This window comes from Salmo salar, chromosome 20 (genome assembly GCF_965601325.2).
Source record: "Salmo salar chromosome 20, fSalSal1, whole genome shotgun sequence".
NCBI lineage: Eukaryota > Metazoa > Chordata > Actinopteri > Salmoniformes > Salmonidae > Salmo > Salmo salar.
Window position 1 is genome coordinate 38,112,054 of NC_138310.1, and position 71,775 is coordinate 38,183,828.

General features: G+C 42.9%; 4 protein-coding genes across 4 annotated transcripts; all 4 read right to left on the reverse strand.

Annotated features, from left to right (window-relative positions):
- Positions 1-215: 215 nt before the first annotated feature.
- LOC106580587 (FYN-binding protein 1) lies at positions 216-13,024 on the reverse strand. The gene is made up of 18 exons (XM_014161805.3): positions 12,903-13,024; positions 10,791-11,673; positions 10,425-10,533; positions 7,440-7,513; positions 7,185-7,207; positions 6,754-6,800; positions 4,977-5,130; positions 4,738-4,897; positions 4,495-4,630; positions 4,346-4,365; positions 4,113-4,161; positions 3,756-3,793; positions 3,511-3,571; positions 3,301-3,400; positions 2,859-3,021; positions 2,745-2,775; positions 2,553-2,587; positions 216-394 (listed from the first exon to the last, which is right to left on the reverse strand). The coding sequence occupies exons 2-18, from the start codon at positions 11,644-11,646 to the stop codon at positions 372-374; spliced, it is 2,079 nt and encodes a 692-aa protein (XP_014017280.2). The 5' UTR covers positions 11,647-11,673; positions 12,903-13,024; the 3' UTR covers positions 216-371.
- c20h5orf34 (chromosome 20 C5orf34 homolog) lies at positions 12,614-28,193 on the reverse strand. The gene is made up of 11 exons (XM_014161808.3): positions 27,859-28,193; positions 27,690-27,779; positions 27,153-27,449; positions 26,754-27,022; positions 26,518-26,619; positions 26,179-26,299; positions 23,280-23,371; positions 22,918-22,987; positions 22,736-22,818; positions 22,523-22,569; positions 12,614-16,258 (listed from the first exon to the last, which is right to left on the reverse strand). Exons 1-11 carry the CDS (start codon positions 28,066-28,068, stop codon positions 16,050-16,052), a joined length of 1,590 nt encoding a protein of 529 aa, XP_014017283.2. The 5' UTR covers positions 28,069-28,193; the 3' UTR covers positions 12,614-16,049.
- A 233-nt stretch (positions 28,194-28,426) lies between these two features.
- LOC106580586 (polyadenylate-binding protein-interacting protein 1) lies at positions 28,427-41,746 on the reverse strand. The gene is made up of 11 exons (XM_014161803.3): positions 41,375-41,746; positions 33,996-34,144; positions 33,465-33,662; positions 33,217-33,329; positions 32,989-33,100; positions 32,546-32,671; positions 32,213-32,319; positions 31,888-32,002; positions 31,616-31,670; positions 31,452-31,533; positions 28,427-30,309 (listed from the first exon to the last, which is right to left on the reverse strand). The coding sequence occupies exons 1-11, from the start codon at positions 41,562-41,564 to the stop codon at positions 30,222-30,224; spliced, it is 1,335 nt and encodes a 444-aa protein (XP_014017278.1). The 5' UTR covers positions 41,565-41,746; the 3' UTR covers positions 28,427-30,221.
- Positions 41,747-46,267: 4,521 nt separating this feature from the next.
- Positions 46,268-60,612, reverse strand: LOC106580601 (fibroblast growth factor 10). The gene is made up of 3 exons (XM_014161842.3): positions 59,390-60,612; positions 49,262-49,365; positions 46,268-47,202 (listed from the first exon to the last, which is right to left on the reverse strand). The coding sequence occupies exons 1-3, from the start codon at positions 59,916-59,918 to the stop codon at positions 47,011-47,013; spliced, it is 825 nt and encodes a 274-aa protein (XP_014017317.2). The 5' UTR covers positions 59,919-60,612; the 3' UTR covers positions 46,268-47,010.
- Between the last annotated feature and the right edge of the window lie 11,163 nt (positions 60,613-71,775).

A 71,775-nucleotide genomic window follows, 5' to 3' on the forward strand; every position in this document is an offset into this window, starting at 1 on the left:
ATAAATAGTAAAGTCCAGATATCCCCAAAAACGACTTAAATAGTACTTTAAAGTATTTTTACTTCAGTACTTTACACCACTGGGTCTGGTGAATCGTCTGAGAGCTTATTTGAGTTTAAATACCGACTAAAATACATAGTGAATGTTTCACATTCAAAGAGAGACATCCATTCATTCACATTGCAATCCAGGTAAAATAAACGAAACAACCATAGTATAGTCAAGGCACATTTATCTATAGTTATTTCAAGACAATCAATTAAACAGTTGAAGTAATCAGTTTTTTCACCAGATAACATAAAGATGACCAGTTGCAGTGTGCATTGCAGAGTTCAGTGCTGGTTGTCTCAGTACATTCTGACACAGAAGTCTCAGTCATTGTCATAAATGCAGTCTGTAAGAAAATAAACAAGTAGAACCATGTTTGAAAAATTATTATGCATTGGATTCCAAACAAATACAATTAAAAATAAATGTATGTAGGCCTACAGTTGAAGTCGGAAGTTTACATACACCTTAGCCAAAAACATTTAAACTCAGTTTTTCACAATTCCTGACATTGAACACTAGTAAAGATTCCCAGTTTTAGGTCAGTTATGATCACCACTTTATTTTAAGAATGTGAAATGTCAGAATAATAGTAGAAAGAAAGATTTATTTCAGCTTTTATTTCTTTCATCACATTCCCAGTGTGTCAGAAGTTTACATACACTCAATTGGTATTTGGTAGCATTGCCTTTAAATTGTTTAACTTGGGTCAAACGTTTTGGGTAGCCTTCCACAAGCTTCCCACAATAAGTTGGGTGAATTTTGGCCCATTCCTCCAGACAGAGCTGGTGTAACTGAGTCAGGTTTGTAGGCCTCCTTGCTCACACACACTTTCAGTTCTGCCCACAAATTTTCTACAGGATTGAGGTCAGGGCATTGTGATGGCCACTCCAATACTTTGACTTTGTTGTCCTTAAGCCATTTTGCCACAACATTGGAAGTATGCTTGGGGTCATTGTCCATTTGGAAGACCCATTTGTGACCAAGCTTTAACTTCCTGATTGATGTCTTGAGATGTTGCTTCAATATATCCACATAATTTCCCTGCCTCATGATGCCATCTATTTTGTGAAGTGCACCAGTCCCTCCTGCAGAAAAGCAATCCCACAACTTGATGCTGCCACCCCCATGCTTCACGGTTGGGAAAGTGTTCTTCGGCTTGCAAACCTCCCCCTTTTTCCTCCAAACATAACAATGGTCATTATGGCCAAACAGTTCTATTTTTGTTTCATCAGACCAGAGGACATTTCTCCAAAAAGTACAATCTTTGTCCCCATGTGCAGTTGCAAACCGTAGTCTGGCTTTTTTATGGCGGTTTTGGAGCAGTGGCTTCTTCCTTGCTGAGCAGCCTTTCAGGTGATGTCGATATAGGACTCGTTTTACTGTGGACATAGATACTTTTGTACCTATTTCCTCCAGCATCTTCACAAGGTCCTTTGCTGTTGTTCTGGGATTGTTTTGCACTTTTCGCACCAAAGAACGTTTATCTCTAGGAGACAGAATGTGTCTCCTTCCTGAGCGGTATGACGGCTGTGTGGTCCAATGGTGTTTATACTTGCGTACTATTGTTTGTACAGATGAACGTGATACCTTCAGGTGTTTGGAAATTGCCCCCAATGATGAACCAGACTTGTGGAGGTCTACAATTGTTTTCCTGAGGTCTCAAAGAGGCACTGAGTTTGAAGGTAGGCCTTGAAATACATCCACAGGTACACCTACAATTGACTCAAATTATGTCAATTAGCCTATCAGAAGCTTCTAAAGCCATGTCATAATTGTCTGGAATTTTCCAAGCTGTTTAAAGGCACAGTCAACTTAGTGTACGTAAACTTCTGACCCACTGGAATTGTGATACAGTGAATTATAAGTGAAATAATCTGTCTGTAAACAATTGATGGAAAAATGATTTGTGTTATGCACAAAGTAGATGTCCTAACTGACTTGCCAAAACTATAGTTTGTTCACAAGACATTTGTGGAGTGGTTGAAAAATGAGTTTTAATGACTCCAACCTAAGTGTATGTAAACTTCCGACTTCAACTGTATATTATTTCATCAGCCTGATTCTGTTAGTAGGCCTGTCTTGTCTGCAAAGTAATATCTTCAAAGCAGTCCGTACAGCTGGCAATGTCATTGTTTAAACAAAGTGTTGTACAGTTAGTCACAAATAATGGTAAAACTTTATTTGGATAGTCTATCTACAGACTATCAGTAACATGTAAACTAACTATCTACTAACCCTAGCTCTAACCCTAACCCTTCTTCTAACCCTTACCCTAACCCTTATCCTAACCCTAAATTTAACCCTTATCCTAACCCTATACTTAACCATTACCCCAACCCTTATTTTAAACCTAACCCTAACCGTAACCTTAGCAAGCAGTTTCTTATCAACTGATAGTTTGTTGATAGTATGATAGTCTGTAGAGCATCTACAGATGGAAAATCTGGACTATCCAAATAAAGTGTGAACCAGATCATTTCTAGAATGGTTTTAAAACATACTTTCTCCTATGTCGTCATAAACATCTCCACCATCCCTGTTGAAGTAAAATCATATGTCAAAACATTAGTTGTGTGTGTGTGTGTGTGTGTGTGTGGGTGTATGTGTGTGTGTGCGCACATGTGCGTGAACGTGTGAATATTTTGAGTGAGCGCATGCGTATTTCAACAAACAGAAATAACTCTTGAACTTACTGTGCAACATTGACCATGGACACATAACCAACTAGAAAAGAGGAATACATATTGCTATTAATCATTCATATTTGATTGTGAATAATTCATCCATAACAACTGATGCCAACTTACACTTCCCGTCTCTATTCCTGCCAATCAGTTTGCCGTTTGTTGGCTTCACAATGACATCGATCACCTCTCCTGGCTTCAACTGTAGGTCTTTATTCCCCCATTTCTTACTGTCCAAGGTAGGATCTATGGTAACATCATATAACACCTGGATCTCCCCTTCAAACTGACAGTGGAAGATGTCAACACAGTTACTACTACTCAAATCATGTAAGTAAGTACAATATAAATCTGACCATATAAAAAAGATAAATCGATTGATTATCAACAGAATGTTATCTGGGAATAACTGTGATTCTGTCATTTTAAAATGTTTTTTAATTGTATTTAGGTTTTCTACTTTATTCAGATATGGATAGTTTAAAACGAGACGGGAGACAGTAATGTGCCAGGCTCAACTAAATTATGTCATTATGCTTTCTCCTGTCACAATTAGACATTTTACCCTGAATTTTTTCCTGAATTCCTTTTCCTCTTTCTCAAACTTCTTTTTCTTCTTGGGGTCCATCACCTCTTGCTTTCCCTTAGGTATCAGCTGAGGGGGACTGAAATGGAGAAACACAAAATGATTTAACTTAGGTATTGATTTCAAGCTCATTTGTGACTATTCAAGAGTATAGCTGACCCAACTCTGGCACTGTGACCCTCTTCTCACCTGTTGAGAGGAGGAGGAGGGGCAGTAAAGCTCTGGGACTCCACGTCATCATATATCTCGTCTATGGACATAAGACAGACCAATGAAGCAACACACTTCTTTAACTTGATTACACAGTACACACCATACAGTACAATAAATAGAATGGTGGTTTTATTTAAAGAATACAGGGAAATAATATGACTGGGAAATAACTGGGAAGACTGTTGTTCACTTTCCCAGTGAACAAGTGATCATATCATTACCTCCCTCTTTAAACACTGTAGGTAGTGGAGGGGGAAATCTGAGAATGAAGATCAAACAGTTATTGAACAAAAAGATCAAGCTGGTGTATTCACTGTATTGAGATTATACATGCAAAAGGTTTCAGGGGTCAATCATAAAGGTAAAGGAGAGAAGGGATAAAAACGCTCTATGTGTCAATGCGGCGCTGTTCCAGCATCACTTTTGCAATAATACTTCTGACCACTAGATGTCAGTCAAATACTAAGCAACGATGAGGAACACCTCGTGAGTGAGAAACTGTATTACATTGACAAAGATTCCTACTCGATGCATAAAATATTCACAAAATCACCACATAGTTACATAATTGCATATACCTATTTTGATTTGATCCATCCACATCATCATAGATATCACCATCCTCAGCTGTCATAAGAAGAAAAAAATAACAACATGGCAAAAGGCTTGTTATTGCTATGGGACCGGCTGAGTAACATTCCATGCTTTGAACACTGCATATGCTGCAGTCTAGTTGTTTTTTGTAATTTTCTATATTACTGGTCTGTTATAAGTTCTGATGAATTATAGATAATATCAATATGAGACTTACCTTGTTGGACCTTGACCCCACTGAAAAACAAAAATCTAGACTATTGAAGCATAGACACCAATGGGTCACAATGACACATCACATAGACAACAAAGTAACCAACATTTCAAAGCTCTAACATTTAACATTTAGTTTCTTTTTTATTTTACCTGCAGGCATTGTCCAGGATGCCTACATCATCGTAAATCTCAGGCTTTCTCTCAGACTGGTTAGGTAGGGGTCCTTTCTTCTGCTCCTTTATAAGGTCATAGTCAATGCCCACTGACTCAGTCCGTACATAGCCATCTACAACACAGCAAGGAGGAGGCAGTGAGAACAGGAAGAGAGAGGGTGGTGTGTGTGTGTGTGTGTGTATTTATATGTGTGTATTTACTGTATGTGTATACACTTACAGTTTCCCTCATTGTTCCTGGCCAGCCAACGTCCCTCTGGGTTGTCAGTGATGCGTATGATATCTATAGTCTCTCCCTGTGCTAGTGGCAGGTCAGTCTTTCCTCCTTTACATTCCACCTGAGCCTTGGCTTTGTGAATCACCTGAATCGGCCCTGAGAGCTACAAACAGGGATATGTGTTACTCCACTACACATGGCTGTAATAGATATAACTCCAGATATATGCATATCCTGCTTACCTTGTACTTTTTCTTTGCCTCTTGCTCCTTCTTCTCTTTGGCTTTCTGCATTTTCTTCTCCTGCTCTAGTCGTTTCTTCTCCTCTTTGTCGCTCTTCTTCTCTTGCCCTTTCACTTCGTTGGTTTCTTTCGATCCTTTAGCCTCCTGTTCAATCCTGTCGTGAGAGAGAAAGAGAGTAAATGTTGGATAAAGAATTATACTGGGGTTGAGAATCAAACATATAAACTCAGCAAAAAAATAAACGTCCCTTTTTCAGGACCCTGTCTTTCAAAGTAATTCGTAAAAATACAAATAACTTCACAGATCTTCATTGTAAAGGGTTTAAACACTGTTTCCCATGCTTGTTCAATGAACCATAAACAATTAATGAACATGCACCTGTGGAACGGTCGTTAAGACACTAACAGATTACAGACGGTAGGCAATTAAGGTCACAGTTATGAAAACTTTGTTATGAAAAAACACAGTTATGAAAACCACTAAAGAGGCCTTTCTACTGACTCTGAAAAACACCAAAAGAAAGATGCCCAGGACTGCAGATGTGGCCAGGGCAATAAATTACAATGTCCGTACTGTGAGACGCCTAAGACAGCGCTACAGGGAGACCGGATGGACAGCTGATCATCCTCGCAGTGGCAGACCACGTGTAACAACACCTGCACAGGATCGGTACATCCAAACATCAGACCTGCGGGACAGGTACAGGATGGCAACAACAACTGCCCAAGTTACACCAGGAACGCATTATCCCTCCATCAGTGCTCAGACTGCCCGCAATAGGCTGAGAGAGGCTGGACTGAGGGCTTGTAGGCCTGTTGTAAGGCTGGTCCTCACCAGACATCACCGGCAACAACGTCACCTACGGGCACAAACCCACCCTTGCTGGACCAGACAGGACTGGCAAAAAGTGCTCTCCACTGAAGAGTTGCGGTTTTGTCTCACCCGGGGTGATGGTCGGATTCACGTTTATCGTAAAAGGAATGAGCGTTATCACCGAGGCCTGTATTCTGAAGCGGGACCGATTTGTAGGTGGAGGGTCCGTCATGGTCTGGGGCGGTGTGTCACAGCATCATCGGACTGAGCTTGTTGTCATTGCAGGCAATCTCAAAGTTGTGCGTTACAGGGAAGACATCCTCCTCCCTCTTGTGGTACCCTTCCTGCAGGCTCATCCTGACATGACCCTCCAGCATGACAATGCCACCAGCCATACTGCTCGTTCTGTGTGTGATTTCCTGTAAGACAGGAATGTCAGTGTTCTGCCATGGCCAGCGAAGAGCCCGGATCTCAATCCCATTGAGCACGTCTGGGACCTGTTGGATCGGAGGGTGAGGGCTAGGGCCATTCCCCCCAGAAATGTCCGGGAACTTGCAGGTGCCTTGGTGGAAGACTGGGGTAACATCTCACAGCAAGAACTGGCAAATCTTGTGCAGTCCATGAGGAGGAGATGCACTGTAGTACTTAATGCAGCTGGTGGCCACACCAGATACTGGATGTTACTTTTGATTTTGACCCCCCTTTTGTTCAGGGACACATTATTCCATTTCTGTTAGTCACATGTCTGTGGAACTTGTTCAGTTTATGTCTCAGTTGTTGAATCTTATGTTCATACAAATATTTACACATGTTAAGTTTGCAGAAAATAAACGCAGTTGACAGTGAGAGGGCGTTTCTTTTTTTGCTGAGTTTAGATGATAATACAACAGAGGTGTCACTATTATATATAAAACATATTTTTATGTTCTATTCATTATTTTTCTGTGATAAAGATTCCTCTCACCATCTCTCCTCTAAGTCTTCATACATCTCTTCCTCACTCAACTCTGCCTGTTAGAGGATGGGACATACAATATTACAATCAAGCTTTAAAGTGAAGCTGCAAACTAACAGAAATGATTGTTATCAAAGACGGATTAAACTTGTTGTAGAGAAGTGGACTGTAAACATACTGTATCTAAATATGTAAATGACCATTCAAACACATTTTCAGTCAGAAGTGGCTTACTGAAGCTACATACCGCAAGTGTCTCGATATTGCTCTTTACCACTTCCTCTTTTCTCCCAGCATGTTATTTCTACAGCTATATGTGTCACACTTACTTTAACACCGATCATGTGCCCTGTCTAAATGCATGCTATGTACAGTGCAGTAACTAGTTGTACAGTTTCGAGGCTCCATATTACCGGTATCAGGCAAATCGGATATTATACCTCAATTTTCAGGTTGGGATGTCCTGTAATGAAAACCAAACAAACATATAAATCATATTCAGTTATATGTTCATTATTGACATAATTTATGTCTTAGCTTATATCCACAACATTGAGTATTAAACACACTTTTATTTCTTAATTTGAACCAATCATCTTTGTTCCACCAAATTATTTAGGGCCTAGCTACACATATTATTCACAATGCCCCGTAGCGCTCGTATAGGTGAGGTTGTGTAAGAATGGAAGTGGCACCTCCAGGGGGAAGGGGTGAAGGGAGATTCATGACCCCAATGTCGTCATAGCTCTCCTCCTGGTCGGCCTGGATTCTGATCATCATTCATGGTTAGAAAGACACACACACACACACACACACACGGTCATTCATGTTATTATCACAACACCAAAGACTTTAGAACAGGGATGGGCAACTTTGATGGGGTTGGGGGGCCACAAAAAAAACTGAATTTAAGAATAACCAGTGTTGTGTTCGAGACCACCTAAAGCAAGACCGATTCAAGACCAACACCGGAGCAAATCAAGTCCAAGTCAAGACCAAGACCGGAGGGGGAGCGAGACTGAGTGAAGACCGGGAGGGGGACAAGAGGTCTGAGATCGAGTCAAGACCGAGACCAGAATTTTTTTTGTCCAATTCAAGACCGTGACTGTAATTTTGTCAAATCGTCACCATAATAAGAGTTCAACATTTCCAGTATTTCTGTAATAATATTTCAGAAGAACATATGGATTCTTTATACATTCAGAATGGTAAAGAAAAATGCATGCAGAGGGCAAATAGAGATGCTCTACAAATGTTTACTAACTCAAACACAGCAGGGAACAATGAGGACCTTCTATGCTTTCAGAGAAAGGCTAAGGATTTATAGCATAATACAAATAATAATAATAATATTATTTCAATGATGTTCTGATTTAGTCTCTTCAGTTTTTGTTAGAACGGAAAAGGTTAAAACTGAAGAGAAAAAAATATCCAATCAATATTTTTCTAGCTAGCTAAGTTAGCCACTGGCTAGGCCATCCGAAACTTGATAGAAGGCATCTGCCATTCAACTGTATTAGGGAAACATTTTAGAGTGACAGTGGAATCAACCAATCACATTGACTTGTAATTGACCCAACAGGTCAAAGGTTTTCCCACGGTTTAATTAACTAGCTAGCTTTTGTTATAGGCTAGTTTGCAGCGGCTGCAGTGGGTGTTATCGAAGTGGACGTTGTTGCTCATTTTTTAGCTTCTCTCCTTCTCCCCAAGAATAACTTTCAAAAAGAAGTTCAGTTTCAAATGATCATCATCTGGTGGAACTGTGTTTTTTATTAAAGCTCACATACTGTTGATAACCATCTCTTTGAAAATAACTTGTGTGTGTGAAACACATTGTTGCATTTAAACTTTAGATCAGTGGTTACTTTGTGTGCTAAACGTGAAATGTTTTTTGCAATGGGAAGTAATAGTTGTACATTTCGATTGGGAAATGCTTACCCAATGGTTGTGTTTTTGTATTCTTATGATTGGGACCTACTGGCTTATTATGTCCGAGTGCATGGACTGCTGTCTTTCCATCGAGCCTATGCAGTGGTGTAGTTGTGCCTGGAAAAGTGGGTCCTGTGTGAAGCAAAGGCGCCCTTGGGAAAAATCCTATTGGATTTTTCAGGTTTTCACTCTCAAAATAACGCCAAAAATGTGATGTTGTAAGTCAACAGCAATGCTTAAACCACACCAGGAGACCACTGTTGATGTCTGGGAAAAATCTAGAATTTTGGGGGGGAGGATATAGTTGCCCTTTAATTCAATTGAGCAAAACAAATGATACAAATCAGCATTATATCATTCTGTCAGGTAGGCCTACATTGCAGTCAACATTTAATTGGGAAGGTTTTTTGGGGAAAACCTTTAGAAATGTTCATGCAAACAGCACATGATGACTGGATTACACATCACAAATAGCCAACTAACCAAGACTTGTTGACCAAACGTTTTCAATGCACGGTTTGATTACCCAATGTTGCATTAGTTCGCATTTACTGTTGGATATAATATGTTGAAACGTCTTTCCTACCAACCAGCTACCGATGTCATTCTTCTGTGAGCTGCTCCATGAAAACCAGTTGAGAGCTTCGCGCTCTTCCTGCCTGTAGATGATATTCAGTTGAAACTAGGCTATATGTGCTGCGCGCATGTTAATTCATTTCACGTGCTTTCTGATTGTGTAGGCTACTTTGTGCATGATTTCTCTATTGTAGCCTACTACATCATTAATACGTCGTATACCATCACTACACTACTTTGAGATGCAACAGAAGGGATTAAGAAGGGTGTATAGGCAATGCCCACTGAAAAGAAAGTGGGTATAGGACGTATACCTATGTATAGCCTCCACTACACCACTGACCCTTTGTGTTTTACAAAAAATGCACTCTAATACTTGAGTGAGCTGGTATTATGGTTGCTGTCCTTTCCGCATCATGAGCCTGTCACACACTGAAGGCCTAGGTCCAATAGGTTTGCCACTGTGCAAATATGTCTATAATAGATTTAAAGACTGTTAAAATTTCACCCTGTCTCCCCTTTACTTATAGTGAATGCACAACCTTCAACAATTTCCCCTACTCTTCCCTACCAGCGAGTCAAGGAATTTTGGGAAAAAGTTTGAGCATATTTCTTTCATGAAAATAAAGGACAGTAATGGTACGAGTAAGGAAGGAATCCCAGGTTTCAATAGTCCACAAGATATTCATGTTTCAAAAAGGAGTGTATATATTTGGACCGGCGAAGCGATTTTATGGCTGACTGAATGGAAGCTGTTTTTTTACTCTGCTGGTCTCGGCTGGTTCCTGAAGAAATTATGAGTCCTCACTGTCCGAGACTAGTCAAGACCGAGTATCCGACACCGAGACAAAATAGAGACACTCAATATCTGGTCTCGAGACCGGACTTGAGTACTACAACACTGGGAATAACATCCAAAAGTCTACAGTGTGTCAGTTCCTTCCATATGTTTTTGTCTGTGTATGATATCAGTAAGTATGTGATATTAAGAACCCCAGTAGCTTCCTGTGACAACCTAAATATAGAAATTAGCTCAGTGGCGTATCGCGCGCGTGGGGGGAGGCTATAGGGGTGTGTGGTACGCTAGTGAGTTAGCCTATGGTGGTTAACGTTTGTATGCTGTAAGGAGTTTCTTCTTGAATCGGTGATTCTCATAAGCCAAGTATTGTACTTACATAGCTGCAGGGGAGTTAGAGAGGAGGCAGGGTGTCAGAGGTGCAGGGAAACTGCTGGTGTGGGGAGCAAGAGGACAAGGAGGAGGCCCCGCTGCGCTCAACTCAGGACCTGTCACACAACAACAAAGCAATAGAACCATGCTTGTTGTGCATGTTTTCTCCTAATGGTTAAGGTTAGAATTTGAGGAGGGTAAGCTGATCCTAGATCTGTGCCTTAGCTTCTACCTCTGATTCTGTCATTCTCTTTATGAGACATGATGACATATTTAAGGAAGAGGACTGGGTCTTGTGACATGTCAACTAGACACAATAATTAGGTTTTAATGTATTTCGGGTGTACATAGAGGAAAGGAGAAGAGATCTCACCTTCAGTCCTAAACCTCTGTAAGGTAACATGGGGAGGCCTGTTGGGTTTCAGAGGAGGGTCCCCCAGAGAAAACACATTAGGCAGGGGTTTCTTCTTAGGGGCAGAGGGATCATCATTCTCTTCATGAGGGACCAGTCCATCCTTCGCTGCAGCTTGCGCTGTCAGGAAGTTGGGTTTCAGAGTGAGAGGAGGTTGGGGAGGCATACATTTGCTAGAGTTCAAAGTTTGGAGGCTTGCTTCACTTTCCTGTCTAGAGAGGGAGTTCTGCTGGGTGTGGGGTGGAACGAATTTGAACATGGAGATCGGGCGCAATTTGGGGGTGGATGGTGTTGGATGTTCCTTCAGGGTCTCCTGGTCAAGGTTGGACTGCAGTGATGACATGGAGATCTTTGGTTTGAGGGCTAAGGGCAGTTTAGGGACTGTAGCTGTGTTTTCTGACTCACTGTCCTTTACCCACGGGGGTTTGGCTGAGCCTGAGGCCAGAGCCGGTTTGACCTTGTTGTCCAGAAAGGCTGTGTTGACAGGAGGTCTTTTCAGTGGAGGTATGGTGAAAGAGGACTCAGGCCCTGAAGACTTTGTGTCCCTGATGGTCTCAAAAGGCCTGGGTTTGAAGGACTGGGGTTTGGGGAACAAGGTTCCTACATCTTCTCTGGCTGCGGTCTCAAATTTCTTCTGAAACACAGGCTTAGTTGCAGGGGAGTTAGTGATGGTCAGGGCTTCTCCTGATCGACTCTTCTCCAGGGCAGCTAGCTTGGCTAAGAGAGGGGAACTAGTGGAGAGGCTGGAGTGGGATGCCAGTTTAGGGTGAACCCCTCCCTCCACGGGGCTGCCTTCTCCTGTGTTGAAACGAGCCATAAGAGCCCTGACGTCTGATCTTTCCTCCTGGGTAGAAATATGGTGAGAGAATTACATACATTGTGTCATTTTGGCGTTACTTTGATTGTAAATAAGAATAGAAGATGTTTCTGAACAATTCTACATTAATGTGGATGCTACCATGATTACGGAAAATCATGAATTCATCATAAATAATGATGGTCATACCCTCAAAAAACATGAATAAAGATCGTACCTCCCAAAAAAGCTAACCTCTCACCATTACCAATAACTGGGAAGGTTAGCATCTTTTCAGGGGTATGATCTTTGTGCCTCTGTACCTTTCTCACTCATCATTATTTACCGTTCATTCATGAATATCCATAATCATGGTAGCATCCACATTAATTTAGAATTTTTCAGAAACATCTATTCTTATTTATAATAAAAGTGACTCAAATTAGACGATACATTATTCACCATTCTGTTCCTTTGGGCACAAAATCATCTAAAACACAACCAAAACAAACAGCAAATGATTCCAACAAGTATGTAGTCACAAGCTTGATGTAGTCATTGCATGCTAGGAATATCGGACAAAATACTCAACTTTTGACTACTTTAATACACTATGAGTGAATTTGTCAGAGTACTCATGATGACTTCTTCAAATGGGGGGAGCAGAAACATAAAGTTCTTTCACTTCTCAACGATAAATCAGATATGTATGAATTCATGAAAATACCCTCAATTAAAAGGTGATGTTCTGTACTGTCGCCTCCTATGAGACATTTTAGCTTCACTGTCCAAATAAATACGGAAGGGAGTGTATACTGTATTACATTTATCTCAATGTCTTCCTCTCCTTTAATTGCACTGATCTGAAAACCAAGGACAGGACAGATGAAACCACGAAGGTGATGTTGATTTTGCCTGTCCAGTACTTTCCAATCAGTGAGGAGACAAGATGATTCCTCTTTAGACCATTGGGATACAGATGCAGCCATATTTTACCCATACCTTTAATTCACAGCAAAATACATTAATACATGTGACTCAATGACTCGTTCTAACAGTCCTTATTAAAAAGGTTTCCTTTCAGCTTTATTTGGCAGGCAAATATCTGTAAGAGACGTCCACAACCATGGCATACATCAGAAATAAGATAATTAACTAAAAGGTAACTTCAAATAAACCAGAACGTTCTTTGGGAAAGTAATTCTTTAGACTTTGTAGATATACACACTCAAAAATCAATTTCCTCCCATGGCATCCACCCTGACACAAGCACTCACCTAATCTGTCCACGTTTCTCCATACACTGTATAGCCCTGGCCTTGTGTGGGTCTGGAGACAATGTAATACTATCCTTTACAAAGACCTATGATTTTTATACATACACAGGAAGTGTATGGGCTATTACTATTCTGATCAAGGGAGGTGAGAAATGAGAAGTGCTATCGGCAGTCTGTACACAGTTTATATGAACACAACCACTGTCATAGCAACTGACATACATTGGCATTTTAACTACCAAACCGTAGCTGCTTTGAGCCAATAGTACAGTGGCTTGTGAAAGTATTCACCCCCCTTGGCATTTTTCCTATTTTGTTGACTTACAACCTGGAATTAAAATAGATTTTTTGGGGGTTTGTATCATTTGATTTACCTACCACTTTGAAGATGCAAAATATTTTTTTTTATTGTGAAACAAACAAGAAATAAGACAACAAAAAAAAGAAAACTTGAGCGTGCATAACTATTCACCCCTCCACCAAAGTCAATACTTTGTAGAGCCGCTTTTGCAGCAATTACAGCTGCAAGTCTCTTGGGGTATGTCTCTATAAGCTTGGCACATCTAGCCACTGGGATTTTTGCCCATTCTTCAAGGTAAAACTGCTCCAGCTCCTTCAAGATGAATGGGTTCCGCTGGTTTACAGCAAAGTCATACCACAGATTCTCAATTGGATTGAGGTCTGGGCTTTGACTAGGCCATTCCAAGACATTTAAATGTTTCCCCTTACACCACTCGAGTGTTGCTTTAGCAGTATGCTTAGGGTCATTGTCCTGCTGGAAGGTGAACCTCCGTCCCAGTCTCAAATCTCTGGAAGACAAACAGGTTTCCCTCAAGAATTTCCCTGTATTTAGTATTTTTTAAATAATTTTTTTAATTTTCTTTAAGCAATGGCTTTTTTTCTGGCCACTCTTCCGTAAAGCCCAGCTCTGTGGAGTGTATGGCTTAAAGTGGTCCTATGGACAGACACTCCAATCTCCACTGTGGAGCTTTGCAGCTCCTTCAGGGTTATCTTTGGTCTCTTTATTGCTTCTCTGATTAATGCCCTCCATGCCTGGTCCGTGAGTTTTGGTGGGTGGCCCTCTCTTGGCAGGTTTGTTGTGATGCCATATTTTTTTATAATGGATTTAAATGGTGTTACGTGGGATGTTCAACTTTTTGGATAATTTTTTATAACCCGACCCTGATCTGTACTTCTCCACAACTTTGTCCCTGACCTGTTTGGCAAGCTCCTTGGTCTTCATGATGCGGCTTGCTTCGTGGCATTCAGAACAGGCGTATATATACTGAGATTTACATTTACATTTTAGTCATTTAGCAGACGCTCTTATCCAGAGCGACTTACAGTAGTGAATGCATACATTTCATACATTTTTTTTCTTCCGTACTGGTCCCCCGTGGGAATCGAACCCACAACCCTGGCGTTGCAAACACCATGCTCTACCAACTGAGCCACATAGGAGATCACGTGACAGATCACATAAAACTTAGATTGCACACAGGTGGACTTTATTTAATGAATTATGTGACTTCTGAAGGTAATTGGTTGCACCCGATCTTATTTAGGGGCTTCAGATCAAAGGGGTTGAATGCATATGCACGCACCACTTTTCCATTTTGAATTTTTTGGAACAAGTTATTTTTTTCATTTCACAAAATCCAAATAAAAATCTATTTAAATTACAGGTTGTAATGCAACAAAATAGGAAAAACACCAAGGAGGATGAATACTTTTTCCTTTTCTATGTGTAAGCAATCCATAGGCTTGTAGGAAAATAATTGATTTGATGTGGTCTAGCCATCATTTTTGTCACTTAATAATTGACAATAATAATAATTTAAGTGACATAAGAAAGTGTGACCACCATGATTCTCTGAGGAGAAAGCAGTAATACAAGTGTTTTTCATCACAGCTCTCTACAGTTTCTACAGTCCCTCCCATATCTGGTTTAGATATTCAACAGCATTTTCTAAAGTACAACAGTTACTAAACACACTGACATCATCAGTACAAAAGTTACAAAATACACACCACAAAAACACAACTAGCCTATTCTACTGTAAGACATTCTGAACAGTTTGGCTTTATTCATGAACATACACTACGAATACAAAACATCCTTCCATGACAGACTGACCAGGTGAACCAGATAAAAGCTATGCTCCCTTATTGATGTCACTTGTTAAACCCACTTCAATCAGTGTAGATGAAGGGGAGGAGACAAGTTAAAGAAGGTTTTTTAAGCCTTGAGACATAGATTGTGTATGTGTGCCATTCAGAGGGTGAATGGATAAGACAAAAGATTTAAGTCCCTTTGAACAGGGTATGGTAGTAGGTGCCAGGTGCACCGTTTGTGTCAAGACCTGCAACGCTGCTGGGTCTTTCAAGAATGTCCACCACCCAAAGGACATCCAGCCAACTTAACTGTGGGAAGCATTGGAGTCAACATGGACCAGCATCCCTGTGGAACGCTTTCAACACCTTGTAGAGTATAAATGACACACATCCTGTATAGCACAACACAAAACATTAGTCATTTCCAGCCACTTCCTTCAGTTATTCTTTTCAGTCCTACTGAAGTGAGACCACCATGAACTGATGAGTGATTAAAAATGGGGAATCATGGCACTTAAACTGTACACTTTGAAGAGCACTGACAACCAGTTCAAATGGACACGACAGATGACTTAAAATTGTTATTACTTGTGATTGTCGTTGTACAATACGCCTCATGATATCAGATGAAGACAGTACAGGAATTGCAATAAGATGGACAATAAGTATTTTTCAACAAACTGTTGCCTAGCTTCAACACACCACATCCATCTTCTTTCAGTTGAGTCTGGTCTAACCCCTATGTCTAACCACACATGGGTGGAGGCTGTTGCCGAGCTGGAGGACAGTGTTAGACACCATGACCTATATCTGAGCCTCACAATCATGGAAAACTATTTTATTTTTCCTGCAGTCTGTACTTCAACTGTAAATAAGGAAGCAATGAAACTGCCACTAGATGACGGTTGCATTTGATGCTGACAATGCTTACTTAGTGAAACTGAAACCAATTCATCATTCTGACTGCTTCACATGTTCCTCATTTGCAATAAGTATTTTCTGACAGTAAACCCAACATCACGCAGGACTGTATTATCCGCTGCCCTGCATGACGGTGTCTCTAGAAAGTATTGTGGCTGAGAGGAGGTTGTCGATATCCTGGATGGTATTCGAGGTTCTCTGGAGGGCCTCCGCGATGCTCTCGCTGACCGGCTCACAGTGGGCCACGTGCTCTTTAGAACCACAGCCCACCACTGTAGAACCCTTCTGGGCTCTAAGAAGATGACTGTTCTCCAACAGAACTGGGTAGAGCTGGTTAAAGAACACAGATCATCCACTGATTAGCCTATTGTTAATCAAGGACATGTGCAGTGCCTTAAAATATTCATACCACTTTACTTATTTCACATTGTGTAACAACCCGAATTTAAAATTGATATTTTTCCCCCTCACCCATCTACACACACACACAATACCTCTCAATGACAAAGTGAAAACATGCTCGTAGAACTCTTTGCAAATGTGTTGAAAATTAAAAACAGAAATATCTAATTTACATAAGTATTCAAACCCCGAAGTCAATACTTTGTAGAAGCACCTTTGGCAGTGATTTCTCTAATCTCTAAGCGCTTTCCACACCTGGATTGTGCAACATTTGCCCATTATTATTTTATAAACTCTTCAAGCTCTGTCAAATTGGTTGTTGATCATTGCTAGACAACCATTTTCAGGTCTTGCCATAGATTTGTTAAGTAGATTTAAGTCAAAACTGTAACTCAGCCACTCAGGAACATTCACCGTCTTCTTGGTACGCAACTCCAGTGTATATTTGGCCTTCTGATTTAGGTTATTCTCCTGGTGAATGGTGAATTCATCTCCCAGTGTCTGGTGGAAAGCAGACAACCAGATTTTCCTCTGGATTTAGCTCCATTCTGTTTATTTTTTATCCTCAAAATCTCCCCAGTGCTTAACTATTACAAGAATACATATAACATAATGCAGCCACCACTATGCTTGAAAATATGGAGAGGGGTACTTAGTAATGTGTTGTATTTGGATTTGTCCTAAACATAACACGTTGCATTCAGGAAAAATCATGAATTGCTTTGCCACATTTTCAGCAGTATTACTTTAGTGCCATGTTGCAAACAGGATGTACAGTGCATTCGGAAAGTATTCAGATCCCTTCCCTTTTTCCACATTTTGTTACCTTACAGCCTTATTCTAAAATTGATGAAATACACCTTAAGTATTCAAACCCTTTGCTATGATATTCTAAATTGAGCTCAGGTGCATCCTGTTTCCATTGATCATCCTTGAGATGTTTGTACAACTTGATTGGAGTCCACCTGTAGTAAATTCAATTGAATTGAAAAAGGCACACACACCTGTTTATGTAAGGTCCCACAGTTGACACAGTGCATGTCTGAGCAAAAACCAAGCCATGAGGTCAAAGGAATTGTCCGTAGTACTCCGAGACAGAATTGTGTCAAGGCACAGAAAAATGTCTGCAGCATTGAAGGTCCCCAAGAACACACCAAGACTCTTCCTAGAGCTGGCCGCCCGGCCAAACTCAGAAATCGGGGGAGAAGGGCCCTGGTCAGGGAGGTGACCAAGAAACCTCTGACAGAGCTCCAGAGTTACTCTGTGGAGATGGAGGAAGCTTCCAGAAGGACAACCATCTCTGCAGCACTTCACCAATCAGGCCTGTATGGTAGAGTGGCCAGACAGAAGCCACTCCTCAGTAAAAGGCACAACAGCCCACTTGGAGTTTGCCAAAAGGCACCTAAAGGACTCTCAGACCATGAGAAACAAGATTCTCTGGTCTGATGAAACCAAGGTTGAACTCTTTGGCCTGAATGCCAACCTGGCACCATCCCTAAGGTGAAGCATGGAGGTGGCAGCATCATGCCTTGGGCATGTTTTTCAACGGCAGTGACTGGGAGACAAGTCAGGATCGAGGGAAAGATGAACGGAGCAAAGTACAGAGAGATCCTTGATGAAAACCTGCTCCAGAGCGCTCAGGACCTCGGAAGGTGAAACTTTGCCCCAGTCTAACAGGACAACCCTAACCACACAGCCAAGACAACGCAGGAGTGGCTTCGGGACACGTCAGTATCCGGACTTGAACCTGATTAAACATCTCTGGAGAGACCCGAAAATAGCTGTTCAGCGACACTCCCCATCCAACCTGATAGAGCTTGGAAGGATCTGCAGAGAAGAATGGGAGAAACTCCCCAAATACAGATGTGTCAAGCTTGTAGCATCATACCCAAGAAGACTGGAGGCTGTAATCACTGACAAAGGTGCTTCAACAAAGTACTTAGTAAAGGGTCTGAATACTTATGAAAATGTAATATTTCTGTTTTATATTTTTAATACATTTGCAAAAAATTCAAAAAAACTGTTTTTGTTTGTCATTATGGGGTATTGTGTGTAGATTGATGAGGGGGAAAAAACAATTTAATACATTTTAGAATAAGGCTGCAATTAGGGATGCACGATATATCGGTGAGAATATCGGAAATCAGCCGATATTAGCTAAAAATACCAACATCGGCCCGATGTCTAGTTTAACGCCGATGTGCAAAACCGATATCAAAGCTGACGTGGATACGTAATATAACGTAAGTAAATGACGTAATGACGCCACGAAAAATACAGCGCTACACAGAACAAAAGTAGAAAATAGTAATAGTAATATACTTTAGTAAGAGCACACTTACAACAACTAAACAAGTTCAAGTTGAACAGTCATTTGAAAGAGTAAGAACATGTCAGCAAGACAACTCAAAGGCGAAATCCATTAACACCAAGATAATGGAATTCATGCCCTTGACAATCAACCATTCTCTGTCGTGGATGATGTTGGCTTTAGCCGACTGGTCTAGCAACGGTACACACTACCAAGTAGGCACTATTTTTCAGATGTTGCCCTACCGGAGTTACACAGTATTGTTGAAATGCACATCTATGAGCTACTTACTATGGGCGTCAATGCTATTAGCTTCACGACTGACATTTGGACCAGCGATGTCAGCCCCATGAGTATGCTGAGTCTGACAGCACAGTGGGTCGATGAGGATTTCATACTGAGGAAAGCCGTATTGCATGCTCAAGAATGTGCTGGTTTTCATACCGCTGATGCCATTTCAATGGCATTTGAGAACATGTTTGAAACATGAACACACTCCTAGCGCCATTTGAACAACTGACTGGAGAAATAAACCCATCAACTGCGTCTGCAGCAGACGTGATACCCTCTGTCATGGCAGTGAAACGCCTGCTCAACAAAACTGCCCACACAGACCGTGGGGTTAAAACTTAAAAAGTACTCCAGGCTGTGAACAAGCGATTCGGTGGCATTCTCTCTAAGCCTATTTACTGTGTCGCCACCATGCTTGATGCAGACAAGAACCAGAGTTCACGTGAAATGTTAACATACACAGCTGGACAAGATGGAAACAGACACAGTGACAGTGCGCACCGAGGAAGAGAGGCCACGGACAGACAGAGCTGAAACTTCACTGCTTGATATGTATGATGAAATCCTGGTTGAGACTGAACAAATGAACAACAAAACAGCACAGCAAGTGAAAGAAATAGGTTTTGATGATGTTTTACTGGTAATGGGGATGTACGTAAATGCCAACAAAATAACTTTTTGGTCAGTGTGGTGTGGTGTGTGTAACCTTTATTTAACTAGGCAAGTCAGTTAAGAACAAATTCTCATTTACAATGACAGCCAAAACCAGACGACGCTGGGCCAATTGTGCGCCGCCCTATGGGATTCCCAATCACGGCCGGATGTGATACAGCCTGGATTCGAACCAGGGACTGTAGTGACGCCTCTTGCACTGAGATGCAGTGCCTTAGACCGCTGCATCCATGTGTGTGTGTTCAGTTATTTAACTGTACTAGAATGCTTAAAAGGCTGCAAAAAAATCTATATCGGTATCGCTTTTTTGGGCAAGGAAAATATCGGATATCGGCCAATAATGTATTAATCGGTTTCCTTCCTCTCCGGCAACTGAGTTAGGAAGGATGCCTGTAGGCCGTCACTGTAAATAAGAATTTGTTCTTAACTGACTTGCCCAGTTAAATAAAGGTTAAATGTATCTTTGTAGTGACTGGGTGTATTGATACACCATCCAAAGTGTAATGAATAACCATGCTCAAAGGGATATTCAATGTCTCCCCCCATCTACAGTACCAATAGGTCCCCTTCTTTGTGAGGCATTGGAAAACCTCCCTGGTCTTTGTGGTTGAATCTGTGTTTGAAATTCACTGCTCGACTGAGGGACCTTACAGATAACTGAAACTTGGAAACATGAACAGATACAGAGATAAGGTAGTCATTCAAAAATCATGTTAACCACTATTATTGCACAGAGTGAGTCCATGCAACTTATTATCTGACTTGTTAAGCACATTTTTACTCCTGAACTTATTTAGGCTAGTAATAACAAAGGGGTTGAATACTTGTTTCGAAAAACCTGATTCCACTTTGAGATTATGGGGTATTGTGTGTAGGCCAGTGACAAAAAAATCTAAATGTAATACATTTTAAATTCAGGCTGTAACACACAAAGTATGGGGTCTGAAATGACTACCTCCCTGTAGCACTCACTTCCATCATCATGAAGTGCTTTGAGAGACTAGTCAAGGACCATATCACCTCCACCCTACCTGTCACCCTAGACCCACTCCAATTTGCTTACCGCCACAATAGGTCCACAGACGACGCAATCGCCATCACACTGCACACTGCCCTAACCCATCTGGACAAGAGGAATACCTATGTAAGAATGCTGTTCATCGATTACAGCTCAGCATTTAATACCATATTACCCTCCAAACTCGTCATTAAGCTCGAGACCCTGGGTCTCGACCCATCCCTGTGCAACTGGGTCCTGGACTTCCTGACGGGCCACCCCCAGGTGATGAGGGTAGATAACAACACCTCCACTACGCTGATCCTCAACACTGGGTCCCAACAAGGGTGCGTTCTCAGCCCTCTCCTGTACTCCCTGTTCACCCACGACTGCGTGGCCATGCACGCCTCCAACTCAATCATCAAGTTTGCAGACGACACTACAGTGGTAGGCTTGATTACCAACAACGACGAGACGGCCTACAGGGAGGAGGTGAGGGCCCTCGGAGTGTGGTGTCAGGAAAATAACCTCACACTCAATGTCAACAAAACAAAGGAGATGATCGTGGACTTCAGGAAACAGCAGAGGGAGCAGCCCCCTATGTACATTGACGGGACAGTAGTGGAGAGGGTGGAGAGTTAAGTTCCCCGGCGTACACATCACGGACAAACTGAAATGGTCCACCCACACAGACAGCGTGGTGAAGGCGCAGCAGCGCCTCTTCAACCTCAGGAGGCTGAAGAAATTCAGCTTGTCACTAAAAACACTCAAACTTTTACAGCATCCTGTCGGGCTGTATCACCGCCTGGAACAGCAGCTGCTCCGCCCACAACTGTAAGGCTCTCCAGAGGGTAGTGAGGTCTGCACAACGCATCACCGGGGGCAAACTACCTGCCCTCCAGGACACCTACACCACCTGATGTCACAGGAAGGCCAAAAAGATAATCAAGGACAACAACCACCCGAGCCACTGCCTGTTCACCCCGCTAACATCCAGAAGGCGAGGTCAGTACAGGTGCATCAAAGCTGGGACCGAGAGACTGAAAAACAGCTTCTATCTCAAGGCCATCAGACTGTTAAACAGCCATCACTAACATTGAGTGACTGCTGCCAACATACTGACTCAACTCCACCCACTTTAATAATGGTAAAATTGATGTAATCAATTTATCACTAGCCACTTTATATTATATAACGTTTACTTACCCTACATTACTCATCTCTTATGTATATACTGTACGCTATACCATCTACTGCATCTTGCCATCTGATATAATTAAATGTATCACTAGCCACTTTAAACAATGCCACTTTATATAATGTTCTCATACCCTACATTGCTCATCTCATATGTATATACTGTACGCTATACCATCTACTGCATCTTGATGTAATGTATCACTAGCCACTTTAAACAATGTTACTTCATATAATGTTTTCATACCCTACATTGCTCATCTCATATGTATATACTGTACTCCATACCATCTACTGCATCTTGCCTATGCCGTTCGGCCATCACTCATTTATATATTTGTATGTACATATTCGTATTCATTCCTTTACACTTGTGTGTATAAGGTAGTTGTTGTGAAATTGTTAGGTTATATTACTTGTTAGATATTACTGCATGGTCGGAACTAGAAGCAGAAGCATTTCGCTACACTTGCATTAACACCTGCTAACCATGTGTATGTGACAAATAAATTTGATTTGAATACTTTCTGATGGCACCGTAGCTGTTAGCCTGGATGCATTAGCCTGGTCTGTTTCTTCCAAAGCCAATGTGGTGTTGTCTTGTCTTGCTAAAGACAACGACGTAGACAGTGTTGTAGAATTCAGAAACAGTTATGTACCCTACCCTGGCTTATTACCCATAAAAGCCACCCAGAATAGTGACACTAAGGATACAGTTGAAGCGTTTGATCTTCTCCAGCTCTTCAGCAACACAGTTAGGCCTGAAACAGAAAACAAATAATATATTACTAAGCAAAAAATTGCTATGCTAGCAAGCGCAACACTTACAGATCCACCATTTAAAAAGACATTTCACTCAATACAACATAGCTGAGCATTAATGTCTAAACTTCGATGATTTTGGTACACAGACCTGCTTTATCTTACCTGCTTTGTCTTGTTTCAGTGGTATTAATGTAACCAGACTCAGAAATGTGTACTTCCTGTATAAAGGGCTCTGAACTGGTCTCCTGCACAGAGAGAGAAATACAATGCATCTCAATGCAGCAATACACAAACGACTAACACACACAACTGTATGGATGGATGAAACATGTGCATGGTCTAACCTGGTTCAAGCAGCTCTGTGTAACAGGGAGCTTTAGAGAGTGTCTGGCCTGGTTGTAGCCGTTCAGGATCCTGTCAAAACAATGTTTCACTTTCAACTTTTAATGTTACATGCACAATTACAGTCAAATGCCTTTCTTGCAAACTCAAAAAAACTCAAAGGCAATAATATTGGATGGTACTCATGAATAGAATTTGAAGTTAAGAGAATTGGCCACAACCATGAAGAGTTTTGCTGATTTACAGTAACTAATTTATTCAAATGTTACTGATTATTAATAACAAGGTAGTAGCACTGCCTGAAGTCTAGAGGTGTGCTAGCCGTAGTCATCAGAGGTGGTCCAGGTCTACGGTAGTACCTCACCTGCTGGCTCGAGTCACCATAGAGCACACAGAGTAGACCTGCCCAGGTGTGTCAGGGGGGAGGCTGCTCAGGTGGTACATCACATCCTTTACCTGAGGGAAACACCAGAACATGAGCAATGCTATCAGTCGGTCCTAAAACATAACTACACACATACTGGAACTCCTATTAGATGAGTGTCAGCATCCCAAAACTGTTTTAAGATTCCACAATTAATCATGGAAGCATCTGTAAAAGTCTTTACTGCCATAAAATCAGTATGATATGGTAATAACAAAAGATGGCTTTCTACTGCATGTAAGCACATGACAGGATATAGCCAGCATAAATGACATGGCAGACTGCTACACTGTGCAGGGTTCAAATTACAGGGTGAACACTGGGTAGCACAAGTCTTAAGGAAATACCAACAGCTATTGTACGGGTACCCTCAAGAGTAAATATGTCACTTTAAAGCGTGATTAGGTCAGGGTTTCTGGTAGGAAAATGTGGAGCAGGACATTAGACCGAAAGGATTTTAATTTACAGGAAATGTAAGATATTTACTGGACCCATATGCATTGAGTGCGTAACCTGATTAGGACGTCCACTCACGGTGCTCAGAATGACAGAAATCACATTTAGATAATTATTAATTCATATTAACAGAACACGTAAGTCTAGGATGCAACGACGTGCGGTCTTTCTTACCCAATTCTGATTTTCACTTTGAAGATGTGAGAATAACTGTCCGCATTTACTTTACCTCAGGAAACAAGACAAGCACCGAACCGCAAAATCACTAGCCTGTCAATCTACTATCCCCATGGTAGAAAAGTTAACCTGTTCTATTGGTCAGCTTGTCGAGAAAAATAGCCTATTTCAAAACAGACTCTGGGACAGTTGTAGGACGATAGATCCTAAATTCATACAACCAATAGGACTAGGCTACGTAGATCTTTTTTAAGCTATTGAGTGATGCAACAGATTAGAACGTTTAAATTAAAATGCTGATATAATAGTTTAAGAGATAGCAATGCGCACAAGGCAGTAGACTACGTGCAAATGTTCGTTCCATAATTAGCGGGAAAACACTGTTGTCAAAAGGGCACCGCACGTGAGCGGAAGTTTACATACACTTAGGTTGGAGTTATTAAAACTAGTTGTTCAGCCAGTCCACAATTTTTTGGTGAACAAACTATAGTTTTGGCAAGTTGGTTAGGACATCTACTATGTGCATGACACAAGTAATTTTTCCAACAATTGTTTACAGACAGAGTATTTCACTTATAATTCACTGTGTCACAATTCCAGTGGGTCAGAAGTTTACGTACACTAAGTTGACTGTGCCTTTAAACAGCTTGGAAAATTTCAGAAAATGATGTCATGGCTTTAGAAGCTTCTGATAGGCTAATTGACATCATTTGAGTCAATTGGAGGTGTACCTGTGGATGTATTTCAAGGCCTACCTTCAAACTCAGTCCCTCTTCGCTTGACATCATGGGAAAATCAAAAGAAATCAGCTAAGACCTCAGATTTTTTTTTTAGACCTCCACGGGTCTGGTTCATCCTTGGGAGCAGTTTCCAAATGCCTGAAGGCACCACGTTCATCTGTACAAACAATAGTACGCAAGTATAAACACCATGGGACCACGCAGCCATCATACCGTTCGGGAATGAAACGCGTTCTGTCTCCTAGAGATGAACGTACTGTGGTGCGAAAAGTGCAAATCAATCCCAGAACAACAGCAAAGGACCTTGTGAAGATGCTGGAGGTAACAGGTACAAAAGCATCTATATCCACAGTAAAACGAGTCCTATATCGACCTGAAAGGCCGCTCAGCAAGGAAGAAGCCACTGCTCCAAAACCGCCATATAAAAGCCAGACTACGGTTTGCAATTGCACATGGGGACAAAGATTGTACTTTTTGGAGAAATGTCCTCTGGTCTGATGAAACAAAAATAGAACTGTTTAGCCATAATAATCATCGTTATGTTTGGAGGAAAAAGGGGGATGCTTGCAAGCCGAAGAACACCATCCCAACCATGAAGCACGGGGGTGGCAGCATCATGTTGTGGGGGTGCTTTGCTGTAAGAGGGACTGGTGCACTTCACAAAATAGATGGCATAATGGGGAAGGGAAATTATGTGGATATATTGAAGCAACATCTCAAGACATCAGTCAGGAAGTTAAAGCTTGGTCGCAAATGGGTCTTCCAAATGGACAATGACCCCAAGCATACTTCCAAAGTTGTGGCAAAATGGCTTAAGGACAACAAAGTCAAGGTATTTGAGTGGCCATCACAAAGCCCTGACCTCAATCCTATAGAAAATTTGTGGGCAGAACTGAAAGTGTGTGTGAGCAAGGAGGCCTACAAACCTGACTCAGTTACACCCGCTCTGTCTGGAGGAATGTACCAAAATTCACCCAACTTATTGTGGGAAGCTACCCGAAACGTTTGACCGAAGTTAAGCAATTTAAAGGCAATGCTACCAAATACTAATTGAGTGTATGTAAACTTATGACCCACTGGGAATGTGATGAAAGAAATAAAAGCTGAAATAAATAACTACTATTATTCTGACATTTCACATTCTTAAAATAAAGTGGTGATCCTAACTGACCTAAGACAGGGAATTTTTACTAGGATTAAATGTCAGGAATTGTGAAAAACTGAGTTTAAATGCATTTGGCTAAGGTGTATGTAAACTTCCGACTTCAAATGTATTTCCATCAATTAATAGGCCAAAAAGCAGTATTTCACAATGCGATTTTTTTCTTCTCCCGGACAATTGGCCGGTGCCAATTTTATTAAATCGGCTTTTCTATTATTATTATTATTATTTTTATTTTTTTTTATTGGCCAAAAACCGGCTGTTACCGGCTAACAGAAACCCTGGATTAGGTGACGTATTGTACCTCCCCAGGCCCAGGGCCAGCTCTGTGGTGGGTGAAGTAGCTGGCCAGCACTCCGTTAGACCTGATGACTGAACCATCCCCTGGAGAAACCTCCACGACTGGGATGGCTCCATCCACTATCCTGGACAGGAGAAACACACAGACAGACTGTAATGGTTAGACAGAAGAAAATAACTGGACACAAGGTTGGTCAACAAACCTTTTTTAAACAGTTGAGATGTCACATGCTTTCTATGTTTTATGAATATAGTATCTCATTTACTAATCATCTATATAACAAGAAACCTTAGCCTGTTCAAATCAAGTCACGTAAATACATATCATCCTGCAGAAAGGTACCTGTACAGCACCCCTTGGCACCACACCACTTTAACCAACTCAGTAGGGAGGTCTTGGTCTGCCTCCTGTTCATCTTGGACCAGAGAGTATCTGAACTTCCACCTACAGTAAAAATACATGCATCTCTACAGTTTACTGGTAGATGTTGACATGGAGGTAATTATACACTACTAGTTTCGGCAGTAATATCTTTGTCTAGTTTCATATCATAAAATAAAATGAATCAATCAATCAACCTGTGCTGATGAGGGGAAGGGCATCTGAGAGACAGGGCTTGGGGCAGGTAAGACCTCTCTCCTCTAGATGTGTTTGTCATTGCTCTCTCAGTCTGGTCTCTCCCCCTGGCTGTCTCTTCTTCTGTCTCCCCCCTATTCCTCTCTCCAGAGGGCTGGGACTGGGCGCGCCAGAGGCGAAGGGCCAGAGACAGAGGGTAGCGCCACACCAGAGGAACACAGGAGACAGAGTGGTGCTGGACCACTCTGGTGGACAGGTATACCTCTCCTGGCTTAGAATATAGAAGTTTGTCAGAATAATAAAGAAACTTACCATTGGCTTCACACAACCACATTGACATTGTAATTAAAAAATAAACAACATTCAAGAATCCGGAGCACTTTGAGCATTGCAAGCCTTACCTGTTGTTCAGCACAGGCGCTACTCTGTTGAGATGGAGTCTTTGGCCTACAGGTTTGGTTGTCTTGCTGTGTGTGTTCAGTGACAGACCTATTTGGGTCTCGGCTCCGAGGCCTGTGGTGTTGGTTGTGACTAAGTCTGCAGGTGAAGTTTACAGAGAACTCCTCTCCAGAGGAAGAAAGCAGCAGACTGGCCCTCCGCTTCACTGAACTGACAACGGTCTCTCGGTTCAATCCCACCTCAGCAGTACAGGAATAACATGCAGGCCACTCCACCTCGGGGTCAATGCTGAATACCTGCTGTAAGACAGGTGAAAAGCACATTCTCAATGGTGAAAGGTTAACTAGGTAGTTTCCTGTGGTATGTGGACAACTGTGGGCAAAATAATGTCCTGTTAGACAGGGGAAATTGTGTGACGTGTATTTGACGATTTAAAAATGTCCCAATTACACAAAAATTAAGTGTAGGCATAATGTGGTAATTAATTCCTTTCTTCTGCAAAAAAACGAATAGTTAGCAAAACTGTGTTAGCTAGCTACCTTTCTGTGGTCGTCTGGGATGAGTTCTTCAGGCAGGTAAGGTCGTGTTGCATACTCGTTCCTGAACTCCAAAGCACCAAGCATCAGGTCCTAGAATAATGACAAATTAGGATTGGCAAACACATGGGTTGTTTTTATTATGAGATTGGGTTCTGCTGATGTTAGCTACCTTGTAGCTGCTGGTGGCGAACCTGGTCCTCTGTCGAACCTTCTCACTAGACTGAAGAGGATGTGCAGATCGTGCAGGGGCTTTCTCCAACATGAACTCCGAGCCACAGGGCGACAAGTGCAAACGGGAATCATCTACGTAACGGACGTCCACCGAATCATCCTTGTACATGATCATCAAACTGATATTAGTGTTGCTGCTGGTCATCATAAACGTTATTTTATATATTCTAGCTAGCTAGATAGTAAACAAAATCACATTTAGCAGCGTTGTTGTCAACAACAAAACTCCCGCAACATACAAGGTGTGCTCCTATTGGCTGCTGCTGCTGCTTCTTCTACTGCGCATACTTTGACCAAAATGAGCATAGCGCCACCTACTGAGCTTTTCAGGTAACACGTATATTGAAAGAATCCACACACTGCAAGACAAAATAAAAGTCCATCTGTAAGTTATGCACATAATAAAAGTCCATCTGTAAGTGATCTTGATGCTCCTTTCCAATAAATATTGAGGGTCTTATTCTGGTGACATGAATGTTGTTTGACAAATACAAATATTCTTGCTCTTATCCATAGTAAGATTTTATTTGGTACTTGAAAATTTCAGCAAAAAAGTACATTTTGTGTACACTATGTCATCACGCACTGACTTATCAGCAACAAGTCTGTTTGCTACAAACACCACTAGTGGGAAAATGTGCATATTATTTTAATGCGGATTTTAGAATATTCGCATGAACATCTGTCGCCAATATGATGGATGTCTAGCTAGACTAGTGTGTGAAATATACATATTATAAAGAATTTATTGCAGACAAACAATACTGTGAATATTATTTACAAACTATAAAACAAACATTCCTTTGTATGGGGTTCATCAATTGATGATGAACTACTAAGAATATATTGTGGAATCCATCCTGAGAGATTTCTGTTGCAGTGGTCTCTTAATCAGTTTCAAACTGCCGACTGCAAAGGTGTTAAATTCTTGTTCAACAAACAAATTGGATTCAAAATGACCCCGTTCCCACTTCCCAGCAAGAGACAGAACTGTACTAAACAATTCTGTGAAATAACTTCACATTCTAAAAAACGCTACTTTGAACCTGTAAAAGGAAGAGCAAAACACCCCTAAAGTTGAAATAACTTGAGTTCTCTTTAATGGCCAGTTTGCTGCCACTTGCCAGTATTCAGTACTTTAAGCTCCTTTGTTAGTTTCACAAATCCACCACCTTAAAATGCATAGACTGATAATGGGTGGTTGACCATCAAACTGAAATAAATGGCCAACTCCTCACAGATGTATAATTAACAAAATGGCCCTGGAGTTCAATAGTGCAACATTCAGAACACTGAAAGCTGAGATGTACTATAGAGAACATACAATTCTCTTGAATACTGTATTTATTTACCCTGTTGTACCCTGTAGCAACATCCGATGCAGTGCAGTGTCCGTTCTATACATCACATTTGTATCTGCAAGTCTGAGTGTCACCTCCAACTGAATAAGCCCTTGCAGTATTCCTGGAGCTGAACCCTATGTTCTGTCGTTGATTATACAGTTAGTTTGCTACTCTGCTGTTGAGATAAGTTTACATAGGCAGCCCATTCAGATTGTCAATTACTTGCACATCTGATACCCATCTGCTATTTTCCCTAATGTGTAAACAGCACAAAACCCCATGGAATCTGATCTTTCGACTTCAGATTAATACCACATCCATATGTGGACCTCAATCCTGATACCATCTGGATAATCTATGTGACCTCAATCTGGATGCTCAGATCAGATTTTTTGGCTCTGAAGTGCGTTTTTTTGCCAATTGCCTGCAGTTATCAGGACAACCACCCAAAAATGTAACAGGAAATGAGCATTGCATCTGTGTGCTACTTCAGAGGCTACATCAATGTGAATGCAGAAATATGATATGGGTCACTGAGTGTGGACAGGCAGAAAAAAATATTTTCTTTCTATATCTAGTGTTGGGTTTTTAGGGTGGCTGTGTTTCAAATCCACAGCACACATTTTCCCTGTGGCGTTAAGACGAAGACCAAGGGAAATAAGTGTTTCTGAAAGAATCAAAAGCAGAGAAGGAACTCCGCCCACCCCCCAAAAAATCCAAACTCAGAACAGTCGGTATAACTCAGCGGATTATTGATGCAGTTGATTGTCCCCCATCTTCCAACCAACACAAATCCCAGCCAGAAGAAAATCTGTAAGTGAACTGCCAGGAATAGCAAACTGTATTGTTAAAAAAAAAAAAAAAAAAACATCGCTAGTTCTTAGATTTTTTCCAGTCGCAAACATTCCAGCATGTCGAACACGAAAGGTATGTGCCAGTTCAGCCTGTCGCAGCGCTCTCATCGTCGTCTCCTCTCGGACTCCAGGCAGAACTTCTCAAAAGCTTCCTCGATTTCAGGGTCCATCTCATCCTCGTCATTGAACGACCTGGAACACAAAACAATGTATATTCATTAAGAATGAACTGAACAAAGTGCAGGCAAATTCATGAAGGTTATATACAGGTTTGTTTCAGTGTACAACTAAAGATCAAAGTCACAGTCCTTCAAAGGAAAAGACAAACAAACAGTGGAAAGTCCAAAATAATTGTCAAAGACTCGAGTAACCCAAGTCATAGACTGTTCTCTCTGCTACCGCACAGCAAGCGGTACCAGAGTGCCAAGTCTAGGTCCAAAAGTCTCCTTAACAGCTACTACCCCCAAGCCATAAGACGCCTGACCAATAAGACTGCTGAACAATTAATCAAAATGGCCACCCGGACTATTTACATTGACCCCCCCTTTCTTTCTACACTGCTGCCACTCACTGTTAATTATCTATGCATTGTCACTTTACACCTACCTACATGTACAAATGACCTGGACTAACCTGTACCCCCGCACATTGACTCAGTACCGGTATCCCTGTATATAGCCTCGTTATTGTTATTGTGTTACTTTTTACTTTAGTTTATTTAGTAAATATTTTCTTAACTCTATTTCTTCAACTGCATTGTTGGTTAAGGGCTTGTAAGTAAGCATTTCACGGTAAGGTCTACTACACCTGTTGTATTCAGTGCATGTGACAAATAACATTTGATTTGAGTGAGGGGTAGACAGGGGTCGGCTAAGCCCCCTTTCTGGTCCATCTGCTGACTAGTCTGAATCAGAGGCTCTGGCTTCCCCTGTTGCATTGTGGGCAAGACAATCACACTGACCCACAAGTGAACGACCTCACGCTGCTCTCAGGTCATGTGACCTTGGCATATGGACACATGATATGGCCGAGGGTAAAAGGTCACACAATCAATCCTACAGTGTATTAGTAACTATGGCACTGGATTGTCTGACCTATTTGGTGTGTTTGACTGGCTCCCACAACAACAACAAATATTCTAGAACTACAAAATAGCATTCTAGAACTAGAGAGGAATATTCTAGATCCACAGATACATATATTTTACGGATTCAGTACCATAATGACTCACACGAGAAACCAACCAAGGCAACTGAAAGAGCAAAGATCATGACCACAACTAATCACTGTATAGACAATTAACATAGGTATATTTGTCATTTAGCTATACTCACGATTCATTTCCATTCTCTTCACAGTCCTCTGGGAAACAATCGTCTTCCCGATCCAGGATATCCTGGTATTTTTCGGAATATTCTGTAACACAAAAACATGCATTTAGGGACAATGCAAAGCTTTTGCAGGGTTTTACCTTGATGAATAATGTCGATATACTCACCAGGGTCAGCTGCTGTGAAGGGAGTGCCGTCTGCAGTGTAGAACGTAGGCTCATTCTGAGAGGAGAAACGCACATAGACACAAAGAACAGCGGTGAAAAGGTTAGTGGGCATGAAATTAAAATTTGAACATCTAAACCTGTTTCTCAAAAAGGTGGATCGGTGCCAATTCCTTTTGGATCACGGGTTTAAAGCTGGGAGCTGGCTTGAAACTTTAGAAGTTTAGAAGATTAGATGGAGGGAGTAGTGTTGTTTTCTAGCCCCAACTCCTCACCATAAAGTAGTTGGGGTCATTGTCAGGTGTAGCGTCGGAAGCAGCAGCAGCATGGACTCTGCCCCAGTTACTAGACCTCAGCTCCACCAGCCGCAATAACATCTGCTTCACATCTCTGATGGACACACAGGCAGTCCTTTATTCATTGGACCAATCACTCAGTCAGCATCAATAACATCTCCTTCACACAACAGACAGTCATTCATTCATTCAACCAGCTTTTATCCAATCTAAGAAGCATTCATTTTAATTCTAAATGTGGCAGAGGTAGTTTTGACAGAGTGTTTCTACTAAACAAGTCTCTTTATTCATCTCACACGCACACCTGCTGCACTGGGCGTCCAGTACGATGTTCTCAATCCTCTGGACTAGCTGGTCCATTTCAGACTTCCCTTTCTCTTTCCACACATCCTCCAGAACCGAGCCTGTCAACTACAGAAAACATCACAGATAAACTTCAATGTAACATAGGGGAATTTGTCTTGCGCATTATAACAAACTTGACGATAAACATTATTACATTGTAATACAATCTTTTCCATTCACTCGGGATGATGGCCTGCAGATTTCTCTTGAAACACAGTAAATAACTGTACCACAGATGACGTGGAACATTGAGTCAGCTTGAATTTAGAGATCAGAAAAGTTGCGAAATAACCTTGAGCAGTTTGACAGCACAGATGAGGTTTCCATCCACTGGGTTAGAGAAGAGGGCATTCATCAGCTCCCTCAGGGCGATTAGCAGGATCTCAGCTCGGGATGGAGGCCCCTTTGCACTCTTCACCTGAGACAACCAAGAGGCCAGGTTCTGTCATTCTCTAGGGTTTATTATCAACTCAAAATGGATCGAGGGGAGGGGTTATGGAAGGAGGTTGGGTTATGGGAGGCAAGTGTCAAAGTTGTGAGGGGCTGAAATGGAAATCGTTTTTAAAATCGAGTGTCACTTTGGAAATAAGTGTTTTAATGAATAATTTTAAGTGCTTTTGTTCTGGAATACAATGTACATCTTGCTGTACATGTTTTTACCAAATTAAATTCAGCTCAATTCAACGCATAAATACCCCCAAAAGCCTGGGACAGGACAAAGGTGCTCCTGCTCACCTCCAGTCTGAGATAAAGCTCCCCCAGAAAGAGCACATAGGCATGGAACTTCTTCTGTGTCTCCAGGTCTCCCCGCACCGCTACGTCTCTCTGTTCATACTCTGTCCGACACCTACAGCACCCAGATACAGAGCAAGAGAGAGGGTTTCTGTATAAATGGCTACAAGTGTTTCTTGTGGTGAAGCATCAGGATTAAGCTGGTGATGAAATTATACTAACAAAGCTCACCGTTTTAGTAAAAGCTGACGAAAGTTTCCACTTGCTGGGCTGAGTACGAGGTTATGAGACAGGAAGTTACAGAGCCTTGCCCCAGTGTACGAGAAATTGGGGATAGCAGTAGACTGCAAAAATAAACATAAACACTTTTTTTTTTTAAACGACACTAAAACAAAATACAGTAAACTACAGTATAGAATCGCTATAAAATGAAAAAGCACGTAGATGACCGAACCGTGTGTGTGTGTTGATACACATACTTGTGTGTAGATGAGTTCCACCAGTTCTTGCAGCGTCTCCTCAGTAGTGACCCAGCTGTTCAGCATGTTTACCATGTGTTCAATGTCCGTCTCAAAGGACCCCGGCGAGGAGTTTAGGTAGCTGAGAAACTCCTCAACCAATTCAGCCAATGTCATCTCAGTATAATAGCCATCACTGCCATCCTCCGAAACGGATTCCTATAAAATGGAGAACACTTGTAATAGAAGATAGGTGAAAAACATAGAAACTAGCTAGTAGCTACAGTCAGTACCTCCAGCTGAGAGCTACTCATTAGTTGTGGATGAGGTGATTGATTAGTTTGGTCCTTATAATGTAAAGTGCAGTCGCCAAGACACTAGGCAACCCATTATCCATATCCATTATTACCGGGTGTGCAGACTTTTTGTTCTAACCCAGCACAACCACACTAGATTTCATTTAATAAGGGGCTTAGTGATTACCCTAGTTGAACCAGGTGTGTTAGTAGTACTGGACTGGAACAAAAGCCTGCAGGACCACTGCTTTCATACCTCATAGGGGGAGAAGCTAGCAGGGTAGAACTCCGGTGCATTGGCTGACAGAATGGAGCTATTCACCAGAGAGTCCACACTTTTCACTTTGGAGGCAGGAGTGCTGTGGTTGTGAATGAATTGGTGTGGTTTGCTTGGTCTTCTGCTTTCTGAGGAAGCAAATTAAGATTTATTTTAAAAACATGTAACTAGCAATAGAGATCTGGGTGGCACATTAAGTAATGTGCTTGCCCTGTAACAGGGACACTGGGTGGCAGTGACCTAGCTCGTCATGTGACGTGATTTGGCCGCCGTCCTTGCACTTCATTTAGCAGCTAAGTCACTGACTTTTACATTTAGTGACAGGTGCAACTAGATAGCTATTTAGGTAATTCGTCCGAGGGCTCAAATGTTCTAGGGGCGTTTTAAACAACGATAGTTTGGGCGATCTAGCACCGAGGTAAAGACAGTTTCAAGTTGGATATTCAACGGATATTCGCATTTTCAAACATCAATAGCTTTCAAACCACTTGAGCCACAGACTCCAAATAAGTGTCATGATGTTGGAAAACTTGTGCACAACATTGCACAGGTCTTATTTTCATGATTTGGATATTAACTCGCTTTCCAAAGCTAATTAACATGCGGAAATGTGAGCAGCATTTTGTATTCCTACTTGAATTAGTTAGCTCCCTAACTAATACAACTAGGAATACAAAATGCTGCTCACATTTCCGCATGTTAATTAGAGTGAGAAAGCGAGTTAATGTAAACAAAGTACAAACTTTTTTTACATTCAAATTTCAATAGCTCCTTGGTCATTTGACCTACTGACTTCAAACAAGGTTCAGAATGTCCACTGAGTGGGCCTACACATTGCACACCCTTTAGTTTGTCCATTTTCATCTCACACGTTTTTCATGAATTTTTCAAAATGTAAAATTTCAATAGCTCCTTGGTCATATGACCGAATGACTTCAAACAAGGTTCAGAATGTCCACTGACTATACCTTCATATCGCACACTGATGTTTTGTCTACTTTCATCTCATGCTATTAGACTTAAATCTGTAAGCTTTGTAGGCATTCATTTTACATGGTTGTTAAAAAAAAAAAAAATTGAAGTTAACAGCCTCGCAATAACTATCTTTCACATGGACACTGTAAAGATCCGCAAATGGCTGTATGTGGTATGGATCAAGGACAGGAGAGGTGTTCAAACAGAGGTGCTTAAAGGAAGGAGCACAGGTAGGCCTCATGCAAAACAATGTTTCATATGCTCTTTTTAAATCACAGTAATAGGCAGGGATTTGTCAGTCAGAGTGAGCTTGAAAGAATCATTTTTCATAGCATAACTTTCATATACTGTACATTAAGACAAATCCTTCTACGTTGAGTATTAGAACGCAGTTTACATAACCTGATAATGACTTGATATTTGAGTGCATTCACAACAAGCCACCTGCAGACAACTTACAAAATGCAATAGTGCATTTAAGGGTTAGTTTTTCTGATGAAAATACTTATTTGATGCATGGCCTACTATTTCTAACTGGTAAAATTAATTCCTACATCTTTATCTTATCATCTTTAAAATGGTGTAAAATAGTTGATTGTTTGAGAAAATGAAATTATGAGATTTTTGCTGTTTTGTATTTCGCGCCATGCTATATTTCACTGGCTGTTGAATAGTGTGTCCCGCAGGTGGGACGCTAGCGTCCCACGTAGCCCATTGAAGTTAATGCAACCGCTGTGTCAGATTTCAAAATAGCTTTACGGCGAAAGCAGATTGTTCAATATTCCGAGTACAATATTCTGAGTACAATATTCTGAGTACAGAGCTCAGCCATCAAAGCAAGCTATACAGTTACCCGCCAAGTTCTGGAGTCAACAAAACTCAGAAATAGTATTATAAATCTTCACTTACCTTTGCTGATCTTCATCGGAATGCACTCCCAGGACTCCCAGAAGAAATGTTCGTTTTGTTCGATAAACTCCATATTTATGTCCAAATACCTCCGTTTTGTTCGCGCGTTCAGATCACTATTCCAAAGGCATAATGCGCGAGCGCAAAACCTGAGACGAAAAGTCAAAAAGTTCCATTACCGTTCGTAGAAACATGTCAAACGATGTTTACAATCAATCCTTAGGGTCTTTTTAACATAAATATTCAATAATATTCCAACCGGACAATAGCTTATTCATTACAGAGGAAAAAGAAGGAACGGTGCGCCTGCGTGACAGCGCAGTAAACAACTCATTGGTCTCAGGCAGTCATCTTGTTGAGTCACCTCTTATTCTCTCCCCAGTAACAGTAGAAGCATGAAACAAGGTTCTAAAGACTTGACATCTAGCGGAAGCCTTAGGAAGTGCAAAATGAACCCTAAGTCACTGTACACTGTATAGGCAATCACTTGAAAAACTACAAACCTCAGATTTCCACACTTCCTGGTTGGATTCTTCTCAGGTTGTTGCCTGCCATATGAGTTCTGTCATACTCACAGACATCATTCAAACAGTTTTAGAAACCTCAGAGTGTTTTCTATCCAAATCTACTAATAATATGCATATCCTACCTTCTGAGCCTGAGTAGTAGGCAGTTTACGACGGGCACGCGTTTCATCCGGACGTCAAAATACTGCCCCCTACCCTAGAGAAATTAAGTAAGCATGCCCCATTCAAAACATGTAGAACCAGGAACAGATATAGCCCTTGGTTCACTCCAGACCTGACTGACCTCGACCAGCAAAAAAACATCCTGCATTAGCATCAAATAACTCCGCGATATGCAACTTTTCAGGGAAGTTAAGAACCAATATACACAGGCAGTTAGGAAGGCAAAGGCTAGCTTTTTCAAACAGAAATTTGCATCCTGTAGCACAAACTCAAAAGTTCTGGGACACTGTAAAGTCCATGGAGAATAAGAGCACCTCCTTCCAGCTGCCCACCGCACTGAGGCTAGGACACTGTCACCACCGATAAATCTACAAATATCGAGAATTTCAATAAGCACTTTTCTACGACTGGCCATGCTTTCCACCTGGCTACCCCTACCCCAGTCAACAGCTCTGCACCCCCACAGCAACTTACCCAAGCCTCCCCAATTTCTCCTTCACCCAAATCCAGACAGCTGATGTTCTGAAAGAGCTGCAAAATCTGGACCCTACAAATCAGCTGGGCTAGTCAATCTGGACCCTCTCTTTCTAAAATAACCCGCCGCAATTATTGCATCCCCTATTACTAGCCTGTTCAAGAGATCCCCAAAGATTGGAAAGCTAACGCGGTCATCCCCCTCTTCAAAAGGGGAGACACTCTAGACCCAAACCGCTACAGACCTATATCTATCCTACCCTGCCTTTCTAAAAGGTCTTCCAAAGCCAAGTTAACAAACAGATAACTGACCATTTCGAATCCCACCGTACCTTCTCCGCAACGCATATTGGTTTCCGAGCTGGTCATAGGTGCACCTCAGCCACGCTCAAGGTCCTAAACGATATCATAACCGCCATTGATAAGAGACATTACTGTGCAGCCGTCTTCATCGACCTGGCCAAGGCTTTCGACTCTGTCAATCACCACATTCTTATCGGCAGACTCAACAGCCTTGGTTTCTCGAATGACTGCCTCGCCTGGTTCACCAACTACTTCTCAGAGTTCAGTGTGTCAAATCAGAGGGCCTGTTGTCCCGGACCTCTGGCAGTCTCTATGGGGGTGCCACAGGGTTCAATTATCAGGCTGACTCTTTTCTCTGTATACATCAGCTCTTGCGGCTGGTGATTCTCTACGCAGACAACGCCATTCTGTATACTTCTGGCCCTTCTTTTGACACTGTGTTAACCTCCAGACGAGCTTCAATGCCATACAACTCTCCTTTTGTGGCCTCCAACTGCTCTTAAATGCAAGTAAAACTAAATGCATGCTCTTCAACCAATCGCTGCCCGCACCTGCCTGCCCGCCTAGCATCACTACTCTGGACGGTTCTGACTTAGGTATTTGTAGTTGTCCACATATTCTAGGTGTCTGGTTAGACTGTAAACTCTCCTTCCAGACTCATATTAAGCATCTCCAATCCAACATTAAATCTAGAATCAGCTTCCTATTTCGCAACAAAGCATCCTTCACTCATGCTGCCAAAAATACCCTCGTAAAACTGACTATCCTACCGATCCTTGACTTCGGCGATGTCATTTACCAAATAGCCTCCAACACTCTACTCAGCAAATTGGATGCAGTCTATCACAGTGCCATCCGTCTCGTCACCAAAGCCCCATATACTACCCACCACTGCGACCTGTATGCTCTCATTGGCTGGCCCTTGCTAGGTAAAGCCCCGCCTTATCTCAGCTCACTGGTCACCATAGCAGCACCGACCCGTAGCACATGCTCCAGCAGGTATATTTCACTGGTCACCCCCAAAGCCAATTCCTCCTCTGGCCACCTTTCCTTCCAGTTCTCTGCTGCCAATGACTGGAACGAACTGCAAAAATCACTGAAGCTGGAAACTCATATCTCCCTCACCATCTTTAAGCATTAGCCATCAGAGCAGCTTACATATCATTGCACCTGTACATAGCCCATCTGTAAATACCCCAGCCAACTACCTCATCCCCATATTGTTATTTTTTTTTCTCCTTCGCACCCCAGTATCTCTACTTGCACATTCATCTTCTGCACATCTATCACTCCAGTGTTTATTTGCACACACTGTATACAGACTTTTCTATAGTGTTATTGACTGTACATTTATTTATCCCATGTGTAACTCTGTAGTTGTTTGTGTCACACTAATTTGTTTTATCTTAGCCAGGTCGCAGTTGTAAATGAGAATTTGTTCAACTGGCTTGCCTGGTTGAATAAAGGTGAAATAAAAAAAAATACTGTGTGGGAATGTCTTATGTCCGTACTACATGTAGTGTTGGTACATGGAATATTCCTCAAATGCATATATCATAATACTTCTATTTGCAATAGTAATTTATGTTCAACAACTGACATTTTCAGATAATATTTTGACAAACACACTTTGGTGCTTACAATTCATTCTCTGTTGTCATAGATTTGGTGGGCACTCATCTGTGATCTTTGATATGACTTTCTTTAAGCACATACTGATGAAACTGTCACTTAATATTTTTTTCTTAAAGTCTACAAACACTCTACATTTGTTCACTCTGTGATAGGGTTGGATCCTATATGCTACTTTTATTATTGTCCTGTAAATGGTTCAGTGCCTATAATTTAGGCTGTGTGTAGAATGCGGCATAAATTAAATTACCTCTATTACTACTAGATTATAGTGATAAGGAAAACAGCATTCAAATTTGGCTTGTGTACTCATTTGCCTATAACTAATCATAATTCCATTATTTTTACATAAAAAAGAGAATACTTCAAAATGAGAAGATCCTGCCATGGAAAAGACGACTAGGTGGACATAAAGTGGAAAGGAGGGGAAATAACTCACACTATGCAGCAGGACACCTTCAGCTGTGGGGTCTTTGTAATGCAGGTTTGATAGTTAAATTTTCAACAATGAATGTTATGCTGTTATGTGACAATTAGGTCAAAAACTCCATTTTATTTTTTGGTGAAGATGGCCAAGGAAGTTGCACAGAACTTCCCCAACATCCCCTCTCAAATTGATATGGAACCTTCAAAAACACATGGAGCAACTGCGAAAAGAAATGACTGAGGATATACTAAAAATGTCTGGTATGTAATGACATTTAATTCAAAGTAAATTCTTTATTTTTATGTAGTTGTTCAGTTCATGCCTATGCTTTCAGAGTTCAACAAAGCCAACAACTGCTTCATGTGTGCCACTGATAAAGAACCTGGATGTGGCCCAAAGACTGACTGGGTTAGTAACTTTATTTAACATGTTTATAATCTTTTGACAACAGTGACAGCATGTAAGACAATTAATGATATAACACAATGGATGGCTAATTCGTCATTGATATTATTTATAATGTCTTATGCTTTGTTTTGTTTTGATTGAATGTTTTGCATGCCAACGGTGGTTCCATGTGCTGTGCCTAGGAATGAAGACAAAAGAGTTCAACAGAGTAAAGAACACAAACTGGAAGTGCTGTCTTTGTTGTTGAAAATGTATGCTATACCCCATCCACACTGAAGAGGCTCTGAAATGTACATCAACCAGGGATAAAGAGAAAGTTACAACTGAAATGTTTTGTACTTATTTTAAGTTAAGTATCTGTTGACATGTTGGAAAAGATTAAAGGTCTACAGTTTCTGTTTAATTTGTCAATAATCCATTTTTATTCATTGATTTACTGGCCACCATTACTGTGGTTACATGTTCAGTATATGTATTGACCAGCAAACCCACTGCAGCCTTCCTCACTAGCTCACTCTCCATCCCTGCTTTGGACAATTAATAGCATGACTCTCATACTTTGCCCTTTTCCTTTATGGTTAATATTAACAACGAAAGGAGATATTATCTGTCTCTCTCCTATTGTGTACCACTGTTAAATACTGTGGGGGGGAAGAAAAAAAACACAGGGAAAATAAGTACTTAAAACGACCAATTATTATAGATAAATATTAAAGAAAAGGGTACACAACACTGGACTGAACCCCCTAATTGTCATACTAATATTAATGTACAACAATATAGAAGATGCATGACTAGAGGTCATGCAATATGGGTGTATATCCACTGCACACTTTTTAGGGGTGTAATTGACATGACCAAGGAGCTATTGAAATGTAAAACTATGAAAAATGTACATTACACTGTGATTTTACAGTACAAACAAGAGTGTGCAATATAGAAGGGTAGTCAGTGTAAATTCTGCACCATGTTTGAAGTCAGTAGGTCACATGTCCAAGGAGCTATTGCAATTCTAAATGTAGAAAAATTCATGTAAAATCATGTAAGATGAAAATGGACTAACTAAAGGGTGTGCAATATAGAAGGGTAGTCAGTGGACATTCTGAACATTGTTTGAAGTCACTAGGTCATATGACCAATGAGCTATTGAAATTAATAAATGTAAATAATTTAAAATAGTGCGAGATGTAAATCAACAAAAAGAAAGTGTATGCAACGTGTCTATGCCATCGGGTTAGCTAGAACCAGGTTTGAAAGTGTTAGGAGTAATAGTTAAAGAGCTATTGAAATTTGAAAAATGTGATTTATCGCCATGTTGACGGTCCCTAACTGCTGTTGGTGGACGTAAGTAAAACTACAAGGGAATATCCGTCGAATATCAAACCTGAAACTGTCTTTACCTCGGTCGCTCTAGCTCGGGAGCTAGAATGTTAGCCTAGTACCATTAGTTGTTCGGGCTAGTTACCTAGCTAACTTGTTAACACACATAGCTAGCTAAAGCAAATGGGTAAATGCATAGTTGATCTGACAGAAAATCTTACCTCCGCCGATAGCGTCACTATTGTTTGGGTTGTTCTCAGTCAAAGGTGGAGACGTCCGAGGTTGCCGAAGAGGCTCACGCTGGTTGAAAACAGATGTGGCGTCCCCGTCTCCTACATCTGCAAGGCCGGGGCTTCTTGGCTTTATACGGGCTCTACCTGCGCCTGGAGCTCGGTCGAAATTCTCAGTCATCTCTGTTGCTTTTTTTGTGTTATGACCTTTTCGGTGAGGCGCAACAACAACAAAAAACTGAGGCGGTTTGGCAATTCCAATAACTTGTTACGGAATTATTTAGTTTGGCCTCACTCACCCTACCTCATTTTCATATTTACTAGCAAGCTAGCTACTTTATGTTCTCGAACGGATATTACAACATATTTCTGTAAGGGCCACTTCCTTCAACAAATCCGACATGGGCTGAGATGATCTATAACCGTGTGAACGTGTTGTCGCCCTCTATGGGAGGGGAGCGGTAGAGCAACAACAGTGCTGAGCCTATACCTCATTGAGCGGACTGAGTAGCCTGGAAAAAACTCCCAGGAAGCCTACATTGATCTGAAGCAAGAAAGTATGTTTATCTAGCTAATACACATACTGTATCATGTTAGATGTGATGCAGTTTCTTCAGCAATGAAAGCGAGTGGGGAGATTGAGTAATAAACACATACCTCCCATTCTACAGTAAAACTACAGATGCATCCGAGAGCAGAATCAGAATCCTGTGGATCACACCAACCCTCACATGTGCCGCTCTCCCCCTGCTCTCTCAGTAGCTGCCCACTATAGCCATGTGTGTTACACCAGAACTCAGAAGAAGCATTCATTAATTGTTTAGCCTCCAGTCATTTTCCACTTGTTTCCCAAAGCTGGATCACAGTATGTCAAAGATCATACCCCTTGCAGAAATGTGGAGACCCACTTTGATAAAAGATTATGGCCCCTGTTTTCTGTTATTGCAAAATGGGTGTCTTGGAGGGAGTTCAAACATTCACAAGTCAAGTCCTGGGAATGCGTACAAGATGAAAGATGACAATACCTTTAGGAATCCATGAAGGAGTAATAGACTAGCTAGAGTTGGTATAGCCAACAGCAGCACTGTGTGTGTTCAGCTCAATTAGTTTAAAGGAAAAGCCGCACACACTAGTAGCTCCGATAGGGGTTCATTTTGGACTGGGCAGGAATACACTTGTTAGTATTCTGGCAAATGGTGGGGCAGGTAAGCAAACCCCGAGGGGCAGGGAAGCAAACACCCTACGCATTGCACGAATACCCCGATAGTTGGGAATTGTAATATGACTCATATAGCGTGTGTTGCTACAGTACCCTATGTTGAATTGCATTGCAACATTCAAAAGCGTTGATAATTCGTTGTGAGTCCATAAACCATAATTACAGGGACAATATGAGCAGTTCTAGCTCAAAGCAAATACCATCATGATCCCTGGCCTCCTGCAGTAGCTCCAAGCATCTTCACAGTAGCTCCAGACCAGGAATCACGGTCTCTAGTTAAATGGGATAAATCTGGTAATTTTGGAAACGTTCTGTCTTTCATGTTAGTTTTGCACGCACTTTGTGCTCTTTTCCCAATTGCACGCCCTTACATAGATACAATTAGATGTTCAAAAACAGGATGAGAGAGGCACGGGACATTTGTGGTGTTAACGTTCTCCCCTTAGTCTTTTGATCTGACATCTGACAGCTGTCATTGATTAGACGATTTGATGACAATTAAAGGAGGAAGTGGGTGGGGAGAGACAGTTCATAAATAATAATAATACAGTTGAAGTTGAAAGTTTACATAAACTTAGGTTGTAGTCATTGAAACTTGTTTTTCAACCACTCCACAAATTTCTTGTTAACAACTATAGTTTTAGCAAGTCGGTTAGGACATTTACTTTGTGCATGACACAAGTAATTTTCCCAACAATTGTTTACAGACAGAGTATTTCACGTATAATTCACAATTCCAGTGGATCAGAAGTTTACATACACTAAGTTGACTGTGCCTTTAAACAGTTTGAAAAATTCTAGAAAATGATGTCACGGCTTTAGAAGCTTCTGATAGGCTAATTGACATCATTTGAGTCAATTGGAGGTGTACCTGTGGACGTATTTCAAGGCGTACCTTCAAACTCAGTGCCTCTTTGCTTGACTTCACAGGAAAATCAAAAGAAATCAGCCAAGACCTCAGGAAAAGAATTTGTAGACCTCCACAAGTCTGGTTCATCCTTGGGAGCAATTTCCAAACGCCTGAAGGTACCACGTTCATCTGTAAAAACAATAGTACGCAAGTATAAACACCATTGGACCACGCAGCCGTCATACCGCTCAGGAAGGAGACGCGTTCTGTATCCTAGAGATTAACGTACTTTGGTGCGAAAAGTGCAAATCAATCCCAAAACACAGCAAAGGACCTTGTGAAGATGCTGGAGGAAACAGGTGCAAAAGCATCTATATCCACAGTAAAAACGAGTCCTATATCGACATAACCTGAAAGGCCGCTGAGCAAGGAAGAAGCCACTGCTCCAAAACCGTCATAAAAAAGCCAGACTACGGTTTGCAACTGTACATGGGGACAAAGATCGTACTTTTTGGAGAAATGTCCTCTGGTCTGATAAAACAAAAATAGAACTGTTTGGCCATAATGACCATTGTTGTGTTTGGAGGAAAAAGGGGGAGGCTTGCAAGCCGAAGAACACCATCCCAACCGTGAAGCACGGGGGTGGCAGCATCATGTTGTGGGGGTGCATTGCTGCAGGAGGGACTTGTGCACTTCACAAAATAGATGGCATCATGAGGAAGGGAAATTATGTGGATATATTGAAGCAACATCTCAAGACATCAGTCAGGAAGTTAAAGCTTGGTCGCAAATGGGTCTTCAAAATAGACAATGACCCCAAGCATACTTCCAAAGTTGTGGCAAAATGGCTTAAGGACAACAAAGTCAAAGTATTGTTGTGGCCATCACAAAGCCCTGACCTCAATCCTATAGAACATTTGTGGGCAGAACTAAAAAAGTGTGTGCAAGCAAGGAGGCCTACAAACCTGACTCAGTTACAGCAGCTCTGTCAGGGGGAATGGGCCAAAATTCACCCAACTTATTGTGGGAAGGTTGTGGAAGGCTACCCAAAACGTTTGACCCAAGTTAAACAATTTAAAGGCAATGCTACCAAATACTAATTGAATGCATGTAAACTTCTGACCCACTGGGAATGTGATGAAATAAATCGTTCTCTCTACTATTATTCTGACATTTCACATTCTTAAAATAAAGTTGTGATCCTAACTGACCTAAGACAGGGAATCTTTACTAAGATTAAATGTCAAGAATTGGGAAAAACTGAGTTTAAATGTATTTTGCTAAGGTGTATGTTATCTTCTGACTTCAACTGTATGTTTTATTGAAAATTACACCAAATAGGTGCAGTGAAATGTGGTGTTTTACAGGGTCAGCCAAAATAGTACGGCGCCCATGGAGCATATTAAGGTTAAGTGCCTTGCTCAAGGGCACATCGTCAGATTTTTCACCTTGTCTGCTCTGGTATTCAAACACACACACACACACACACACACACACACACACACACACACACACACACACACACACACACACACACACACACACACACACACACACACACACACACACACACACACACACACACACACACACACACACACAGCTTCCTACCCCACATACCCTGCGCCAGATGTTGTTAAATAGTGCTTGATGTTAGATATTACAATGCAGAAATGTGAGATCTACAGGCTATTAACTTTTTTTCATGTTACTTACTGTATGAAACAGGTGATTCTTGCTTGTTCAGTATCCATGTGACTCAAGGTCTCCTGCCATTCGGGAATGTTGCATCTCCACACTAATGGGTGATAGTTAAGGAAATAATGTAATCCCATACCAGTGTAGCTATCTCCCTTCCATTTTCATGTGGTTTCCAGTTTGTTTGGGAACTCTACTCATTAGTGCAACGGTTGCCACGTGGAATATCTGGTGGGCCTGTAATGGTTGCCTTTTGTCATTACCTACCTCAGTCAGCCTGATAAGAATAATTCCTCAGGGCGACCTGAAAACCACACTGGGTCTCTGTGCTGTGGGTTTTCATCCTTTTACCATAACCTGTCACCTTAAAATATATCTACTTTGAATGTAGTTGAGAAGCCGAGCATTCTGATTGTTCTTTCAGAGTTATTGTATTAACAGGATTACTGCAACTCGCTGTTGGCTGGGCTCCCTGCCTGTGCCATTAAACCCCTACAACTCATCCAGAACGCCGCAGCCCGTCTGGTGTTCAACCTTCCCAAGTTCTCTCACGTCACCCCGCTCCTCCGCTCTCTCCACTGGCTTCCAGTTGAAGCTCGCATCTGCTACAAGACCATGGTGCTTGCCTACGGAGCCGTGAGGGGAACGGCACCTCCGTACCTTCAGGCTCTGATCAGTCCCTACACCCAAACGAGGGCACTGCGCTCATCCACCTCTGGCCTGCTGGCCCCCTACCTCTGAGGAAGCACAGTTCCCGCTCAGCCCAGTCAAAACTGTTCGCTGCTCTGGCACCCCTATGGTGGAACAAGCTCCCTCACGACGCCAGGACAGCGGAGTCAATCACCACCTTCCGGAGACACCTGAAACCACACCTCTTTAAGGAATACCTAGGATAGGATAAAGTAATCCTTCTACCCCCCCCCCCCCTTAAAATATTTAGATGCACTATTGTAAAGTGGTTGTTCCACTGGATATCATAAGGTGAATGCACCAATTTGTAAGTCGCTCTGGATAAGAGCGTCTGCTAAATTACTTAAATGTAAATGTAAATGTATTTGTCAGATTTGTCAACCAGTTTAAGTTGCAAACTTTATTGATGAACATGAGAACATCTGGATACCGAGGAGGAAATAGCACATTTATTTAATTTACTTCAAAGACATAAGGTGTAAAGAATGCAATGAAATGTTCACCTTCTTTCCACCTCCAGTTAAATATTACACAAAATAAATAATTTACTTAAACACAGTCAAAACTCAGTGGTTAAGTATCATACATTAGTTTTTTCTTTCACTGTATTCACTTTTGATATGGTTCCAAGATCTCATGACCACTAGGATCTTGCTCAATTATATATATTTTTTCCTGCACTTACCGATCTGTTAGGCCTTCTTCTTCATTTAAGAATGTTCAGATCATTGAAATGAGATTGAGGACCATGAACAACAGTTAAATTCTTTTTTTGTATACACAAAACCAGTGCTTCCTCACTTCATCCACTCAGTGTGTGAAACAACGTCCTACTTTGTTCCCACATGTCACACCCGAAGGACAGTCCGAAGGACAGTCCACATCTTTCCAATGGTTTGGCACAGAATAGGATTCAAATTTCACCCTGTGCCATAGAAAGCACTGTACATCCCCAAACCAATAAACCATCTCAACGAAAGTCAAAAGCAGGGAGTATACGCACAGTTAATTACCTTCCTTAGAGAATATATGTCTTTTATAAATGGTATAGTTCAGATGCTCTCTGTCCAGATTAGAGTACATTTAAAAAAAATCTTTATTTGAAAGATTGCTCAGTGTTGAATAGCTCTCCCACAGGGTATGTCTAGTCCAGTGAAACGCTCTTCTTCATCACACCATGATGGGGAGGAAGTGGGTGGCCATATTTCTCCTCCGTGTTTTCTTCCCTCTCAGTGGCCTCCCGTGGACACTCAGGCCCACAAACATCTGTCTCTTCTTGTTCCTCCACTCGGCTGAGGCATAGGTGTTATAGCCATTCTCCTCAATACGCTCCTTCAGTGTGCAGTCAATGCCAAACTCTCTCTGGAAGAACAAAGGACATTACTGGGATACATTCTCATATGTGTATTTGGATACTGACTCAGTACATTTCATACTGAATCAACTATTTTCATTTGTGAAGTGCATACACTAGCAAAGGATGTGAGAATACTGTATTTATAGTTAATGTACTGTTCATACAAGAGTCAAAATAGATATAAAATATATCAATGTTGAAATATTTCCAGGTATTTATTCAACCTTTCTACAGTGCATTCAGACCCCTTGACTTTTTCCACATTTTGTTACATTACAGCCTTATTCTAAAATGGATTGAATTGTTTTTTCCACTCATCAATCTAACTGAAATAAATCAAAATCAAATCACATTTACTTATGTAAATATCACATTTACATAAGTATTCAGACTCAGTACTTGGTTGAAGCACCTTTGGCAGCAATTACAGCCTTGAGTCTTCTAGGGTATGACACTACGAGTTTGGCACACCTGTATTTGCTGAGTTTCTCCCATTCTTCTCTGCAGATCCTCGCAAGCTCTGTCAGGTTGGATGGGAAACGTCGATGCACATCTCTTTTCAGGCCTCTCCAGAGATGTTCAATCAGGTTCAAGTCTGGGCTCTGGCTGGGCCACTCAAGGACATTCAGAGGCTTGTCTCCCAGTCACTGCAGCTGAAAAACATGCCCAAGGCATGATGCTGCCACCACCATGCTTTACCTTAGGGATGGTGCCAGGTTTCCTCCAGATGTGACACTTGGCATTCAGGCCAAAGAGTTCAATCTTGGTTTCATCAGACCAGAGAATCTTGTTTCTCATGGTCTGAGAGTCCTAGGTGCCTTTTGGCAAACTCCAAGCGGGCTGTCATGTGTCTTTTACTGAGGAGTGACTTCCGTCTGGCCACTACCATAAAGGCCTGATTGGTGGAGTGCTGCAGAGATGGTTGTCCTTCTGAAAGGTTCCTCCATCACCACAGACGAACTCTGGAGCCTGTCAGAGTGACCATCGGGTTCTTGGCCACCTCCCTGACCAGGGCGCTTCTCCCCCGATTGCTGAGTTTGGCCGGGCGGCCAGCTCTAGGAAGAGTCTTGGTGGTTCCAAACGTCTTCCATTTAAGAATGATGGAGGCCACTATGTTCTTGGGGACCCTCAATGCTGCAGAAATGTTTTGGTACCCTTCCCCAGATCTTTGCATCGACACAATCCTGTCTCTGAGCTCTACGGACAATGCCTTTGACCTCATGGCTTGGTTTTTGCTCTGACATGCACGGTCAACTGAGGGACCTTATATAGACAATTGTGTGCCTTTGCAAATCATGTCTAATCAATAGAATTTACCACAAGTGGACTCAAACCAAGTTGTAGAAACATCTGAAGGATGATCAATGGAAATAGGATGCACCTGAGCTCAATGTCGAGTCTCAAAGCAAATGGTCTGAAGACTTTTTATTTTTAATACATTTGCAACAATTTCTAAAAAACGTTTTTTGCTTTGTCATTATGGAGTACTGTGTGTAGATTGATGAGGGGAAAAAGTAATTTTAGCATAAGGCTGTAACGTATCAAAATGTGGAAAAAGTCAAGGGGTCTGAATACTTTCCAAATGCACTGTACACTGTATTTATTTATCTGAATTTTGCAGTATTAAATCTCTTGAGATGCACCATCTCATTCAAGTGTCCAAATGTAAAAACAAAATAAACAAACAATACTTAGTGACAAGAATAATATGGCAACTACTGTCTAATAACAACCCAATTCAACTTAGTCAAGATGTACCATGTACTAGAGGGGTACATTCAATAGAAATAGTTAGTTATGTAAATCGGTTACAGTGATAGATGTGATGTAGTCTAATGTCTGTGTCACTTAGCACTATAGTCATTACTTGCTGACCTCCAATTTCCTGTTTGAATCATATGCACTTGGTTTGGATGGTGTGCTCTTTGAACTTCTGATAGTTTCCACTGACCATTAGTTAAAAGTGAACCCAGCTCCAAAGATAAGAACTCTTGTGATAAAGTCGAAGGAATCTAAGTGTATGTCTTTGAGGCTGGTTAAATGACCTCTGACCCGGATACTGACCGCTCCGTACAGCTCACCCTTCCTGCTGATAGCCAGGTAATAGTTACTGCCCAGGCCTTTGATAGCCACCACCCCCACATCCACCGACGTGATCTCCAGAATACCTGAGAACACACACAAAATAACATGTATAATCATATAGAAACAAGTGATACATATTTTATAAATCTTTTATAATCATCATGACCACTTATAGGGGAGGATTTAGGGGATATCTGTAACCGTTCAGGCAGGGAATTTTAAGGCAGACCACAGACATAACGTTGGCCCAGATCAGAACACAGAGGCAGAGTACATAGAAGCTATGGAATGTGTTCTGGATCTGCTGTAGTCATATAGATAAGAGCTTGTAAAACTATCAGGAGTGTCTGCCTGTCCCTCCTTACATGAAATATTGGTTTGTATTTGTGTTGTTTATTAGGTTTAACCAAATGGGAAAAGTAAGTTAAATGTGTTGAAAAGAAGTGTTGCAACTTAAAATATAGGTTTGTTAATAATCAAATATAACAGTTGGCGTTGAATCATGTATTTGGTTTCATCAAATATATATATTTTTTTAAATTGAGAAAACCTAACTGATTTACTTGTAACCAGCTGAAGTAAAAAATAATGACTTTGATCCGAAGAGTAATTTTGTTTATAGTGTAGAGCCTTTGTCAAGACAAAACATAATCTAGATGTGTTTTAGAAAGCCTCAAAAACACATCTGAAATCCTGTGGGTTCATAATCAACTGTCATGCTGTCAGTCATATTTCTGTTCCTCTAATACTCTAGTTCATAGCCAGAGAAAATCCTGAAGAATCTCTTAAACTGTAGGGTAGAGTTTCATCCATCCATCCAGCCTTCCTTCATATCACCCATATAAGCAGGCTTCGTCTATGTAGGGCCACAGTCTACACAGAAGAACAGACTTCAGCTTAATAACTAATTTGGCATGAGGATGATAATGAAAGCAGGTTGGATTTGTTTGTGAATAGTTTGGCTCATTTGGTATGTAAGCCACCAATTCCCAGTGCAAATATACACACACACACACTCTCGCACACGCAGACGCACACGCACGCGCACGCACGCACGTATCTAATCTGACGCTGGTGTGTGTTAATGGCCCCTCTGGTTCCTATGGTACGTTTGATTTCATGACACCCTCCTTCACTTCCTCTCCACACTTCCTGTGTGGTGTTGTTATCCTATCCTGACACACACACACACATCACACACACACACACACACACACACACACACACACACACACACACACACACACACACACACACACACACACACACACACACACACACACACACACACACACACACACACACACACATACACACACGCTGCAGGGAGTTGTCGTGACGATGGCCTTTGATCAGACTGCCACAGCAGTTCCCCTCCTTCGTCCCTGATGAGTATGTGAAGCCGCCTGTGTCACTGTCAAGCTCCCTTGTTTGTGGTCGGACCGTCTAAAGGTGCCGTGTGAACTTGAAGGGGCAGGTGTCCTGGAAAAAGTGCCCTTCGAAATATACTGTGACCTACATCCCTGTCTCCACATCAGTGAGGTAGCCTCTGCATTAGTTTCCAGTTCAAACAGGTTCACACCGGCAGGTGAAGTGGTGGTGGGGACCATGACACAACGGCCATTGAAGATCTGAGAGTTGCTTCTGTAAGGGATTAGGTGTCAGGTATCGAGTGAGGATGTAAGACTATCTAAGGCTGTTTCTGGGCCCTCTGTAAACATGCCATGGGATGAAAGGAGAGGGAACAGAGGAGGACAGATGAGCCATGACAGAGAGACAGGGAGGGGAGGATTAGAAAGACCTTAATGACCACTGATCAAACACACACACCGGAGGCTGGGGTGAGATGGCTTATATGGGTGGCAGGTAGCCTAGTGGTTAGAGAGTTGGGCCAGTAACCGAAAGGTTGCTAGATCGATTCCCTGAGCTGACAAGGTACACATCTGTCGTTCTGCCCCTGAACAAGGCAGTTAACCTACTATTCCCTGGGAGGCCGTCATTGTAAATACGAATTTGTCCTTAACTGACTTGCCTAGTTAAATAAAGGTTAAATAAAAAATACAAATAAAATAAAAAATATCAAGTGTGTGTCTGGGACACAGAGTCCCAGACACACACACACATAGGTGTGCATATAGTTGCGAGCAAGCATTGTGCACACACACATGCACGCTCACACACATACACAGTCTCTACAGCATTTCTCTATGGAGAAAAGCCACCCGTATCCACTCAGTCTTTGATGATTCATGTCCAGCACTACTGTCTACTTGCTTACTCAGGAATGATATCTACAACGCATCAAGGGTGGAAAAAACTAACCGAAGCCATTAGGACAAATGTATTTTTTGTTCCACATATTACATCTCACAACACTCAACACCAAATGTATGTGACACTGTGTGTTATGTAGTGGTGATTCTGATACACCACACATTAAAACATGGCCGTGGGTCAACCACACATTTCCAACTGATTATTTAGTGGAAAATTAGTTGCATGCTGGACACTTTCTCCTAATGTGTGGCTCATTCGATACGCTCGGTTTTGTAGTTACTGCAGTAAATGGTGTGTTAGGGTGGAGTGGGTGCAGACAATGCCAATGTGAATTGAAGGTGGATTATCCACAGTGGGTTGCCAGTTAAAGGTAGATTTTCCACAGTGGGTTGCCAGTTAAAGGTGAATTTTCTACAGTGGGTTGCCATGTAAAGGTAGATTTTGCCATTTTTCATTGCTATTCATGGTAACTGGAAGTTACCTCTTTTAAAAAATGGGACAGAGCTTACAGTACAGATACACTGTGCCAACTTGATTTAAGAATAAGGAAAACATTTACTTAGATATCTGAAACCATTCCAACTGTATCGTCATGTTGATATATGGGAATGACGGAAACAAATCACCTGTAATGCAGATGAGGACCACATTGAATGTAATTAGTTTGTTCATACCCTGCCTCTCTCCACGTCCATAAACATCTTCACATCTCTTATGTCAGTGTCCCTTAGAATACTGTCTGTGGTTTCCCTTCTGACACACACACACACACACACACACACACACACACACACACACACACACACACACACACACACACACACACACACACACACACACACACACACACACACACACACACACACACACACACACACACACACACACAGAGCGAATGAGGAACATGCCAGTCCCAGTCTGGAGGCACCTCAGCACACATGACTCCCCGCAGAGAGAAAGACACAAGCACATTTGGTGGCCTCCTATATTGCCCTCCTGCGCTCTTGACAGGCTGAGCTCACACTCACACCATCCCAGCTTGGGGTAATTAGACTAATCCGTCCGCCGCCACACATCTGTTAGAGCCTCAGAACTGGTCGAGTCCACCATTACGCTTCTCGGTAACTGTGTATAATGCATTAGAAATATTTTAGGCTTTTCAAATGTAATGAGATGCAACAATATAGCAAACCAGGTTATTGATAAGCACAGTTTTGTCTAGTTGGTTTTTTAATCTGATGCCGTCTAGATGTGTAGCTTTAGTTAAATGAGCTTATTTTCGCAAAGCGCCATATTGCCCGGGAATCAATTCCAGCCCTCCCTCTCTGTAAGCTCCCAGCAGAATCCCAGCACCATGGAGCGACATGTGGGAAAGTTTTTCACAGGCATCCCCATAAATCTGTGGGAGGTTGGATACATGCTCTTAAACAGCCCCCAAAACCACCACCTCTACATCTGTCGAGATCTTTGCAAGGTTGGTAGTTCAAGCCCAATACCAGTTGTTCCCCCTCAATCGCTACTATGTTGTAACCAGGTTTCAAAGCTCGGGTCTCAGCCTTGGACACAAACAAACTGAACCTAAACCATATCTCCAAAAAGGAGGAGTAATAAGAATGACTAGTGAAAGATTGAAGCTGTTTTTAATCAAAAATTGCTAACTTGGTCTCCAGCAGGGGCGAAAATCTGATATCAACTTTGGAGGGGACAATTACATGAAATTTTCTCAAGAGCAATTCCTGAGGGGGACACCAAAAGTAATGCTGTAACACATAGCCTACGTTGTAATATGGTAAATGTATATTGAGGAACCAAAGAAATAAGGTGTTTGCCGTACTCCTAACTACCGGTACCCAAAACTACACAACTAATCACAACAGCAATACCATTGCCTTTAACAAATCTTAGTTCAGTCACCAGTTTAAGTTGAGAGTGGGGGTATCCATGGCATTTTCCAATTATGTTCCTATTATACAAGTCAAAAAAATTGAGAACCTTTCATAATGTTGCCAAACAAAGACTCAACAAACTTACCTGAGACTCCCTGTCTCTGCCAGTCTGTCCCTGCATATCTGTCCCCAGCTCTGCTGTCTGTGTGCCATCTGTTGCCTGCTCTGCCTAATGACATCATTGTGAAACATTTCCATTAGTATTTCACTTCTTTCTTATGAACATTTTATCAACTAGTCTTTGAGATATTAGGCTACTAGGGTTCTTACTTTTCGTTTTGGTGTACTGAAAAATACTCTGATGTCCGTCTTTTTTCTGCCATTTTTCTACCTGGCTGGCTACACACACACACACACACACACACACACACACACACACACACACACACACACACACAGTGTGTAGGGTATTTACAGTAGGAGATGGGCTTCTACCATCTTATCTTCTATCATTCTATCATTCTATATGGGCTTCGATCTAAAAGGTAGCTAGCAAATGTGAAACGGATTGCAGTGACAAGAGTTGACAGCTGTATGAGTTCACCATTTACACAACATATGCTGCAACCTTTTGTCATTTTAATCGTTTGTTTCATATTGGCTGGCTTCCAACAATAGCTGAATTTGCAAAGCTAGCGAGCACCAATTCCGTTTCAGTGGTGTTTGCTATAATCTTTGCTACCCGGGTTAAATAAAGGTGAAATAAAATAAATAAATAAAAGTTCCCTTGCGACAATTTAGCTTTTGCAACGAGACCATTAAATATATTTAAGACAATGGTAGAACAGAGTGTAGTTCTGTTCAGTTTGGACTTCAGTTTATCACTAACCTTATCACAGGGACTTTGACGCACTAATTTACATGCATGCTGATCTTGGAATAAATTGACGATAGCAAAGATTCCATCTTTGACGACGCCACATAAATGGAATAGGTACTAGCTTGCTTAATAGTTAATGTTTGCGCGCTAGCTCTGCAAATTCAGCTAGTATGTGTGTGAATCCTGCCAACATAAAACAAAACACTGCTATGGCGCGATTGACTGGATTAACCTCACCTCAGTTACGTTCATTGAGTGCCTTTCAGACAGTAGATACGAACCCTCTGTTACCTTGCCAACTAAGGAACTGGCAGTGGATCAAACCATTGTGAGGCAAAGGGTGGGGGGGGGCGCAATCTTTTGAAACTTAAAAACGAGCTATTAAGTGTCTATAATCAGCACAATTGATTTCATTGCGTATTATTAATATTATTTAAATTACATAGTTATGTTTACAGTGATATATTGGGGGGGACAAATCATATTTTTCCCAGGATGGGGGGGTCGTGTCCCCCCCATCCCCCCTGGGATTTCCGCCCCTGGTCTTCAGATATGCTTCTGTACTGCACAAACTGCATGATTTTACATTATCTATGGAAAGATTGTTCTTGCTATCAGCAAGCATGTTGCAAACAACATATTTTCTTTAGGAAATGTCCTTTTCTAGTTTTATTCATACAGTATTATCATTATTATGATGTTATTATTTTCTATCAACCCAGACTTTTTAACTGGGCATTGCCACAGAATCAATGCCATGAACCTGATGCTGTGTCATTTTCAGGGGCTACAAAGGACATCATCCTAAGGGATCATGTCTAGGCCCAGGGCCAGAGACTGGAGCTGCTCTCCTGTAGTATCTCTTTCCCTGTGAACCTGATAGTGGGCCATATAATCCACACTGTCCCCAGTCCCCCCCAGGAAATGACTTTGTGGCAGCACCATTGATACTGAACACTAGCAGCTTTGATGTGACCACAATGATGTTCAACCATGTCATTCATGAATTAGTACCCCTCCCCTACTACTGCAGTCAAACCCAACCCAAAGATAAACTTGGTCACCTTATGTAAAAATGTGTATTATATACAGCAGTATATTACTAATATGTGCTAGTATAACTGTAGTATTATAGCCTGTAGTATAAAGAATTGTGAGGAGTAATGATGAGAGACAATAGAAAGGTTCAATAAGTTAACACCTTCGAGCTTCAAGTTGAACCCTCCGATCATCTTAGAACAACAGCCGGTCCAGCAATGTCTTCACTATGTCACAAACACCCAAAAGAGGCATTTTGAAATTCATTGCATTTTTTTGCTTCACTGTCATATAAAGACAGTGCAATATCTATAAAGACATGTATATATAAGTGTAGGCCTCTAAAGACATTTACAGTTGAAGTCGTAAGTATACATACACCTTAGCAAAATACATTTAAACTCATTTTTTCACAATTCCTGATATTTAATCCTAGTAAAAATTCCCTGTCTTAGGTCAGTTAGGATCAACACTTTATTTTAAGAATGTGAAATGTCAGAATAATAGTAGAGAGAATGATTTATTTCAGCTTTTATTTGTTTCATCACATTCCCAGTGGGTCAGAAGTTTACATACACTTAATTGGTATTTAGTAGCATTGCCTTTAAATTGTTTAACTTGAGTCAAACATTTCGGGTAGCCTTCCACAAGCTTCCCACAATAAGTTGGGTGAATTTTGGCCCATTCCTCCTGACAGAGCTGGTGTAACTGAGTCAGGTTTGTAGGCCTCCTTGCTCGCACACACTTTTTCAGTTCTGCCCACAAATGTTCTATGGGATTGAGGTCAGAGCTTTGTGATGGCCACTCCAATACCTTGACTTATTTGTCCTTGAGCCATTTTGCCACAACTTTGGAAGTATGGTTGGGGTCATTGTCTATTTTGAAGACCCATTTGTGACCAAGCTTTAACTTCCTGACTGATGTCTTGAGATGTTGCTTCAATATATCCACATCATTTCCCTTCCTCATGATGCCATCTATTTTGTGTAGTGCACCAGTCCCTCCTGCAGCAAAGCACCCCCACAACATGATGCTGCCACCCCCGTGCTTCACGGTTGGGATGGTGTTCTTTGGCTTGCAAGCCTCCCCCTTTTTCCTCCAAACATAACGATGGTCATTATGGCCAAACAGTTCTATTTTTGTTTTATCAGACCAGAGGACATTTCTCCAAAAAGTACAATCTTTGTCCCCATGTGCAGTTGCAAACCGTAGTCTGGCTTTTTATTGCCGGTTTTGGAGCAGTGGCTTCTTCCTTGCTCAGCGGCCTTTCAGGTTATGACGATATAGGACTCGTTTTTACTGTGGATATAGATACTTTTGTACCTGTTTCCTCCAGCATCTTCACAAGGTCCTTTGCTGTTGTTATGGGATTGATTGGCACTTTACGTACCAAAGTACGTTAATCTCTAGGAGACAGAATGTGTCTCCTTCCTGAGCGGTATGACTGCTGCGTGGTCCCATGGTGTTTATACTTGCGTACTATTTTTGTAAAGATGAACGTGGTACCTTCAGGCACTTGGTAATTGCTCCCAATGATGAACCAGACTTGTGGAGGTCTACAATTTTTTTGGAGGTCTTGGCTGATTTGTTTTGATTTTCCCATGATGTCAAGCGAAGAGGGACTGAGTTTGAAGGTAGGCCTTGAAATACATCCACAGGTAAACCTCCAATTGACTCAAATGATGTCAATTAGCCTATCAGAAGCATCTAAAGCCATGACATCATTTTCTGAAAATGTCCAAGCTGTTTAAAAGCACAGTCAACTTAGTGTACGTAAACTTCTACCCACTGGAATTGTGATACAGTGAATTGTAAGTTAAATAATCTGTCTGTAAACAATTGTTGGGAAAATTACTTGTGTCATGCACAAAGTATATGTCCTAACCGACTTGCCAAAACTATAGTTTGTTAACAATAAATGTGTGGAGTGGTTGAAAAACGAGTTTTAATGACTCCAACCTAAGTGTATGTTAACTTCCAACTTCAACTGTATATAGAAATGTAGGGTCTATAAAGACATGTATAAACAAGTTTAGGGTCTATAAAGACATGTATATACAAGTGTAGGTCTCTAAAGACATGCATATAAAAGTGTAGGGTCTATAAAGACATGTATATACAAGTGTAGGCTATATAAAGACATTTATATAAAAGTGTAGACTATATAAAGACATTTATATAAAAGTGTAGACTATATAAAGACATTTATATAAAAGCGTAGACTATATAAAGACATTTATATAAAAGTGTAGGCTATATAAAGACATTTATTTAAAAGTGTAGACTATATAAAGACATTTATATAAAAGTGTAGACTATATAAAGACATTTATATAAAAGTGTAGACTATATAAAGACATTTATATAAAAGTGTAGGCTATATAAAGACATTTATATAAAAGTGTAGACTATATAAAGACATTTATATAAAAGTGTAGGCTATATAAAGACATTTATATAAAAGTGTAGACTATATAAAGACATTTATATAAAAGCGTAGACTATATAAAGACATTTATATAAAAGTGTAGACTATATAAAGACATTTATATAAAAGCGTAGGCTATATAAAGACATTTATATAAAAGTGTAGACTATATAAAGACATTTATATAAAAGTGTAGGCTATATAAAGACATTTATATAAAAGTGTAGACTATATAAAGACATTTATATAAAAGTGTAGGCTATATAAAGACATTTATATAAAAGTGTAGGCTATATAAAGACATTTATATAAAAGTGTAGGCTATATAAAGACATTTATATAAAAGTGTAGACTATATAAAGACATTTATATAAAAGTGTAGACTATATAAAGACATTTATATAAAAGTGTAGGCTATATAAAGACATTTATATAAAAGTGTAGGCTATATAAAGACATTTATATAAAAGTGTAGGCTATATAAAGACATTTCTGTCATCTTCTTGTCAAAACAAACACCAATAGTGCCTTTCCTTACTCTTTCCCATAAGCCTCTTTGATTGATTCTGTGGTTTAGAACTCCTAGGAGAAACGTTAAAGACTTCCATATACACGGGATGCGGGTGTGTGTGTGTGTGTGTGTGTGTGTGTGTGTGTGTGTGTGTGTGTGTGTGTGTGTGTGTGTGTGTGTGTGTGTGTGTGTGTGTGTGTGTGTGTGTGTGTGTGTGTGTGTATGTGGTGGGGGGGGGGGGGGGTGGTAGTTTAAGTGAGCACATGTGTCTCTGGTGGTGGTTGATTGGTTTGCTACATCCGAACACACACCCACTTGAGCATGTGAGTGCCCGCACACAGATAGGCTCACACACTTATCTAACTGGAATAACTGTACTGTAAAAATAGGGCATGAGTACTAAACATATCCATTCATGTTACTGTACCTCTGTAAATGAATCACATTCACATTATACTGTATTAACCATAAACCACACGGCATCAGCATTATGTACAATATGTATGGACTTAAACAAAGCGGACTGGTTGTGTGTGAGAGCATGGTAGTGATTGACATATCCTCTCCTACCCCGTGTCCTGCTCCTGTCTAGCTGTTATCAGTACTGTTGACCCTGGGCTGTGAATATGGACAGATAACAGGTTGGTAATCTACCCCTCCTGTTTTAATCATCTTAGAGCTACCATCATTGTGCGGAATGTTGCGACAGGACAGATATCACAGGGATGTCTGATAGATACAGAAAGAAGATTCTTGTCAGGAATGTGTCGCCTAGCTCTAAGAATGTCTATGTACTGCTGGGAGACAGATCTTGCCACAATTTAGATTCAACATGCCGTATTGATGATCAATGCTAAAAAAGTTGTGCTGGAAACATGTCTTTCCAAACATACAGTAAAGTTATTCAACACAAGTCAATCATTTTAAATTGTTTCCCTTTTTCTGTAATTTGTATGATATTCTGTAGTGAAGAGTGAGGAAAGCCCTGACAACACAATGGTTTATTTTCAATACACTATGGTTGAACCTCTGTTTCCCCTCTTTTACTCTCCTACTAATTGAAAAACACACTCTTGTGGTTACTTACTGAGGGGGTCGTCTTTGCTCTTGGTCCCATTAACTCTGCCATTCGTATCGATCCGCAGGAAGAACTTCTGGAAGGAGAAGAGCTTCCTCCGCCGCACATCTCCCTGCAGGTGGTTGTAGCTGCGTACGTGCCTCCCCAGCGGAACCCCAATACTTTCCAAGGGACCTCCAGTTTCCCTAGTCTCTCCAACCCTGGATGCAGCCAGGGAACTGTTCACTGGCGTCCTAAGAGGGCTGCTGGGGCTGAGGGACTGGGGGCTGGGGGGCTGGAGGCTGGGGAACTGGAGCCTGGGGCTGGTTGGCTGGAGCCTGCCACTGTAGAGAGGTTGATGGCAGACAACCACAGGGAGGGAAAGGGTGAGCAGCAGTGCTAGCAGCAGAGACAGGGACAGGCTGGAAAAGAAGGACCTAGAGATAAAGCTGGAGCCAGAGCCAAACCTAAACCTGGACCCAGAGCCAGACCTAAACAAAGACCCAGAGGTGGCCCAGGCAGTGACAGCCGTACTCCCTCCAGCAGCCCATGTGGTCATTGTAGAATGGTGTGGGGAGGACTGGAAGCAGCCTCACAGCCTGGGACATGCTGCTGGGGACAACGGGAGGCTGGGACGTCAGGGAGGGGAGCCCTCCTGGAAAATGTGGCTCTCTGGTACCTAGTCTACCAGGTCTAAATGCAAAAGAGATTTCCTCCTCAATGATACCTATTTGGGTTGAAAATGTTGGTAGCTAGAGCAATTATTGTACTGAAAGTCAATGTATTCCAATGTTCTCTTTCACTTTTGTTCCTATACTGATGTCCTGGTAGATAAATTAAGACAAATACAAATCGATAAATAAAGCAGCCTATTGTCCCACTCGTCTTATTGTTGCCAGTGCAATTACCATCAGTGTATTCCAATGACAAATCAGGCAGGCGTCATATGTTCCACTTTTGAAATTGTTCTTCTGTCCTTAGCTGTTCCTGGTGCTGAATTTAATTCCAAACCAGAAATCCTTAGATGGCTACTCCCACAATGAAAGGTCCACTGGCATAGGGACATTCTACTATAACACTTTCTCCAGGTTCATCCCTCTGTCCCTTAAGGCCCAAACATTCAACAGCTCACTGCTGCCAGATACCCTCCACACGTTTCCAGATTTCACTAAAAAGAGAGAGATGGTCAATCAAAATGTAGTGCTAAGTCCTGGTTGGCCAGTGGGTGCCTGTGAGACATGTCCTCCTCTCTTTCTCTCTCCATGAATGAGTGTGGAGTGGACTCCTCTCCCTCTCAATTACAGTGGCTCCACCTTCACTGAGGTAACAGGCTGAGGAGGGGTGTGTGTGTTTGTGTGTGAATATGAGACTATGTCTTTTGATCTGCCCCTCTCTTTAACTCCCACCTCTCTCCTTCTCTTCCTCTCTCTCACCACCCACCTCTCTCCTTCTCTTCCTCTCTCTCACCACCCACCCACCTCTCTCTTTCTCTCTCCCTCCCCCTCCAGCTCCCCTTCCACCTCTCTCTCTCCCCCTCCACCTCTCTCTCTCCCCCTTCTACAATCTCTCTATACCCTCCACCTCTCTTTCTCCCCCTCCACCTCTCTCTCCCCTCCACCTTTCTCTCTCCACCCTCCACCTCTCTCTCTCCCCTCCACCTCTTTCTCTCCCCTCCACCTCTCTCTCTCCACCCTCCACTTCTCTCTCTCCCCTCCAACTCTCTCTCCACTTCTCTCTATCCCCCCTCCACCCTTCACTCTCTATCCCCTCCACCCTCCACTCTCTATCCCCCTCCACTCTCTATCCCCCTCCACCCTCCACTCTCTATCCCCCCTCCACCCTTCACTCTCTATCCCCTCCACCCTCCACTCTCTATCCCCCTCCACTCTCTATCCCCCCTTCACCCTTCACTCTCTATCCCCTCCACCCTCCACTCTCTATCCCCCTCCACTCTCTATCCCCCCTCCACCCTCCACTCTCTATCCCCCTCATCCTCCACTCTCTATCCTCCTCCACCCCCCTCCACTCTATCCCCCTCCACCTCTCCCCCCTCCACCTCTCTCTCTCCCCCTCATTCTTTCTCATTCTCTCTCTCCTTCCACCTCTCTCCCCCAACTCCACCTCTTTCTCTCTCTCTCTCTCTCTCTCTCTCTCTTTTTCATTCCCAAACCGGTGCCTCCCACTACACTTACCCTGCTCTCATTTCCCATCAACCCTCTCACATATGGGAGTAAGTCGGGTGTGTGTGTGTACGCATGCATGCGTGAGAATATGGGGCAGGGGTGGAGGTGTGAATGGAAACCAGGGTAGGATAGGATTTATCTGGGTTGATAGTACAGGGGTGGGGGTGTGAATGGAGACCAGGGTAGGATAGGATTTATCTGGGTTGATAGTACAAGGGTGGAGTTGTGAATGGACACCAGGGTAGGATAGGATTTATCTGGGTTGATAGTACAGGGGTGGAGGTGTGAATGGACACCAGGGTAGGATAGGATTTATCTGGGTTGATAATACAGGGGTGGAGGTGTGAATGGAGACCAGGGTAGGATAGGATTTATCTGGGTTGATAGTACAGGGGTGGAGTTGTGAATGGACACCAGGGTAGGATAGGATTTATCTGGGTTGATAGTACAGGGGTGGAGGTGTGAATGGAGACCAGGGTAGGATAGGATTTATCTGGGTTGATAGTACAGGGGTGGAGGTGTGAATGGAGACCAGGGTAGGATAGGATTTATCTGGGTTGATAGTACAGGGGTGGAGGTGTGAATGGAGACCAGGGTAGGATAGGATTTATCTGGGTTGATAGTACAGGGGTGGAGGTGTGAATGGACACCAGGGTAGGATATAATTTATCTGGGTTGATAGTACAGGGGTGGAGTTGTGAATGGAGAGGATGTAGTGGGAGTTTTTTTATAGCTGTGTGTGTGTGTGTATGTGTGTGTGTGTGTGTGTGTGTGTGTGTGTGTGTGTGTGTGTGTGTGTGTGTGTGTGTGTGTGTGTGTGTGTGTGTGTGTAATTTGAAGTGCAACTACTTGGTACTGGTACCATCAAGATATGAGAAATCAGACCTGGTGCCATTTCCCATCCAACCACTGCTAGTTCCAATCCAATGGCAACTCTAAGAGGATCTCAGTCAGACCTCTCTCACCTCGCCACCTTCCTCTGAGACTCAAGTGTCACATGGCCAATTAGAAGCTCTTATACTCCCCTACTCAGAGTTGAGCCACGTCCTCACATTTTCAGTAATTCAATTCAGTTGGAGAATTTAAAAGCTTAATCAATATAACTTAATTCAACTACATTTCCAATCTGGGAATTGGTGGTTTCTAACATGCTGACTATACCGGGCGCGTGCTTGCGTCCGTGTGCACTTGCGTCCGTGTGCACTATCGCGCGCATGTTGATTTTGAACTCTGAACCAACTTTATTAATTTTGGGACAGGTCGAAAAGTATTAAACAATCATGGTAATTTATCTAGCTAACTTGCTGTTGCTAGCTAATTTGTCCTGGGATATAAACATTTGTCACGACTTCCGCCGAAGTCGGTCCCTCTCCTTGTTCAGGCGGCGTTCTGCGGTCGACGTCACCGGTCTTCTAGCCATCGCCGATCCACCTTTCATTTTCCATTTGTTTTGTCTTTGTTTTCTACACACCTGGTTTCATTCCCCAATTACATGTTCATGTATTTAACCCTCTTTTTCCCCCATGTTTTTGTGCGTGATTGTTTCTATGTTCATTCGGTACGTTATGGCTGGTTTTCGACGGGTGCTGTTTTCACCCGTGCGTAATTGATTACCGTTTATTGTTGGTCAAGTGTATTGTTAACTTGTGCCTTTATTTTGAGTAAAGTACGTTACTCACTCATTCTGCTCTCCTGCACCTGACTTCATGCACCAGCTACACCCACCTTCTGACAGAATCACGCACCACAACCATATGGAGTCAGCAGGAGCAGACAACCCCATATTAGGGGTCGAGGAGCGCGTCCAGCAGCATGCGGCCATGCTACAACATCTCGGCACCGCCATGGATCGCGTCCTGAAGACTATGGATCGTTGGGAGAGAAGAGGAGTTCCTCCAGCGCCTCCACCAGCACCACCAAGGGCACCACTACTCACCCTCCTTCACCCGGTCCCAGTGGGATTCAGCTCGCTCTTCCGAGGGAGTATAATGGGACGGCTGCGGGATGTCAGGGGTTCCTACTCCAGCTGGAGCTCTACCTGGCCACCGTCCACCCGGCTACTTCAGGCCGTGAGAGCGTGTCCGCCCTCGTCTCCTGCCTCTCAGGGAAAGCCCTGGAGTGGGCCAACGCTGTATGGGGGGAAGGAGAAGTGGCATTGGACCAATTCGAGGATTTCACCCGCCGCTTCCGGGCAGTTTTCGACCACCCGCCTGAGGGTAGAGCGGCGGGTGAACGTCTCATCCACCTTAGGCAGGGGATGAGGAGCGTGCAGGAGTTCGCTTTGGACTTTCGGACCCTGGCTGCCGGCGCGGGATGGAACGACAGGGCCCTGATCGATCACTACCGTTATAGTTTGCGCGAGGATGTCCGTCGGGAGTTGGCCTGCAGGGACACCACTCTCACCTTTGACCAGCTGGTGGACCTGTCCATCCGGTTGTATAACCTGCTGGCTACCCGCAGACGTCCAGATCGGGGTCTGTCGATTCCATCCCCCAGCACCACCGCTCCTATGCCCATGGAGCTGGGAGGTGCTACACTTACGGCGACCGGAGGAGGGGCCAGTCCATGCACCATCTGTGGCCGCAGAGGGCACACTGCCAGTCGGTGCTGGGAAGGTTCCTCTGGGAGCCGAGGCAGCAGGCAGGGCACTCTCATGTCACCCCAGGTGAGTCGGCACCAGGCTCACCCAGAGCCCTCTGTTGCACACATGTTTTTGTATATTAATTTTCCTTGGTTTTCCCCACATTCCCAGCATAAGGTGCTCGTGGATTCAGGCGCAGCTGGGAACTTTATTGACAGATCATTTGCACATAGTTTAGGGATCCCTATTGTTTCAGTGGATATGCCCTTCCCAGTTTACGCCTTAGATAGTCGACCATTAGGGTCAGGGCTAATTTGGGAGGCCATCGCTCCACTGGGCATGGTGACGCAGGAGGGTCACAAGGAGAGAATCAATCTCTTCCTTATTGATTCTCCTGCGTTTCCCATGGTGCTGGGCCTACCCTGGTTGGCCTGTCGTGACCCCACTATTTTGTGGGAACAGAGGGCTCTCATGGGGTGGTCATGAAAGTGCTCGGGGAGGTGTTTAGGGGTTTCCGTTGGTGCGACTACGGTGGAAAGTCCAGACCAGGTCTCCACCGTGCGCATCCCCTCTGAATATGCCGATTTGGCTCTCGCCTTCTGTAAGAAGAATTACCACCCCATTGACGGCGGGATCGTGTGATACATCTCCTGGTAGATGCACACTTCCCAGGAGTCACGTGTATCCCTTGTCACAGGAGGAGATGGCAGCTATGGAAACATATGTCTCTGAATCCCTGGGGCAGGGGTACATTCGGCCCTCCACTTCACCTGCCTCCTCAAGATTATTTTTTGTGAAGAAGAAGGATGGAGGTCTGCGCCTGTGTATTGACTATCGAGGTATCAACCAGATCACTGTTAGGTACAGTTACCCGCTACCTCTCATAGCCAGTGCGATTGAGTCGATGCACGGGGCGCGCTTCTTCACCAAATTGGATCTCAGGAGCGCTTACAACCTGGTGCGTATCCGGGAGAGAGACGAGTGGAAGACGGCTTTCAGTACCACCTCAGGGCACTATGAGTACCTCATCATGCTGTACGGGTTGATGAATGCTCCATTAGTCTTCCAGGCCTTTGTAGATGACATTTTCAGGGACCTGCACGGGCAGGGTGTAGTGGTGTATATTGATGACATCCTAATATACTCCGCTACATGCGCCGAGCATGTGTCCCTGGTGCGCAGGGTGCTTGGTCGACTGTTGGAGCATGACCTGTACGTCAAGGCTGAGAAATGTCTGTTCTTCCAACAGTCCGTCTCCTTCCTAGGGTACCGCATTTCCACTTCAGGGGTGTGCATAATTGGCCGACTCCCACCATGGTAAAGGAAGTGCAGCAGTTTCTAGGGTTTGCCAATTACTACCGGAGGTTTATCCGGGGCTTTGGTCAGGTAGCGGCTCCCATTACCTCACTGCTGAAGGGGGGACCGGTGCATTTACAGTGGTCGGCTGAGGCGGACAGGGCTTTTGGTCACCTGAGGGCTCTGTTTACCTTGGCTCCCGTGCTGGCTCATCCGGATCCCTCTTGCGTTCATAGTGGAGGTGGATGCGTCCAAGGCTGGGATAGGAGCCGTGCTCTCTCAGCGCTCGGGTACGCCACCAAACCTCCGCCCCTGTGACTTCTTTTCGAAGAAGCTCAGCCCGGCGGAGCGAAACTATGACGTGGGGGACCGGGAGCTGTTGGCTGTCGTCAAGGCCTTGAAGGCGTGGAGACATTGGCTTGAGGGGGATAAACACCCTTTTCTCATCTGGACTGACCACCGCAATCTGGAGTACATCCAGACGGCGAGGAGACTGAACCCTCACCAGGCAAGGTGGGCCATGTTTTTTACCCGTTTTGTTTTCAGCCTATCCTACAGACCAGGTTTCCAGAACGTGAAGGCAGACGCACTGTCCCGGATGTATGATACAGAGGAGCGGCCCATGGATCACACCCCCATACTCCCGGCCTCTTGCCTGGTGGCACCGGTAGTGTGGGAGCTGGACGCGGACATCGAGCGGGCGTTACGTACAGAGCCCACTCCCCTCCAATGTCCAGCAGGGCATCTGTACGTTCCGTCTGCTGTCTGTGACCGTTTGATCTATTGGGCCCACATGTCACCCTCCTCTGGTCATCCGGGCATTGGTCAGACAGTGCGCTGTCTTAGTGGGAAGTACTGGTGGTCCACTTTGGCTAAGGACGTGAGGGTTTATGTTTCCACCTGCTCGGTGTGCGCCCAGTGCAAGGCCCCTAGGCACCTGCCCAGAGGGAAGTTACAACCCTTACCCGTTCCACAACGGCCGTGGTCGCACCTGTCGGTGGATTTCCTAATGGATCTTCCTCCCTCACAGGGTAACACCACGATCCTGGTCGTTGTGGATTGGTTTTCTAAGTACTGCCGTCTCCTCCCTTTCCCCAGTCTCCCTACGGCCCTACAGACTGCGGAGGCCCTGTTTACACACGTCTTCCGGCACTACGGGGTGCCTGAGGATATAGTATCTGATCGAGGTCCCCAGTTCACGTCAAGGGTCTGGAGGGCATTCATGGAATGTCTGGGGGTCTCGATCAGCCTTATCTCGGGTTTTCACCCCGAGAGTAACGGGCAGGTGAAGAGAGTTAACCAGGATGTGGGCAGGTTTCTACAGTCGTATTGCCAGGACCGGCCGGGGGAGTGGGCGGCGTTCGTGCCCTGGGCAGAGATGACCCAGAACTCGCTCTGCCACTCCTCCACTAACCTCTCCCCCTTCCAGTGCGTACTGGGGTACCAGCCGGTTCTGGCGCCTTGACATCAGAGCCAGATCGAGGCTCCTGCGGTGGACGACTGGTTTAGGCGCGCTGAGGAGACATGGGACGCCGCTCATGTGCACCTTCAGCGGGCCGTGAGGCGCCAGAAAACCAGAGCAGATCGCCACTGCAGTGAGGCCCCGGTGTTCGCACCATGGTGCATTACCACCACCAACTGGACTGAAGTGTGGACCTCAGTTCATCGTTCAATCACCCACGTGGGTATATGCTCCTAAAAACCAATCAGGAGATGGGAGAGGCGGGACTTGCACCGCGTCAAGCGTCACAAATAGAACCAAGTTCTAGTTTAGAACCTGGCTACACAGACGCTTGTTGACGTGTGCGAGCAGTTTGGATGCAATGATTGAATAACATGTATGTGTACATTTATTTTGCAATGCTTGCACACGTAACGCGAGCAGTGTGCTCAGTATGTACTGTAAGAACTGAAAGGTACACTCAGCAAGATAACATCATCATACACAGGGGAGCAACTTCCTACTTACAGAATAAAAAACAACTAAAATCTGCAAAGATTGCCAGTATTAGATCTTAACAATGAGGGCGTCATCAAGGAGGAATTTGTTTGCCATGCTAAGTGTAACTGGGTCATTCCACAAAAAGAGTGCCTTTTGCTTCCCTTTGATATTTTAAGTAGAAATTGTGCACCAATATTGAATTTGAAAAGCCTGTTATATTAAATGAAGTGCACTTTAAAGTTTAGACCACATGGAGAAATCAATAAATCTGATTTTTTTATATGAATAAAGGCTTGTCAAAGTGCCAAAATTCAGCATTTTGACATGTCCCTCCATCAACCCTGTGTCACTTCTAGGAACATTTTAACCCACTTAAATTTCCAATTTCTCAAAGTTTCACCATCATTGTAAAGCCCTAGTTATTTTGTTGCTTTGACAAAGACATTTCTGAAGATAATTATTTACTTCATGTGATTAGTGATTAATTTACAGCTGTTCCTGTCACGTCCTGACCAGCAGAGGGCGTATTGCTTAGTCTTGGTCAGGATGTGGCAGGTGGTTTGTTTGTTTAATGTTGTGTTGGTGATTGGGGCTTCCAATTGAAGGCAGGTGTGTATAGTTGCCTTTGATTGGAAGTCCTATATAGGTGTGTGTGTTTGTCTTTGGGGTTGTGGGGAATTGTTCTTGCACTGCGTTTGCATAGCCTGTAAGACTGTCCATGTTGTGAGTATCATTTATTGTTTTGTTTTCCGGTGGATGCTTTGCCTTTTACCATTAAAAGAAAATGAGTATCCACAATCCCGCTGCGCCTTGGTCCTTCTCTATCCAGTATGACATTTTCAGCAACGAGTACGACATATTCTGTGACAGAATTCCCCACCAAACCAGGACCAAGCAGCGGAAGAAGTCTGGCGAGGACTGGAGAACACTACGGGTAAGGGAGACCGAGAGGCACCCCCAAGATTTTTTTAGGGGGGGGCACAAGGGCTGTTTGACGGGGCAAGACTGGAGGGCCAGTCAACAGTCACCAGAGCTGCCCGCCAGTCAGTCACCAGAGCTGCCCGCCAGTCAGTCACCAGAGCTGCCCGCCAGTCAGTCACCAGAGCTGCCCGCCAGTCAGTCACCAGAGCTGCCCGCCAGTCAGTCACCAGAGCTGCCCGCCAGTCAGTCACCAGAGCTGCCCGCCAGTCAACAGTCGCCAGAGCTGCCCGCCAGTCAACAGTCGCCAGAGCTGCCCGCCAGTCAACAGTCGCCAGAGCTGCCCGCCAGTCAGGAGTCGCCAGAGCTGCCCGCCAGTCAGGAGTCGCCAGAGCTGCCCGCCAGTCAGGAGTCGCCAGAGCTGCCCGCCAGTCAGGAGTCGCCAGAGCTGCCCGCCAGTCAGGAGTCGCCAGAGCTGCCCGACTGCCAGGAGTCGCCAGAGCGGCCCGACTGCCAGGAGTCGCCAGAGCGGCCCGACTGCCAGGAGTCGCCAGAGCGGCCCGACTGCCAGGAGTCGCCAGAGCGGCCCGACTGCCAGGAGTCGCCAGAGCGGCCCGACTGCCAGGAGTCGCCAGAGCGGCCCGACTGCCAGGAGTCGCCAGAGCGGCCCGACTGCCAGGAGTCGCCTGAGCGGCCCGACTGCCAGAGCGGCCCGACTGCCAGGAGATGCCAGAGCGGCCCGACTGCCAGGAGATGCCAGAGCGGCCCGACTGCCAGGAGATGCCAGAGCGGCCCGACTGCCCGGAACTGCCAGAGCGGCCCGACTGCCCGGAACTGGCAGAGCGGCCCGACTGCCCGGAGCTGCCAGAACCGGAGCCACCTCCAGATATAGGTGGGTTGGGGAGAGGGGGTGTAGCACAGTGCCGTCGGTAACGGCAGCCACCCTCCCTTCCCTCCCTTTTTGTTTAGGGGTTATTGTTTGTTGGTTTTGTTGGGGTATTGGGGATTTTCTTGTGTTTTTCTTTTTTAGGTGCATCCCGGAGTCTGCACCTTGAGGGGGGGGTACTGTCACGTCCTGACCAGCAGAGGGCGTATTGCTTAGTCTTGGTCAGGATGTGGCAGGTGGTTTGTTTGTTTAATGTTGTGTTGGTGATTGGGACTTCCAATTGAAGGCAGGTGTGTATAGTTGCCTTTGATTGGAAGTCCTATATAGGTGTGTGTGTTTGTCTTTGTGGTTGTGGGGAATTGTTCTTGCACTGCGTTTGCATAGCCTGTAAGACTGTCCATGTTGTGAGTATTGTTTTGTTTTCCGGTGGATGCTTTGCCTTTTACCATTAAAAGAAAATGAGTATCCACAATCCCGCTGCGCCTTGGTCCTTCTCTATCCAGTATGACATTTTCAGCAACGAGTACGACATATTCTGTGACAGTTCCTCATTTTAAGGTCAACCTTGTTAAGTGAACTGAATTTTGTTTTAATATGGTGAAAAATATTTTTTTCCAAAGAAACATTGAACTTCTAATAGTCAAATCATAGTGTAAAAGCAGGTGAGCTGGTTCTACTCTTTTTGGCCATTTCCTGGTGTTTTGTGATGGAAAACTGAGTGGGTCAAGCATTACATGTCAAACCAAATTATAGACAGGCTAGAAATGGTAAAAAAAAAAGTGTGAATTGTATTGCCACTGTTGCATACAAACTTTGATTCTCCCTGTCACAAGGGGATTTATGGCTGATTTAAGATGAAATCATCAACCCTGTTACGGTCAACCCTGTTACTTTAATTGGCACTTAATAGGCACTTACTATAGTCATTTTTTAATTTAACCTCTTGAGATGGGAAAACTTGTTTTTTATGAAGTTGGAACATGTGCTCTTTATGACAAAATGTAAAAATGAGGTGAAATCCAACGAAGTCACACTTCTCAAAAGGCATGGAATTAGTGGAATAACCTAACTGTAAATGATGGTTCAGAAACGGCCCTTTTCGTATCTCCTCCTCTCTCCCCTTGATGCCATGTCTTGCCTTCTGCTTCTCTCCTAAGGCCCCTCCCAGTTTCTTAGTGTCTGCTTTAATGTCTGTCAACGACCTGCGGCCAGAGGATTGGTCTGGTCCTAATAAAACTGGTCTTAATCTGTCTGCTTTTATCAGGCACCCCACAGACAAAGTAATCTTATCCGTAGGCTACTTCCTTTGTTCTGTCCCTTCCCACCGTGGTAGCCTTAATCAGCACTGAAGGAAACAGAATTGGAGGAGCAGGGACAAGTTGAATTGATTATTGGCCCAATCATAATGGACATCCATAGGATTCCCATGGAACTTATACACTGAGTGTACAAAACATTAGGAATACCTTCCTAATATGAACTGCACCCCCCTTTGCCCTCAAAACAGACTTAATTTGTCAGGGCATGGACTCTACAAGGTGCCGAAAGCATTCCACAGGGATGCTGGCCCATGTTGACTCCAATGCTTACCACAGTTGTGTCAAGTTGGCTGGATGTCCTTTGGGTGGTGGAACATTCTTGATACACACAGGAAACTGTTGAGTGTGAAAAACCCAGCATCGTTGCAGTTCTTGACACACAAACCGGTGCACACAAACCCTTTCATAGGCAGAAACCCGTTCAAAGGCACATAAATCTTTTGTCTTGCCCATTCACCCTCTGAATGGCACACGTAAACAATCCATTCTCAACTGATTCAAGACTTAAAAACCCGTCTTTAACCTGTCTCCTCCCCTTCATCTACAGTGATTGAAGTGGATTTATCAAGTGACATCAATAAGGGATCATAGATTTTACCTGAATTCACCTGGTCAGTCTATGTCATGGAAAGAACAGGTGTTTCTAATATTTTGTAACTCAGTTTATTACTGGACGTTTCTTTTAACCCCGACCCATTTGAGGCCTTTCCTTACCCTGTATGTTTTTAATGATAGTTACTGTGTATTTTTCACTTTTTGATTATCACTCTCAATTGCTAAACTGCAGCCTGTGTTCCTCTCATGGAAATGTGAGAGCCAATATCACATTATCTCGCTGACAGACTGAATGCCCCATCTATAGTTACCACCCCATTAGACACAGCAGGAATGTCCTTGAAAACCTTTATCCAGCTAGCATAAATCCATATCTCCTTATATAACTCTCTCTCTGAGGGGAAAATCTCTTCTTCTGGGTAAAAGTTTACTCTAACCACTTTCTATTGAGTTGTTTTGCTTTCCCTTCAAACAGAGGATAATGTTCTTTGCAGGTGTCGCCTAGAAAGATGGATTTGTTTTAGAGTTGAGATGTGGTAAAGATTTGCAGGATTTCTTTAGAAGCCGAAGAGAAAATGATTTGTAAATGCAACCATGCCTGTGTTTTTTTCTCCTAAACGCAATATAAGTGAGCTTTGGAGGTACCAGAGGGTGGCCTGAGTCTCATCTTCCTCTGCCCTCCCTGGGTTTAGTGTTTACCAAATCTTTATTGATCTATCTTAGAGCTTTGTCATCA

Bases quoted from the DNA above. Each gene is read 5' to 3' on its own strand.
- LOC106580587 (XM_014161805.3), bottom strand. From the start codon at position 11,646: ATGGCTCGTTTCAACACAGGAGAAGGCAGCCCCGTGGAGGGAGGGGTT. The intron at 7,514-10,424 runs GTAAGTACAATA...AATGATGATCAG, and splicing joins TCTAACTCCCCTGCAGCTAT to AATCCAGGCCGACCAGGAGG. The intron at 7,208-7,439 runs GTGCCACTTCCA...TTTTCATTACAG, and splicing joins TTCACCCCTTCCCCCTGGAG to GACATCCCAACCTGAAAATT.
- LOC106580601 (XM_014161842.3), bottom strand. From the start codon at position 59,918: ATGACCACATGGGCTGCTGGAGGGAGTACGGCTGTCACTGCCTGGGCC. The intron at 49,366-59,389 runs GTAAGTAACCAC...GTGTGTTCTCAG, and splicing joins GAGCAAAGACGACCCCCTCA to GTATTCTGGAGATCACGTCG. The intron at 47,203-49,261 runs GTCAGTATCCGG...TTGTTCTTCCAG, and splicing joins AGGGTGAGCTGTACGGAGCG to AGAGAGTTTGGCATTGACTG.
- LOC106580586 (XM_014161803.3), bottom strand. From the start codon at position 41,564: ATGACTGAGAATTTCGACCGAGCTCCAGGCGCAGGTAGAGCCCGTATA. The intron at 34,145-41,374 runs GTAAGATTTTCT...TTGCTTCCTCAG, and splicing joins TAGTGACGCTATCGGCGGAG to AAAGCAGAAGACCAAGCAAA. The intron at 32,672-32,988 runs GTGAGCAGGAGC...TGGTTGTCTCAG, and splicing joins AGCTTTATCTCAGACTGGAG to GTGAAGAGTGCAAAGGGGCC.
- c20h5orf34 (XM_014161808.3), bottom strand. From the start codon at position 28,068: ATGATGACCAGCAGCAACACTAATATCAGTTTGATGATCATGTACAAG. The intron at 27,780-27,858 runs GTAGCTAACATC...TCATTATTCTAG, and splicing joins TCGCCACCAGCAGCTACAAG to GACCTGATGCTTGGTGCTTT. The intron at 27,023-27,152 runs GTAAGGCTTGCA...CTATATTCTAAG, and splicing joins GCGCCTGTGCTGAACAACAG to CCAGGAGAGGTATACCTGTC.